Here is a 55,799-nt window from a genome sequence, read left to right as displayed (position 1 = left end):
GAGGAGTTACAGTTACATTTGCCAGATAGTAGGCACATGACTTCTCATATTGATACGCCTTCTCATGTTTTGTCTCCATTTCCCTCCCCCACCCTTCCAAATCATCTTCTTTTCCCCCCTTCTCTTTCCTATTTCAAATAATCAAATAGATGTATATACAATATTCCAGGTAACAAAATCAGATACAGTAACAATATGAGATTAACCAAAGAGCAATAAAAGAGAAATAACATGGTACAGTAAGAAAAAAACAATCACACAAGATAAAGCTCTTGTTTCCATATCCTGGAGATCCTTTCATTTCACCTCATTCTAGATGACATTATGTATCTAGGTTTTGCAATATTGTTAGTCTCTGCTAGGAGAGTACTAGATGTGTACTAATTATTACAAAGGAGGGGAACCATTGAGGCTATTTTCTTTTGGGTCTGGCTTACTTCACTTAGTATGATTTTTCCCTAGTTGTTCCATGTCCTTACAAATGGGACCATATCATTCTTCTGATAGCAGCAGAGAATTCCATTGTGTATAAATACCATATCTTGTTCATCCAATCATATTCTGAGGGACATCTGCATTGGTTCCAAATCTTTGCTATGGTAAATAGTGCTTCAATGAACATTATGGAGTTAGTGGTTTTCGTATGAAACATAGAGCTCTCCTGTGAGGAAGCAATTCCACTCCTTGGCATTTACCCAAATGTCACAGGCTTCTTTACACACATTGGAAGTGAACATTTAGGAACTACCAAAACTTTCTTTACCTCTGTTATGGTGCTTAATACATCTTGTAAATTTAAAGATGGTTTAACGCTAACAATAAATTATTTACATCTATTATTAATAACATTTATTGACAATATGATGTAATAATTTAATAATAATAACCAACAGTTTAGTAAGGTTCCATTTCCCTTCATTTGTTTTGTATTCATTGCTACTCATATTCGTGAATTTGGCCAATCTTACTGGAGTGAAATGCAATGTCAGTGTTGGATTGATTTTCATTTCCTTTATGACTAGAGATGTTTAGCATTTACTCGTGTGTTTATTGACCAGTGTTATATGTGCATCACATTTGTCCATTTCTTGAGTTGGTTTGAAGGGGGTTTAGATTCTTGAGCTCATTGTGTATTCTTGATATTAGGTCCTCATTAGGTGTATAATGGGTAAACATTTTCTCCCATTCTGTGGGCTGTCTTTTGAGTAGCCATGTTTGTAGCCTTGCTCAGTGTGTCGAGGCCCTGCTGAGGAAAGGAAGTGTGAGCACAAGGTGTGAAGAGGGGGTCAGACTAGTCATGCTGGCCCAGGCTGGGCAGCTCACTCTCACTTACCCGACTCCTCTGTCTGCAGGGTGAGGACATGGGGAGATGGAGTCCCAGGAAGATGCTTCCTGGAAACAACTGCACTGCAGAGGGTTTATGGTAGCTCTGGAAAGTGCCCGACAGTGTATGAGTCAAGTTGTCCACTTTACTAAGATGAGATCCATCATGTTTTCCCTTCCCCAAATCAGGCTTAGAAGATACTGGTTCAAGGCTAGGTTCATTTCCGCAAAACAGAGTTTTCTTCTCTCACTGTCTTGCTTGGGAACTCCCAGGATCTTCCTGTTGTTGCCCCAAGGCATCCCCTCCTCTGTGACCTCGATGGCCCTGTCCATTGATGAAGAATCAGTCCATCAATCAGGTAACTAGCTATGATCACAGTCTGTTCATCTTCCACACTACGTAGCTTTGATGCCCACCCAGGCTCCCCAGCAGTATATGGCCTCCCCAACCCTGTTGTTCTTGTTCTTCGGTGCTTGATGGTTAGGGCTCACATACAATTCTTCAGGTTCCTTCCTTTGGTTACTAGTTGACTAAAGGCTGCTCCTGTGAGTCCCAGTTTATACCTCTAAACAATTTGTATTCCTAATTTTTAACCCCCCACCCTTTGGCATGGTAGACAAGAATTCTTATAGGATGTCACACAACAGCCCTCCCACCCACCCCACCCCTGCCTCACCTTTACATCTATAAACCCATAGTTCAGTGGTTGCTAGTGACTCACACCTGTAACTCTAGTTACTCAGGAAGCTGAAATTTAGGATTATTGTATGAAGCCCATCCTGGCAAGAGGATTACAAGACTGTTATTTCCAGTTAATTATCTCCCTTGCCCACACCCCAAAGAAATAATCTGTTAGCTGTAGCTAAAGTTGGGGCATGCCTACACTGTGAGTTCAACCCCTCCACCATGAATGCATGCGCGCACGCGCGCGCACACACACACACACACACACACACAGTTTTTTGAGTCCTTGAGCAGGCTGGAAGGAGCATGCACAATAGTTCATGAGCATATCACCATCTAGCGACAATGTCAGGTAACTGCAGGGCAGCCTGAAATGTTTAAACAATTATGGACCAGAGTGGCAACTCAGGAATTTATTGGGACCCATGACCGAGTACTTTATAGTGTTTGTTCTTTTTGAAAGTCCTGGAGCTTGAACTCTAGATCTGGGCACTATCCTTGGACACTTCTTGCTCATGTCTACTGCTCTGCCATTGAGCTACAGTACCACTTCTGGCTTTTTTATGTGTATGTGCTACAGAGGGACTGAATGCGGCCTATCTGTATTCTAGGCAAATACTCTACCACCAGGCCACTCTACCGACCCCAGAGTATTTTCTTCAGCAATAATAACATTTTAGCCAGGAAAAGATGCATTTCTTTCCTTGTACCCTTCCCCATCCCAACCCCTCAGTGTCTACTGCTGGCTACATTCTTGCTGGCTATTTGGTTTTCCACTTCATCTCAGCTACCCAATTGTTATGATTTTTAGGCAAAATTTCCTTCTATGAGACTCCAACAGACTGGGCAGAGCTACCCAAACCATTATGTCTACTAAAGAGAGAGAGGAAAGACATACAGCCATTTGGCATGACCTCATTGAGAAAATGAGATAATTTGACCCCAAGTCAATTTTCCAGAAACTGACATGAACTATTTATGATTTCTACAAAAGGAAGACAAAGTACTAGGACATATGTGGTTGAGAGAGCATAAACCCTGATCAGGCCAATGGGCTGTCTGATCATTAACTCAGTTGTGGCTTTCTGGAGGTTTGGAGACACTCTCAATGCCATCACCAACTTAAGAAGGCAATCTAGTCCCCAAAACTTAACTTGAGTAATAGGATATCTAGGGAGGGCCAAGTGCAGTTTTGCTGGGAGAGAGACCTAAGGGGAAGGAGTCTTGGTGCAGTTTGTCAAGGAGAGACGACTCAGGCAAGGGGCCATTTTCCAGGACAACCTAACATCCCAGCCTTTTGATCATTATAAAGGAGCACAGACTCTCTCTGTCTGCTTCCCGCTGACAAGGGGCATCCACCTCAGGGGTAGAAGGCAGAAATGTAATCCCATCCAGAGAAGGCCACAGTAACAGTTCCTCTGTGGTGAACGCCCCTATTTGTCTCTGGATGAAATCGAAAGGACAAGGCAGGAGCCATACAGTTAGAAAAAAAAAGACCAAGCATAATTAGCGCACTCATAAATGGCAGAAGAAAGGAGAGTCTTCGATTCAGGCTAGAAAAGAAAGAATTGAATGTCTTGGCTGGTTCCTGTCTCCTATGTTGTAGGTGGTCCTGCCTTGGTAGATCATGTCCCTAACTACTCCTGACTGACATGGCCACTGGCTAGAGGACAGCATAGTGGACTTGTTAAGAATAACCAGTCAGAATCTGTGACTGGATTAGAATGGTATGGGCCCGGTGGGAGGCCTTGGTCATTTTCTGGAGTAAAGAATATGGATGGTAGACTCAGTATAAATAGAACTAATAGGTAGTAGATATGTGTTCCTTCCCAGTTAAAAGACAGATAGGAATGAGTATTAGATAGGCATGCTTATGAAGTCTGTACTTTTGATATCTGGACTCTGGTTAATTTTGAAATGGGAAGCACTAACTGACTCTGTATGGGATGTAACATCCCCTCTTACCTGACCAGTTCTCCCCAGCTTCCTCTGGGGGGAAACTTGTGGCAGCAGTAGTTCTTTGGAGGGGTGTGTGGAAACTCCCTTTTTCCTCTTCTTGCATACCATCTTCACTAACTTTACTAATAAGCTCTACCTTCTCAAACCAAGACATACTCACACCAGCTGCTCCTTACTCAATCCAGTAGTCTTCATTTCCTCCTTTCTCTCCTTGGAAACAACCTTTTAAGCTAATTCTTACTTCCCAAATCCTTTCTTCCTTGCTTCCTTTCCCAAGGCATCCTTTATTAACTTCCCTCCGTTTCTTTACATTATTAATCTCCTTCCTGTTTTCTTTGCCATGACTTTTGAACACCTTGGTTGGTAGAGAAGGAGAAAGAAGGGAAGAAGAATGTTGGTCACAAGAATACCTACCACATGACCTTTCTCTTTTCCTAGGTGGGTAGCAGTCTCCAGGACCTGCAAAGAGGATTGGGGAAAGTGCCCTGAACAGATTTTCAAGGAAAGGAGGCAACCCTTCTCTTACATTCTATTAGCTAACATTTTATTTCTTTTCCTGCAGCATGAAGGTACACAGAGCTGAGACTGAATGTTTGGTGCTAGGGGAATATCAATACCAAACTTCAGACTCCATTACACAGCTATAGTAATCAAAACAACATGGTATTGGTACCAGAACCGGCCAGAGGACCAATGGACTAGGACTGAAGACCCAGAAATTAACGCACATACACATGGCCCCTAATCTGTGATAAGGGAGCAAAAATATGAATAGAAGAAAGATAGCCTGTTCAACAAATGGTGCTGGCAGAATTGATTAAGCACCTGTACAAAGCCAAAATTGGATCTTTATGTATCACCCTGCACCAGAATTAATTCCAAATGGATCAAAGACCTTGAGGTAAAGGCCAACACCCTGGAAACTTTACAGGAATAAATAAGAGACACACTAGGGCTCCTTAGCACAGGTTAATAAAGGCCCAGAAATACAACATAATAAAGAATGTTTGGACAAATGGGACTGCAGTAACTGGGTTGGTTATATATGCAAAGCATATAGCTAGAAGTCAAATAAAAAGCCCAGAGAATGGGAGAACTTCACTAGCCATCCAATAGACAAGGACCTCATATCAAAAATATACTAATGGCTCAAAATATTGATTCTCTTAAAAACAAATCCTCAAAAAAAAACGATTCCATTTAAAGGTGGGTTAAAGACTTAAAGAGAAACTTTTCTGAAGAGGAAATAAGAATGGCCATCAGTAAAAACCTTGGGCTCTCCTAGCAGAGATTTGCAATAGAGCAAAACCTTGATACAAAAGGTCATAGAGTAGGATGCTAAATGAAAAGATCTCTAGAATATAGAAACATAAGCCATATAATGAATGATTATTGTACTTAAGGTACTATGTTATCTCTCATCTCTTTTGCTGTCCCTTGGTTATCTCATAGTGTTACAGTATCTCACTTTGTTACCTGATATATCAGATATATTTATATTTGGTTATTTGAAATTGGATAGGAAACGGGGGAAAACAAGATGAGGGGTGGGGATGGGGGGAGGGAAATGGGGACCAAGACGTGTGAAAGGGTATCAATGTATGGGAATTAAGGCACCATCTATCTGGCAAATATCATGTAACCCTTCTATTAATTACAATAAAAAATATATTAATAAAATGGCCAATAGACACATGAAGAAATGCTCAATATCTCTTATCAAAAAAGAAATGTAAGGCTCAGGAGATTGGCCTAGTGGTAGAGTGTTTGCCGGGTATGCATGAAGACTTGGTTTGATTCCTCCGTACCACATACATAGAAAAAAAAAGCCGGAAGTGGTGCTGAGGCCCAAGTAGTAGAGCGCTAGACTTGAGAGATTCCAAAGGACAGTTCTCTGCCCCAAGCTCAAGGCCAGGAGTAGCAAAAAAAGAAAAAAAGAAGGAAATGTAAATCCAAACAATTGAGATTCCTCCACACTCCAGTTAGAAAGGCCATTATCAAGAAATCAAATAGTAACCGTTGCCAGTAGGGATGTGGCCAGAAGTGATGTCTACTGCATTGTGAGTGGGAATGCAAACTTGTTCAACCACTCTGGAAAACAGTGTGGCAATTCCTCAAAAAACTTAATGTTCAGTTCCATTATCACCTAGCAATCCCACTCCTGGGCATTTTCCCAAATGTCCATAAAAAGGACATATTAAACCTAGTACCACCACCATGTTCATTGCAGCATTACTTACCATACATAAGATATGGAACCAATCCAGATGTCCCTCAGTTGAAGACTGGATCAAGATATTGTGGTATATATACACAATGGAATTCTCTGCTGCCATCAGAAAGAAAGACATCACCCCGTTTTTTAAGGCAATGGAAAGACTTGGAAAAAATCATATTGAGTGAAGTAAGCCAGACCCAAGGTGTGCCTCATTTGTAATCATTGGTATACGTCTAGGTTTTCCTAGCAGAGAATCACATTAGCTCAAAAGCAATGAACATATGACCATACAGGGTGAGGCTAAAGGAAATGAGTGTGGTGAGAATGTGCAGGGAATCCAGTAAAGACACAGAGGGAGTCTACAAGGACATATGATTCTTGAGGTCAAAGAGGGAATGAGGAAGTGGATGGAAGGCATCCCAGTGTGCTCCAGCTCTCTCCAGCTGACTGTCAAATTCTGATTCATACATCTTCAGAGGGGGAAGAGACTAGCCAGAAGGTGTAGAGTTTCCCTTGGGTGTGGCACCACGTCAAAAACAGAGACAGATGAACAGAGGGCTCAGAGTCAGGAGTTACACACCAGCAAGACATAGACAGGAGATGATGTGGTGCATGCATGGCCAGCATGGGAAACGCTAGAGTCCTGAGGTATTTCTGTGTGTGCCCATGTGTCTGTATTCTTCCACTATAAATTCTTCCCTAGGGCACTGCAGATATCCTACCTTCTACCTCATGGCTGATGCATTAAATCAGGCACCATGCTTCCAGGCACCATTTTGCTGAAGAATTGGATTTGTATGCTGACACATGTCTACCCTGAGTTTCCTTCAAAATTGTTTCCCCTGGCCTCAGGCATAAGAGTAGAAACTATTTTAGATGTCAGACAGCAGGATGCTCAAGATTAAATTATGGGGAAAGCACAAAGCGGATCATTGAAGAATCAAGCACGTATGAAATAGTGACTCTATCTTGAGAGCATGTCTACTACAGGCCCCTGAATTGCCATCTCAGTACCCAAGAAAAACAGTGGTGGGGAGGAGGAGCTACAGATGGATATCAAGTGGCAGTGCACATACCAAACATGCTCAAGGCCATGGGTAAACTACTGTGGACAATACACTATGGACAGACGTACGATTTCTTCCATAATTACTTCCAGATTCTTTTTTCATGTATGTGTTGAATTTGTTCATGGTGAAAACAGCTTGTTAGCAGCCATTGTGACTTCCTCAACTGGATATGACCATTGTTGAGTTGACTTGTCATTTGTGTTAAATCATTTTGGAATATGTAAGAATAACATAACAGCTCATAAATACCTGCATGCAAATATTTTCAGATGTCAAAATTAAATAAAGAGACTGGGTCTCCACACCATCACCTTGTTCTCTCATCCATCCTGGCACCTAGCTGGGTGATAAGAGCTTTTCATCCAGCTACAAAACCTTCAAAGTGAAACAAGCCATTTTTAGGAGAGCTTGTCTTCAGAGAATATGGAGATCTCATGCTGTTTGGCTTTAGGGAAGATTGGCTCCAGAGAATGACTGCTCCTCACCCAAATCATGTGGTTTTTGTCTTTAAAAGCTTTGTGCAAGCTGTGTGCTGGGTTGCAGGTCTTTGAGACCGAAGTCTTCCTAGAGTCACTGGCTCTCCAATGAAGACTTCCAATTCTGCCTCTCAAAATCTGGCTTCTCTGTTTTTCTCTGACTGAGTTCCCATACAACAAAAATAAATGGAAAACAACTGAAGAGGACAACGGATAAGTGCTTATGGTCTGTTGTGAAATCAACTACTAGCAAACACAATGCTTAGTAAGATTGCCACAATGGATATATGGAAGTCACAAGCCACTGAAGTGAGAAGGCCCTAAGAAAGAAAGGAGCAAACAAACCCAGGATCAACACTTAATATCAAAGAATTCTCCTCCTCTGACTGCCCCATTCAATGAGAGTTCTGCTTCTAACCTGCAGTTCCTTTTCTCTATCAGATAGGCAGGTCAGACAGGAAGCACTAGCACAGCAAGGAGTGACAAGAGGGAACATGCAAGCAGAATTTTAGAGGTAGAGCAAGGGCATAAGTTCCTACGAAGTATGTTAGCTTTCAAATGATTTAAACTAGAGGACATTAAACATTGGTTTGGTTCCCCTGGAAAGAAATATTCATCAATGTAGCATAAAACTTTGCTTTTTTTAGTCTCATGTCTATGAAAAAAACAGGAAATATCCTTTTCCATACACATCATATAAAATGGTGCTTAGATAAACTGAAGTAAATGTGAGTGCAAAAAGCAAGTCAAATGAATTTACATGGTACTTGACTATGTATAATTTCATTCTTTAGTATGAATAATGTGGACAATTATGTGAACAACAGCTATGTCAAGAAAAATTGTTGATTATAGTTTTGTGACTGGTTATTCTATTGAAATCACATTCTCAAAGAAATTATAATGGGTGTGTGTTGAGTGCTTGTGTATATGCATGCATGCACATTGCTTTTATGGCATTATGCCCCATGACTCTGTATTACTTGCTGATGCTTGAAGTCTTTTTGTTTGTTTGTTTGTTTCAATTTATTTATTTTTTGATATTTTTATTGTAATTAATAAAAGGGTTACATGATATTTGCCAGATAGAAGGTGCATTAATTCACATACATTTGAAACCCTTTCAAATGTCTTGGTCCCCATTACCCTGCCCCCCACCCCTCATCTTGTTTTCCCCCCTTAACCTATCCAATTTCAAATAACCAAATACAAATATATCCAACATATCAGATAACAGAGTGAGATAATGTAACAATATGAGATAACCAAGGGATAGCAAGAGATCTGAGAGCTAACTTAGTACCTTAGGACAACAATCATTCATTATATGGCTTTTGTTTTTATATCCTAGAGGTCCTTTCAATTAGCTTCATACTCTATGGCCTTATGTATCAAGGTTTTGCTCTATTGCAAATCTCTGCTAGGAGAGCCCAAGGTTTTTACTGATTATGACAAATGAGGGAAACCATTGAGCCCCTGTGCTTTTGAGTCTGCCTTACTTCCCTTAAAATGATTTTTTCTAAGTCTTTCCATTTCCTAACAAATGGGGCAACGACATTCTTTCTGACAGCAGCATAGAATTCCATCGTGTACAAATACCACATCTTGTTGATCCATTCATCAACTGAGGGACATCTATGTTGGTTCCATATATTGTTATTAGATTTCCTGATCATGGCAATTCTAACTGCAGTGAGGTCGAATCTTAGAGATGATTTCTTTTATGGCAGAGATGTCGAGCATTTCCCCATGTGTCCATAGGCCATTCTTATTTCTTCGTCAGAGAAGACTCTTAAGTCTTTGACCCATCTTTTAAATGGATGGTTGTTTCTTTGGAGATTAGTTTTGGAGTGATTCAATTTTTTGAGCTGTTGATATATTTTAGATATGAGGCCTTTACCTGTTGTATGGTTAGTGAAGATCTTCTCCCACTCTGTAGGTTGTCTAGTTAATTTTCTACTTATGTCCTTTGCCATACAGAAGCTCTGCATTTTAACGCAGTCCTACTTATCTAGACTTAGAGCTCCACTATGAACCAGCAATTCCACAACTTGGCATCGACCCAATTGTCCAGAAACAAGGAAATACTAAAGCCACTAGCACAACTATGTTCATTGCAGCACTATTTACCATAGCAAAGATATGGAAAACCAGATGTCCTTCAGTTGATGAGTGGATCAACAAGATGTGGTATTTATACACAATGGAATTCTAGGTTGCTGTCAGGAAGAACAACATCACCCCATTTGGAAGGAAATGGAAACACTTAGAAAAAATCATATTAATTGGAGTAAGTCAGACTCAAAGGAACATAGGCTCTATGGTTTCCCACATTTGTCATAATCAGTAGAAACCTTGAGCTGTCCTACCAGAGATATACAATAGAACAAAACCTAGATACATAAGCCCATATAATATGATACTAAAGGAAAGGATCTCCAGGATATAGAAACAAAAGCCATATAATGAGTGATTGTTGTTCTTAATGTACTGTTACCTCTCATCGCTTTTGATGTCCCTTGGTTTTCTCATATTGTTACAGTATTTCACCTTGCTATCTGATATATTGTTTATATGTATATTTGGTTATTTGAATTCAGATAGGGAAGGGGGAAACAAGATAATGGGCAGGGATGAGGGGAGGGAAATGGGGATCAAGACATGAGATAGGGTATCAATGTATGTGAAGTAATGCACCTTCTACCTGGTGAATATAATGTAACTGTTCTGTTAATTACAATAAAAATATATGGAAAAAAAGAAATGATTCTATTACTGCATGCTACCATCCCATGATGGAATTTCAGTAGTAGAAATAGACAGCAAGATAAACTACAGAGCATATTGAAATACTTAGAAGTAGAACAAAATATTTTTGATCAGTTGGTTGCTAGTTACTGGAGAAATATGGGGGGATATGTAATCAAGTCTAGAAGATATCTGACAATGTGCTTTGTTTTCATCCTGTAGCGATATCTTGTCTGATATCACAACAAAACGTGATGAACTTAACAACAATAAAGGGTATGTTCTGAACATATATGCACCACTCACCTAGGCATACTTATAGATATTAACATGAATGTAGGTACAGACACACATAAAAGAACAGCCACAGAAAGGAAAGTGATTTAGATTAGAGAATTTTATTTGAAGTATTGATGACAATACAGGATTTTTGATATTTTTCTAAGATGCATTGGATATAATATCTGCAGCTACCTTTCTAAAACCTTAGCCATCTTAAGAAGAAATATCAAGAATTCTTCTTATTCCTAATCTATTGTAGTGGCCAAAGCCAATTCAGTGTTTTGATGGAAGGAACAGCAGGGTAAGAAACTACTCTGCAGGTACTCCATTATCTCCAGCTAGAGGATACAACACCAGCATTTATCCTGCCCCCCCCTCCTCCTCCTCCTCCTCCTCCTCCTCCTCCTCCTCTTCCTTCTTGTTCTTCCCCCCTCTCTCTCTTTCTCTCTCTCTCCCTCCCTCCCTCTGTCCCTCCCTCAGTCTCCTTCCCTCTCCCTCTCCCTCTCCCTCTCCCTCTCCCTCTCCCTCTCCCTCTCCCTCTCCCTCTCCTCTCTCTCTCTCTCTCTCTCTCTCTCTCTCTCTCTCTCTCTCTCTCTCTCTCTCTCTCTCTCAGAAGTGAAAAGTATCTAAGAAATTCCAAACTGAGCAACAAGAGTTTCTACTGTTAAGATGTTGAAAAAATAACACGTGTGTGCCTTCATACTGTAAAACAGTTGATCTTGGAAAATTGTCTTAAGCTGATGTTTTAACTCAGGAAAAAATGACATTTAACCAAGTTTGTGTAATGACATATGGCTATGTGTTTTTCTACTTATGACAGTAAATATAAGTTCAGTGCTGGTGACCCACATCTGTAATCCAGGCTGAAAGCTGAGGATTACCACTGGAAGCCAGCTTGGACAGGAAAGTTCTTGAGATTCTTATCTCGAATAAATGACCCAGAAAAAGCCAGAAGTAGCATTTTGGCTCAAGTGAGTTTGCTAGTCTTGAGCAAAAGCAGCTCAGGGACAGCACCTAGAGTACAAGCCTCAGGAATGGAAAAGGAAGAAGGAAAGACAGAAATACTGGAAGAATGAGAGGAGGGGTGTGAGGGAGAGGGAGAGGGAGATTGCGAGGGGGATGGTGTAGGAGAGGGAGAGGGAGTGCAAGGAAGGAAGGAGGGAATCAAGGAAGGAAGGAAAGTAGGAAAGAAGAAAACAGGGAAAAGTATGGAGGGAGGGAGGAAAGAAGGAAAGCAAAAATAAAGGAAAGAATAACAATGAAGTGTTAAACTTTTGGAAGTATAGGTTGTATTCTAATAACTCCCTTATTTATGTGATTCCTCCATTCTGGAAACACGTTCCTTAGGCTTCCACTCTACATATGAGAATAATTTTATACTGTGCCTTAGAGTACATAAAAATTAATAGTATTTTCATTTGAGTTTCAGTTCTAAAAGACTGAAATCTTCTCAATTCATTGTCATAATGACATAAACGATACAATCAACCAATGGGTAGTTTGTTTAAAATATGTGACAGAAAGGCTTCAAAGACCTTGGAGTTCAATTCCATAAATATGTATGGAATTGAATTCTTTTTCATGTGTCCATAGCTGCGCAAGGAGTACCCCCAAATAAATAATCATATACATGTTAAAATCCTCAATAAAAATCTTAGGATCCAAGTGAGCATTAGTCGTTTTAGGGCCTCATGCTTCCTGGACAAGCATTTTACTGACTGAACTAGACTTCTAGCCCTTCCTACTTTCTTATTTCTGAGATAAGGTTTGGCTTTTTGCTCTGACTGACCTGGACTTCAGTAGGAAGACTGAAGTTGCCTTATTGACCTGGCTAGGACAAGAGGCTCACATCATCACACCTAGCTTGTCTTGTTGAAGTGGGTTTGTGGAATTTCTTTGCTGGGGTTGGCCTTCACCTGGTATCCTCCTCAGTCTCATGAATAGCTAATATCATAGCTATGAACCACCGCACACAGGCAGGTAGTCCTTCAAGCGCTTAGGTCAGTTATGCCTTCACTGAGCTTTAACTATTACAGTCTGACAAAGATTCAGATTGATGACTTTTTATGTGCTAAAAGAAACTGATAGATTCATCTTCAGAATTTATCAATATTTAAAGAGATTATACTGACAGACTGGTCTTTCATTTCCATTTTTGTTCTAGCTTGCAGTTATTGTGTGGTTTCTACATACCCTCCAGTATATTGTTTGGGAGGGAATGTTGTTCCTATTTAGTGCTTCTTTTGGATAAAAAACTGAACAATGTTTTTAGATAATAATGCACTAATTCTTCATACCACTGGTCACTGTAATCTTAAAAATGACATTTTAGCGTCTGACATATAGTTTAAGTAATTGTTGATCTGTGGTGACAAACTCTCATTGTCTTTATTTATTTTAGGATTTTGAGAACACTACTGATTTTTGTTGATCTTGTTCTAATGGTCACAGATATTATACTTATGACCAGCAAACTACACATTCCATTAGAGTACAGAACAATTTCCTTTGTGATTGCTATATTTTTCCTTTTGGATGTTGTTCTACAAGTATTCATGAAAGGGTAAGTTTTATTCTCTCTGAAGCCTAAATCTGAAGAACCCTACAGAGACTGGCTCTTCCACCAAGCAGCTTGGGTTCACTGTTTCCCCTAACTGTGTGCTTGAAATGCCCATTTATCTCCGTGCTTTTACACTAAATAACATTTATTTGCCAGTCCTGGTGCTTGAACTCAGGGCCTGAGCACTGTCCTTGGACATTTCTCAAGGCTAAAAAACTACCACTTGAGCCACAGCACCACTCCCAGTGTTTTTCTATATATGTGGTGCCAAGGAATTGCACCAGGGTCTTGGTGCATGATAGCAAACATTCTACTAGGACAAACTCCCAGCCAAATTTTTTTCACGATACTACATTAATTAGAAGATCAATCCAAACAAATGTGTGCCTCTTGAAAAGCATTCTTGAAGCCAAGGCCCAAACCCAGATTTTCATTGAGTAGCTTTAATTAGTTTTATATTGCTTGAGACACTCTCATGGTGTAGTTGAGAAAAGTCTTTGAACAGATAGAGCTTAAAGGGATTTACCAAAAGGGGCTAGGCAATTAATATGTCAATGTGTATGTTAAGAAGGAGAAGTATGAGTGCCAGGAGTCTGTCTTAATGGTGGAATGCCTGCCAACCATGCAGAAAGACCCAAGTTCAATTCCTCGGTACCACATATAGAAAAAGCCAGATGTGGTGCTGTGGCACAAGTAGTAAAGCTCTAACCTTGAGAAAGTCCAAGGACAGTGTTCAGGCCCTGAGTTGAAGCACCAGGACTTGAGAAAAAAAAAAGAAGAAGAATCTGGGCCCAGTGTCTCATGCCTGTAATCCTAGCTACTCAGGAAACTGAGATCTGTGAATCACAGTTCCAAGCCAGCCCAGGTGCTAAAGTCTGTGAGATTCCTATCTCCAGTTAACTACTAATCAGTAGAAACCTTGGGCTCTACTAGCAGAGATTTGCAATAGAGCAAAATCTTGATACATAAGGACATATAATGTGAAGCTAATTGAAAGGACCTCCAGGATAGTGAAACAAAAGCCATATAATGAATGATTGTTGTCCTTAATGTACTATGTTGTCTCTCATCTCCTTTGCTGTCCCTTGGTTATCTCATATTGGTATAGTATCTCACTTTGTTATCTGATATATTGAACTTATTTGTATTTGGATATTTGAAATTTAATAGGGAAGGGGGGAAAACCAAGACGGGTGGGGGGTGTGGGGGGGGAGGAAAACGGGTACCAAGACATGTGAACGGGTATCAATGTATGTGAATTAATGCACCTTCTATCTGGCAAATATCATGTAATCCTTTTACTAATTACAATAAAAAAAAGAAAAGGATATATGAAGCACCTATACCAACTAGAGTGGGGAAAAAGAAGAAGAAAACGAAGTGACCAGATGCTGCCAGCAAACTGCCACTGGTGACACCTCACACTCAGTGTTCCTTGAAATAACTCAAGTTAGAGCGAATTAAAGATTATCTTCTCATGGAAGAAGAATTTCTTAGAAATCAGGAACAAATGAAGCTATTAGAAGCAAAGCAATAGGAGGAAAGATGGAAGGTGGATGACCTGGGGGGGACCCTGATGTCAGTAGGCATCTTGGAAGAGGAACACTGATGACATTCGTGCCACAGTGTCCACATCTGTGGGCTCTGAGCACTGTGTCAGCATCCTTTCCTTCCTGGACAAGAATCTGCTGGAACCAGGCTGCTCAGTCCTGCCTCACCCACAAGGTGCATGTGGTGATAGGGGTGCTGATGGATGACAGGGACCCCTTGGTCACAGTGATGAAGGTGGAGAAGGCTCCCCAGGAGACATATGCAGATATGGGCAGCTTAGACAACCAAATCCAGGATATTAAGGAATCTGAGGAGTTGCCTCTCACTCATCCTGAATATTATGAACAGATGGGTATAAAACACCCATCATTCTCTATAGGCCACCAGGCACAGGTAAAACCGTTGGCTAAAGCAGTACAAATCAAACATTGGCCACTTTCTTGAGAGTGGTGGGCTCACAACTTATTCAAAAGTACCTAGGCAACGGGCTCCAACTTGTATGGGAATTGTTTCGTGTTGAGGAAGAACATGCACCATTCATTGTGTTTATTGATTAAATTGATGTCATTGGGACCAAAATGTATGATTCAAACACAGGAGGTGAGAGAGAAGTTCAGAGAACCATGTTGGTGCTGTTAAGCCACTTGAATCGCTTTGATTCAAGGGGGGATGTGAAAGTGATCATGGCCCCAAACCAGATAGAACTTTGGATCCAGCACTGATCAGACCAGGCTGCATTGACAGGAAAATTGAGTTCCCCCTGCCAGATGAGAAAAAAAAATAAGCTCACCTTCCACATTCATAAAAGCATGACTGTCCTGGCAGACAACGTGACTAGATGACTTGATCAGGGCAAAGATGATCTCTCTGGGGCCAACAATAAGGCAATCTGTACGGAAGCTGGGCTGATGGCCTTGAGGGAACGCAGAATGAAAGTAACAAATGCAGACTTCAAAAAATCTAAAGAAAACCTTGTTTATTAAAAACAAGAAGGCACACCTGAGGGGCTCTATCTCTAGGAACCACAATTGCCTCAGGAAAGTGATGGGAGTTTTCCTGGCTCTCCACTGGGAAGCTATGAGTGCCTGCCCAGTGGAAACCATGGGTCAGATGATTTTACTAAAAATTCCCCTTTGTCTTAGGAAATGTGGTTGTAGGTCGCGCATCTGGCAATTTCTGTTTTCTCTGCTGTGCAGCAGTCTGCTTCCCAATAAAGTGTGCTTTTCACAAAGAAACAAAGAGCAAAGAAAGAACAAAAGAAAGAAAGAACAAAGAAAGAAAGAAAGAAAGAAAGAAAGAAGGAAAGAAAGAAAGAAAGAAAGAAAGAAAGAAAGAAAGAAAGAAAGAAAGAAAGAAAAAATAAGAAAGAAAGAACACTTCAGGCTCCACCCTACACCACTGAATTGGTAGCTCTGGGATCTGTGAACCATGGTTGAAGCAGTTCTGCCAAATGAATCTTGTTGGACATGTCCACACCTTTGTGTTTCTGAATGGAGGAGAAACACCAGCCAGTATGGTTGGGAAATATTGCAACCTGTTCCCTGCCTGATATGCATGTACTAGCTGTAAGGGGGCCTCTGTTACTAAAAGGAATAACACCAATGTACAAACAATCAAAGTTCATTTGGGGGGAAGATGAAAACCAAAATAGTCTATTAATCTGAATGAACTTGTTACTGTTTCTCCAGACAGTAATTTCTCAACCGTAGCATTACTGACATTTTGAGGAGATAGTTATTACTTGGCTAGGGAAGAGAGGACAAAAACATCCTAACATTCTTCCTAGATTCATATTTACTGTAGGGTGTTTAGCAGCAGTCCTAGATGTGATTAGCACCTGCATCCATTTGGTTGAGACCACCAAGTATGTCCATATGTTACCCAGGGTCCTCTGGGATGAGGGGTATAGCTGACTGTTAGAGCACTAGAACAGCACGTGCAGGCCATGGGGGTGGTGCAGAGCAATGTGACATATGTACACAGATTTAAACGTATGTATTGATGAACTCTTCTCTTTCTGAACTAAAAGTATGTATCTATAAATTTTTAGAATGATTGTATTCTTTCGGCTTCTGAGGCTGATAACACTTATGAGGATCTTTCACCTTGCAACTCAGAAAAGACATCTAGAAAAATTAATCAGAAGACTGGTAAGTGGGCAGGACATGTTTGCTTCCCATCCTGGTAAAAGTTTTAGGTAGCAATATCAAATTCTTTGTGGTTGACTTCTGTTTTACAGCTTCATCATTTTTGTTCCTCCCAGGTGTCTGGCAATAAGAGATGATATGCCAAGGATGGATTTGACCTAGATTTAACTTACATCACTGGTTTGTGAAACTTAACTGTTGATTGACTTCTCTTAATTATAGTACTGTTTTTTGAAACTTGTCATGTGATTGACTTATGTTTAATCCACATTTTCCTTTGAAGTAAGAATATTCCCAGTAGAGCCACACTGTCACTTCTGGTGTTTTCTGTTTATGTTGTCCTGCGGAATCCAACTCAGAGTGTTTTTGCATGCAAGTCAAACGCTCTGCCACAAAATCACCTCCTTAGACCTCTATTGCTTCATCTTAATGCATCATCTTGGTTATGTCACTATCACATCAACTCTTCTTGTACTCTGAGAAAAGAACCTGGATAGATGTACAAATAATTTTTGTTATTATTGTTGTTCCCATCTGTACTGACTTTCCTAATAGGGATTCTTTTGCTTTCCAGACCGTCTTGTCGCCATGTCATTTCCATCCTCTGGGATACATACATTCTATAGGAATCCAATGCAGGTAAGCATATTTGTGCAGCACAGAGTGAACTCTATAGACTCAAGAGCTTAGTGTTGACCCAGGCAAAGCAGTGTTCTACCATTTTATTCTTTCTGGTGAAAAAATCATAAAAGCATGGTATCAACTTGCTTTTGTTTATGCGAAGCCCTGGGGTCCTACTGATTAGTAAGAGCACCCATTTATTTATCTCAAGATAGAGTGGTTTGAACATTTGGATGGGGCTTAATGGAGTGGTTCCAATGATTAGGTACAGGACTGGCTACTTCACTGGGCTGATCTGGGCATCTCTGATCAGTTGCTGCTCATCTGAGGACTAGCTAATCTGAACTGGCTTTTCTGATTGCCTCTCTGTTATTATGTCTCTTCTCCCAGACAGCTAGATCTTGGGGACCATTGAAATGGACTCAGAAATAGCAAGCAAATGAATGTAATTACATTAAGAATAAGTCTTCAAGTGAGCATGGGTGGCCTTTAATTCATTCGCTGAGACAAAATGAATTACAGAAGCTGTCTGGATTCAAGGATCAGAAAATAGGCACCATCACATGATGAGGGGAATTGTGTCCCCATATGTAGTCTTTCAGGGAGAAGAAAGCCATGTCTAAACATATATATGTTCTTTCACATAGATTCCCTGATATTTAAATAAGGGAAATCCCACTTTTGGCTCTGTAAGTGACTAACTTAATTTTAAGCTCCTTGAAGCTCCTTACTAAGAAAGTACATAAAATTTTGGGTTAGGGATGTATGTATATATGTATTCACATACAGTGAATTCCTGTAGTAATTCTCACTGTTTTTCCTTAAGGAAATGTAATTGGTATCTGTGTATGGGTGCATATATAATGTGTTTGCATTCAGTAGTCAGTGACAGGAATTGCTTGATGGGTGATCACTCAGTGTGTGAACATCAATGAATGTACTTGAAGTAAGTTCCTGGAATTCTCAGCAGCTTCATCCCATAAGAGTACTGTTGTGTAAGCTGGGCATCAGTTATCCAAACATAGCCTCAGGACTACAGGTCTCTTTCCCCACACAAGTCAAATAATAAATGCTCCACAACTCTTATGAGACAAGCAAGAAAGGCCTAGTAGTAGAGTGCTTTCCTAGCATGCATGAAGCCCTTGGTTCCATTCATTGGTATCACATTCACAGAAAAATCCAGAAGTGGTGCTGTAGCACAAGTGGTAGAGCACTAGCCTTGAGAAAACCCAAGGACAGTTCCTGGCACTGAATTCAAGCCCCAGGATTGGTAAAAAAAAAAAAAAAAAAAAAAAAAAAAAAAAAAAAAAAAAAAACCATAGTGTAAGAGAAAATATGGAACCTCACACATCATCAGAAAAATGCAGGTGGAAACCACAATGTGATAGCACTGCAACATTCCAACAATCATGGCAGTTATTGAATAGATAAGAGGTAACACATGCTAGTAAACCTGTGGAGAAAGATGGCCCGTGACATGCTATTGATGGGGATATCAATTAGCATAGCCATTCTAGAAAACTGTGTGAAGATTCTCAAACAAATCAGACTTCAATGATCCTGGGATCCAATCATACCTCGATTGATGCGACTTAAAGAGATCATTATGTGGCAGAGACATATGCACCCCTGGTTAATAGCTCACTGCTCAGCAGTGAATAGCCAAGGGATGAAATCCACCTCTTAAGTGTCCATCCAACGTGAATGGTGTGGCACCTCTACATGGTAGTGCATTGTTTACTCCTGCAAACAACTATCTTTGTCAACAACACAAAAGGAGAAGTTATATGTTAAAAAAAATAAGCCAAATGGCAAGTATGGAATATGCCAAATAGCAAAGCATTGATTTCAAAGAAGGTGAGCCTAGACTAGTGAATACCAGAAACTTGGGTGAGTCAGAAGGAGGAAGGTTTGGAAAAAGGTTGATCAATGAGCAAGAGATTGTAATGACATAAGAGGGAACTTTTCACTCAGCTGTTGCACAGTAGATTGATTACACACAACAGCATTGTGTTATATATTAATAAAGAAGAAAGGATTTTAAAGTTTCACTATGATGTTATCTAATGCTTGACATAATAGTTGTATTTAACCTGATTTATGTACATGTATGTGTGTGTTTTTTGTGTGTATATGTATATACATGTGTGTGTCTCAAAATCTCATGTGGTACTTATTAATATGCATGACATTTATTCTTCTGTATGTATCAATAAATAACAATACGGTACCACATACCTAGAAAAAAGGCGGAAGTGGTAGTGAGGCTGAACTGGTAGAGCTCTAGCCTTGAGAAAGTACTAAGACAGTGCTCAGTCCCTGAGCTCAATCCCAGGACTGGCAAAAAACAACAACAACAAGAACAAAATAATGGGTGCTTAATTGAAAAACCATCATTATATAATGCATGCTTATATAATAAACCTTTACTGATGCAGACTCCACATTGCCCTCATCTTACATTTGTCTATTAACGCAATTATGTATGAGGGCATGCAATGAACACCACTATCAAATTGTTGACAATGTTCTGGCATTTATAATCACTTTCCAAACACTGAAAGTGTTCTTTTGAGTATTGATTACCACAGACCAGTTTTAATGTTTCTTGAGTTTCTCATAGTAGAATCATATGGTAGCTCTTTTGTAACTGTGTTTCTATCAGCAAAATAAATTCTAGGTTTGTGCCCTGGTTGTTCTGTTAAAAATAGGATTAATATTTATGGATCTGTGGAAAATGCACACACAGAAAATATAGTGTTATATACTGTTCCAAATAGTCATGAAATGCATTATATTCTGCATATCCATTTGGTAGAAAAGAAAATATGCAACTATGACAAAATAAACCAAGAGGAAGTGTAAATTTGGCAGCTGGAAGTTTTTCAGTGGCTATTTTATAGCTCACATGACTTTATATATTTGAGTTTGAAAACAAAGAGGCTAAACATTGTACTTTGTGTTGATCTGTACATCATAAACATAACACTGAACAAACTTAATTCCTGAGGAGGCTAAGCAGGTCATATGCTCCTGCTTGTCCTTCAAAGGGAAGAAGGTTTCAGCATTGTATTTTGCACAACACTGAATATAGAAAGAAAAGGGTCAGAGTGCAGATGCATGGGACACAGCCACAGTTACTAGAGAAACAAACACAGTGAGGAAGCATCAACAAGTCTGGCCACTTCTGTATGCAGTCAGGCCATGTCCCTTTGCCCCTAAGTCAAGTAAAAGCTACTTTTGCTGGAAAATACAATGTGTTCTTGATCTTAGCCATGCTCTCTTGCAGTCACTTCATAGATATCTAGGGATCCAGGAAGAACAGGATTTATAAAACTGCAAAAGGCAGACTGCTTTCCAAACACAATGCCTTTTCTTGTCATCTTGAAGAGAAAAATCCAGAACTATAAACACTGGCCAGGCCTCCAGAGACAAAGGCTAAGGGCAGGTCATTCAGACTGAGACTTGGACAGATTTAACATGCCTACCTTAATGCCTCCAGCACCTTCCTGTTTAATATGAGGGTCTATCTGGAGATAGACAAGAATTAGAAGGCATGAATGCTTGGCTGCTTTGTCCTTCAGAACAAGGGGGGGAGCTAGTGTATACTCTTAGGTCAAAAGAAGCATTTCGCAGACTTGAAGAAGAAGAAAATCAGAAGATTAAAGCTGTGACAAAAGCATTTTCAAAAGTAGACAGCATGTTGTACTAGTATCTTTAAGTAGTTGTACAAAGGAGCCACCTTCAACAATATAGTTTATGAATGTATTTATCTTTTTTAGGAAGTGGCTCGTTTCTTCAACACCAGACATCCTGAGCATTATTTTGTATACAACCTTTGTAGTATGTATATCACTTTAATATATTTGCTACTGTAGATATGTAAGAAATTCACCTTGGTTATCTTTCAATTAATTGTAAATATTACGTAGTAAGAAGTCAGATCAGAAATCTCTGTAATGCGCTGGTGCTGTGTGGTAGGAAAAGTGAGCTTGGCAGCACAACATTCCCTAAGAGAGAGATGGGCCAGTGAGACCGAAGAGGCAGACTTACACAGGAAGTACTCAGGAAAGATCTGCTCGTGCTCTTATGCTCAATCAACTCTTCCTGCCTTTCATGCCAGATTGTATCACAGACAATTCAGCAAGTATGTTCCATGATCCACCAGAAAGGGTTGGTGATGAGAAACGACAAAAGAAAACAGAAGAAAGAGAAGAATGTGCCCCCAGTTTCTCTGCTGTGTCTGTCTTCAGTTTTTCTCCTGTCTAGACATTAACACCTGTCTAGATTTTTTTATGGTGGTGTGGGGTTTTTTTTGTACTTTATTTAGGGTTAATGTATAGAGGGGTTACAGTTAGATTTTTTTAGGTAATGGTTACATTACTTCTCAAACCGTGATACCCCTTCTCATGTTTTTGTCTCCCTTTCACTGTCCCCTGATTTCCCAATCATGATTTTTATGTACATTTTTATTGCACTTTATTGTCAGAATAAACATTTAATAATATTTTCACGGACTGAGCATTTAGACAGCACCATTAACCTCTGCTTAGTGGTACCTATGTAGTATGATAGAATAAGCAGTCTAGAAGATAGAATAAGCAGAATGCAGGATGATAGGATACACAGTCTAGAAAATAGAATTAGCACTCTGTTAGAAGGTTAAAGGTAAGGAATATGAAGCATGAGCTGATTTTAGATTACTTGGGATGAAAAAGTCTTTAAGGACAAGAATCTGTCCCTAACGTCCTTCATGTCTCTTTGGCTCTTTGGTCCACTGGTCTCCCTGTGTTCCTCTCAGGACCTTTGTGCTGGTGATGTTAAAAATCCTTTTAGAACAATGGAAAGGAGATAAGAATTCCTAAGAGAAATTTTAAACTTCGTTCCTAACTTTCATGTCAGTAGGCATGACATGTGTCAGCTCTGTCACATATCTCATTTCTTCCAGGCGAATGGCCTTATGACCCCAAGTATTTTCATCACCGAGTACATAGAATAATGATAGATGATCACAATGTCCCCACTCTTGAGTAAGTCTGATGCCACACTGATGGTCAGAAAAGCACTAAATTCACTGGGCTTGAAATTTGGGAATGAATTTTAATTAACTAAAAATCCTTATTAAACCAGAGAGATGGTTTCATTCTCTAAAGAAGTCATTGCCTGGTTATCCAAGGATCCTGCCAACATCATGGTAATTCACTGCAAAGGTGGGAAAGGTAATGATGCTTTCCTTTCTGTCTCCTTTGTAAAAAGATAGTTGAAAATAAATATTGAAGGACTGTAGGAAGATACCTACTGCTCTTCCTCAGATAAGGAATTCCTATAGATTCATCATTGCTAACATATTAATCTTGTGTTTAAAGGATGAAAGAAGCAAAGAATAGTACAAGGAAAATAGAGAATGGGAGGGAAGAACAAATGAAAAACCCTGGCTAGGAATCCTAATACTATGTTAAAGAGAAGTGGCGAGAGTGGGCATCTGTGTCTCATGCCTGAATTAAGAGGAAATGACTTTAGGTTTTCACCACTAAGTATAATGTTAGCTGTGGGTTTGTCATACACAGCCTTTATTATACTGAGGAATGTTCCATGGATTCCTAGTTTCTCCAGAGCTTTTAGCATAAAGGGGTGTTATGTCTTATCAAATGCCTTTTCTGCATCTGTTGAGATAATCATGTGATTCTTGTCCTTGCTCCTGTTGATGTGTTGAATCTTATTGACCTGCATGTATTGAACCAGCTTTGCAACCCTGAGATGAATCCTGTTTGGTCATAGTGTATAATTTTTTTTCATAGTGTATAATTTTTTGAGGAGTTGCTGAAGATGGTTGGCCAGTATTTGTTGAGCAGTTTTGCATCAGTATTCATCAAAGAGATGAGTCTATAGTTTTCTTTCTTTGATGAGTCCCTATCTGGTTTTGGGATGAGGGTTATGGTAGCTCTGTACAATGAGTTTGGCAGAAGAGTGTTCACTTTCAATTTCATTGAAGAGCTTGAGAAGTATTGGTATGAGCTCTGCTCTGATGGCCTCATAGAATTCAGCTGCGAATTCATCTGGCTCTGGACTTTTCTTGGATGGGAAGTCTTTTATTGCCATTTCTATTTCAGGACTTGAAATAGGTCTGTTTATTTGGATTAGTTCTTCTTGGTTCTGCTTAGTTATGTTAATATTGGCTAGAAATTCATCCATCTCTTCTAGATCCTCAAATTTGTTGGCATAAAGTTGGAAATGTATTCCTTTATGATGTTCTGTATCTTGGTAATTTCTGCTGTGATATTTCCATATTTGTCCATGGTTTTTTTTGGGGGGGTTGGGGAGGGATGTGCTCTCTTCTTTTTTTTTGGTAAGGTTTTCTAAGAACCTATTATTTTTATTTAAAGAACCAACTCCTTGTTTTGATGATTTTTCCCATGGTTTTTTTTGGACTCCAATTCATTTAATTCTGCTTTGAGTTTAATAATTTGCTTCCTTCTACTGGAATTGGGATTTATTTGTTGTTCTTTTTTCCATATATTTTTATTGCAATTGTAATTAATACAAGTGTTACATTATAGTCACCAGATAGAAGGTGCATTACTCCACAAACATTGATACCCTTTCTCGTGTCTTGGTCCTCATTTCTCTTCGCACTCCCACCCGTCATGTTCTTCTTTTACTAGGAGTTTAATGTGAGCCATTAAATCGTTAGTTTGTGATTTTTCCAATTTGTTAATGTAGGCACTCAGAGCTATAAATTTTCCGCTGGGTACTGCCTTTGCTCTGTCCCAAAGGTGCTGGTATTTTGTGTGCTCCTTTTTGTAAATTTCCACACACTGTTGAAATTCTGTTCTGAAATCCATGACACAGTCATGACTCAACAATGTGTTTTTCAATCTCCATGAGTTACAGGGCTTTCTTTGGTGGAGATTGGTGTTCAGTTCCAATTTGAAGCCCTTGTGGTCTGAGAAAATGCAGGGAAGAATTTCAGTGTTTCTGAATCTGCACAGGTGTGCTTTATGCCCTAAAATGTGGTCTATTTTAGAAAAATTTCCAGGTGTTGCTGAAAAATTGTATATTCTCTTGTTTCTGGGTGAAATAATATGCAGATGTATGTTAAGTCTAGTGCTTCTATACTGTTGTTCAATTCAGATTATCTACTTTTCTGTGAAGAAGCATTTTGCATTCCTCTAATGTCATGTATTTATTGTTTTACTTTACTGACTGTATTTTTGTAGTTATATTCACAAATTATTTGCCCAAGGAAGTGTTACAACTCCTTTTCTTTTTGAGTGATACTATATTGGTTAAATCTCTAGCCTTTTGAAGTTGTTGGGTACTGGGTGAGGGTGAGGGAGATAGGTTTCATTTTCATCCTTGTTATCATGATTGTTCATGATATTGATGAGTATGGCACTGAATTTGTGGATGGCCCTTGCCAGGATTGCCATTTTCATGATGTTCATTCTCCCAATTCACAAGCATTGGAGATTTTTCATTTCCTTATTTCTGCTTTGATTTCCTTCTTCAGGATTTTAAAGGTTTTATCCTAAAGCTCCTTTATATCTTTAGTTAAGTTAATTGCTAAATATTTTATTTTCCTTGAAGCTATTGCAAAAGGAGTTTCTTTCCTGATTTCTGCCTCTGTCTTCTACTTGTTGCCATACAAGAAAGCCATTGCTTTTGAGGGTTAATTTGATAACCTGCTACTTTGCCAAAGTTTTGAATCAGCACAAGTAACTTAGGAGTGGCGATTATAGGATTCTTTAAGTACAGAATCATGTCATCTGCAAAATGCCTCATATCTAAAATATATCAACTGCTCAAACAATTGAATCACTCCACAACTAATCTAAAAAGAAACAACCATCCCATTAAAAGCTGGGCCAAAGATTAAGAGAGAGTCTTCTCTGAAGAAGAAATAAGAATGGCCTATAGACACATGAAGAAATGCTCCACATCTCTGCTCATAAAAGAAATGCAAATCAAAAGAATTCTAAGATTCCACCTCACTCCAGTTACAATGGCCAGGATCAAGAAATCTAACAACAACCAATGCTAGGAGGGATCACTACTACACTATTATTGGGAGTGCAAACTTGTTGAAACATTATGGAAAGCAGTTTGGCAGTTCCTCAAAAGACTAAACATAGATCACCCCATGATAAAGCAATTCTACTTGGCATTTGCCCAATTGTCCAGAAATAAGGGCATACTAAATCCTCTAGCACAATGATATTCATTGCAGCACTATTTACCATAGCAAAGATATGGAACCAATCCAGATGACACTCAGGTGATGAGTGGATCAACAAGATGTGGTCTTTATACACAATGGAATTCTATGCTGCAGTCAGAAAGAATGACATTGTCCCACTTGTAAGGAAATGGAAAGACTTAGAAAAAAATCATATTAAGTGAAGTAAGCCAGACTCAAAGGAACATATGTTCAACGGTTTCCCTCATTTATCATAATCATATGCTCATTTGCTCATAATCAGTAGAAACCTTGGGCTCTTCTAGCAGAGATTTACAATAGAACAAAATCTAGTAACCACCTCCAGGTTATAGAAACAAAAGCCATATAATGATTGTTGTCCTTAATGTACCATATTATCTCTTATCTCTTTTGCTGTCCCTTGGTTATCTCATATTATTACAATATTTCGCCTTGTTATCTGATATATTTTATATATGCTTAATTGGTTATTTGAAATTGGATAGGGAAGGGAGGAAATCAAGATGAACAGGGGGGAGGGGGGAGGGAAATGGGGACTATGACATGAGAAAAGTATCAAAGTTTGTGAAGTAATGCACCTTCTATCTGGTGAATATTATGCAACCCTTCTATTAATTACAATTAAATATGTATGGAAAAAAGAATCATGTCATCTGCAAAGAGAGAAAGTTTCATTTCCTCCTTCCCTATTTCAACTTCCTTTATGTTTGGCTCATGCCTTATAGTTCTAGCTAGGAATCCTAATACTTTATTGAACAGGAGTGGAGAAAGTGGGCATCCTTGTATCATTCCTGATTTCAGAGGAAATGGCTTTACCTTTTCCCCATTTACTTTAATGCTAGTTGTAGGGTTGTCATGTACAATCTTTATTATACTGAAGAATGTTCCATGATTCCTACTTTCTCCAGAACTTTTTGCATCAAGGGGTGTTGGATCTTGTTAAATGCCTTGTCTACATCTATTTAGATGATCATGTGATTGTTGTCCTTGCTACTTTTGATGTGATGAATTATATTAACCCACTTGCATGTATTGAACCAGCTTTGGATCCTGGTGATCAGTCCTGTTTGATCACAGTGTATAATTTTTTGATGAGTTGTTGAAGTTGATCGGCCAATATTTTGTTGAGCAGTTTTGCATCAATATTCATTAAAGTACTAGGTCTCTGGTTCTCTTTCTTTGATGAGTTCCTGTCTCGTTTTGGCATGTGGGTTAATCTGGTTTCATAGAATGAGTTTGGTAGAGAGCCTTCAATTTAACTTCATTGAAGAGTTTGGGGAGTATTGGTGTGAGCTCTTCTTTGAAGGCCTTATACATTTCAGCTGTGAATCCTTCAGGTCCTGGGCTTTTCTTGGATGAGAGGTCTCTTAATGCCTTTTCTATTTCATTGCTTGAAATGGGTCTGTTTAGTAGGCTTAGATCTTCATGGTTCAGTTTGGTTATTTCAATATTTACTGGATATTCATACATCTCTCCTAGATTTTCAAATTTGTTGACATGAAGGTTTGAAAAGTAATCCCATGGGATGCTGTGGATCTTGATAATTTCTTCTGTGATAGTGCCCTTCTTGTCTATGATTTTGTTTATTTGGGTGTTCTCCCTTCCTCTTTTGATCTGATTTGTTAAGGGTCTGTCAGTTTTGTTAATTTTTGCCAAGAACCAACTCCTTGTTTTGTTAATTCTGGGGTTTTTTTGGATTCTTAATTCATTTGATTCTGCTTTAATTTTAATAATGTGTTTCCTTCTACTAGATTTTGCTTAGGTTTGGTACTCTTTTTCCAGCATCTTAAGTTGTACCATTAAATTATTGGTTTAAGATTTTTCCATAGTAAACCGTATAAAACACACACACACACACACACACACACACACACACACACACACACACACACACACACACGCAGCTCACCACATCCAAAATCACAAACAAGATATTCTATAAAATGAGAAGTTACCTCGTAACTTATGAGACCTATAAAACTTACAAGTAAATCTCGATTAGTGTTTTGAAGAAAACACTCCATACTGATTTCTGTAGTGGATATACTAATTTCAAACCCAACCAAAAGGGCCTGGAGTGTGGCCTAGTGGAGGAGTGCTTGCCTAGCATGCACGGAGACTCGGGTTCGATTTCTTGGTACCACTATTTAGATAAAGCCAGAAGTGGTGCTGAGGCTCAAGTGGTAGTGTTCTAGCCTTGAGAAAACTCCAAGGACAGTCCTCTGGCTCTGAGCTTAAGCCCAGGACTGGCAAAAAAACCCCTAAAAACAGTATACTAATATAGTTCATTCTCATCTTTCTGCTCCATCTTTCCAGCCTTTGCTGTTCTTTTCTTATGACTTCCATTCTGCCTTGGTCAGCGCGGATTCTATTTGTATTTTCTTTATCATTAAAGAAGTTGAAAATTTCTTTATGTATCAATTAGCCAGTTGTATATCTTCTGATAATCAGGCCTCAACATGAATGACTTCTCACTTGGCATTTAAAATACTTTGTGTTTGACTATGTGAAAGTTTCACCCAGGCATATACTCACATATACTCACGATGAGATCCATCCTCACTGGGGAGGCAACGTCCTCAGTCCATAATCTGTGACTCAAATTGGCAAGCTGGAAAAGGCAAAGGCTAAGGAACTGGCTACTAAGCTGGGTTACGTGTGCAATGTTCATTTCTCTGTACGTGAAGATAATAAAACTGTTCTTCCAGTTGAAAAAATGTTTAAAGAATAGATGAAAAATATGTCCTTTTTCTGGTGAAACGGTATGTTAAAAATTAGATTATAAGGATAAATATAGCAAGAGAAAACGTATTTTCAAACTTAAATTTTTTAGGACAAAACTAAGATATAAATGGAAGGTAACAGAAGAGACTTAGAGGATGCGTGATTTGAAGCAGGAAGAAGTCAAGGATTTGCTATAGTTGTCAAATATTTGCTACAAAACACTATGACACATACACACACACACACTAACACACACACACAGGCAGGGGCAGAGAGAGGGAGAAGAGAGAAAATCAGGCATGCAAGCTGAGGTAGAAAGTAAGCAAGAACACTACAGCAAAATACTTAGAATTACATAATCTGAGGAATAGACATATGCGTATTCATTATGCTTGTCTCTCTACATTTTTATTTTTGCAAATGTTCACAATACAGTTCAAATAATACAATTACATAGGGACTACAAGTTCTAGTTGGTAATGTGGGTTCCTGCTTTCATTTGCATTCAGCACCTGACACGTGCTTGGCAAGCATTCTCCCACTTCAGGTATATGCCCAGCTCTGTTTTGCCCCTAAGATTTTTTTAATACAGTATCCTGCATTTTCCTGAGCTGCCATCTGTCTGAAACCCTCTTCTATGTCTCCCACACAAAGAGGGTTGTAGATGTGAAGCACCCGGCCCATCTTGCTGGTTGAGAATAGGGTCCTGCTTATTTTGCCTGAGCTGGTTGGAATCATAACCATCCTGATCTTCCCATCTGGGAATCTGGGATTATACATGAGGACCAGCGTGCATGGCCCTATTTATTATTTTCATTACATTAATGAAAAAGAAAGTCTTAACATTTCTCAAATGGCAATTTTGAGACAGCAACACTTCAGAAGAAACAGTACCAATACCAAATGAGTATTTGTGAGTGTATTTTTACACTGGAACAAAGGTTTCTTGAACTCATTTCTCCTCTTTTCTAGGACACACAGGGACAGTGACCTGTGTCTGTCTTCTTGTAACTGGCACATTTTTAACTGCAAAGGTAGGAACAAGGTTATGATACCTAGTCTTTTATATGTATTGATTTTGCCAGTTCTGAAACATTCATGGTAAAATATTAAGGAAATGCTTAGCTCATGGTGATTAAGTGAAAATGAAAGCCTGGCTTAATACAGCCTTGTTTAATGTACAGTTATTTACTGGCCTTGTAACCTTGTATTCTTGTTCTGGGCCAAGCCTATAGTGAGAGCAGTGAGACACAAATGGGTGGGAATGCCCAAATTCAGAATTACTACGATGAACAGCATTTTAAGTTCTATTTTTACTATCTGTAAGTCGTTGCCATTCAAAAAAGCAGTTTGAGAATTCAGTGCATTGTGAGTAAGGTCACACTTTCAACATTCTCCTCCCTCCGTGCCAACCCACTCCTACCTTCCTTCCATTTCCTTAATGTTGTAGGATATAGGCACGAGTGTGTAACTCTGTATTTAAGAAATAAGACTCAATATTTTCAAAAAGCTCTATCTTTCTGACTTATGTAATTGTACCTCTCCGTACAACACCTTTATAATGAGTTTTTACAAATAATAATAAAATAATTTTAAAGGAATCTAAGGAAAGGTGGGCATTGTGGAGGCATGCCTGTAATCTCAGCTACTTGAAAATCTGAGAAGTAAGAAAGTTCCAGGCCAGATATGCACTGTGATTGTATTAACCCCTTTTCTGTAGGATAGCCTGGAGTACTTCGGAGAATGAGGAACTGATACAAATTTGAGCAATAAATTTCAAGGAGTAGAAAGTCCTCCCAAGTAAATTTTCTCTTTTCACAAAAAGTTATTTATGGGGAGATGTTAGTGGCACATTTATCCTGGTTGCAGCTGTAACCCTTCTTTATCAATGATGGCAGAGGACTTGTGACTCCTAACCATTTCCTGATCTTTGGAGGCCCACATCTGTAGCCTCATAGGCTATTGGCTTGGTTCTCAGCAGAGCATGACACATTCCATTTCGTATTCTTTATTCCCTACAGCTTCTGGAATTGAGTCCACTCCCCAAAATGAAGGTCAAATATCTGAGGTTTTCTGATGCCTGAAGATGATCTCTGGCTGGTAGATGATCTACTAGCCATAGATTTCCCTAGAAAGAGGAATTGGATTCTTCACCAACTTTCACTATGGCAATGAGCAATTCAAGGTCTCTAGAACATTGCCAGGATGCTTTCGTGATGACCCTCATGTAGGGGAAAGAGGAGTTCAGAGAAGAGAAAGAATGAGGTATTCTAAGACCAAGAATGAGAGATAAAGACACACAGAAGAAAACAGAATGAACTGGGATAATAAGTATTTTATGAATCTTGTTCCAGCAGACATTATCATATACTTACTCTCATTCCATATTCTTAATGTACTTTAAACTATCTACTGTATGAAAAATCCCAATTATATTGGATTGGAGTGTTGATCACTATAAAAAAAGTACCTGACCAAAGAACTTCAAGTGGGGAAAGATTAATTTGGCCTCACAGTTTCAGGCTTTACATCATGGCCATGTGATCCCATTTCTTTGGGCCTACACTGTCACTGAACAATCATGTCAAGGAGGTGGGTGTTGTGGAGAAGACTGCTCACCTCAAGGTGCCCAGGAAGCTGAGGAGAAGGAAGGGTCAGTGACTTCTTTGGTTTCATGAGGCCCCAACTCTGAACATTTTCCCCACCTCCTACTAATGCTTTAAATTTAGGAAGCCCTCAACGAATGAATCTGTGGATAAAGTCAAAAGCCTCATAATATAATTACTTCCCAATGCCCACCTCTGAATGCTGCTGGTGTACTGGGTATCAAGCCTTCCACCTATGAGCCTTTTAAGTGCACATTTCATATCCAGACTCTAACACACAAAGATGGAACCATACAGTGCATGGTTCAGCCCAACCTACAGTCATGCTTTGTTTATTCCTTCCCCACTCTTCTCAAACCCTGGGTCACCATTCCTACTCTTCTTTCCTCAACCAGGATTACTTTGAAGGAAATTCTATTCATCAGGTCCTTTTACCTCACAAGAAGTTTGGCATGACACCAAACATATGCACTCTTAAAAAAAAATCCAACAACTCCAAAACATCTAGCCCAACTCTGGTGACTGGCACCCGTCTGTATTTCTAGATATGGGCTGTGATTGGAGAATGGTGTTTCAAAGCCAGCCCTGGCAGGAAATCCTTTCATTCTTAGCTCTAACTTCAGAACCAAAATAGCCTGAGTTGGAGATGTGAAGTGGTACAGCACTGCCCTATTGCATCTTGCATTGCCCTATTGCATTTTCAGGCATCTTTCTCACTATTGCCCTTTCATTGTTTGCCCATCCTGGGGCTTAAACTCAGTGGCCTGCTGCTCAGTAGGCTTGAACTCTTCACAAGTGGCACTTTACCAGGTGAGCTAGATCTCTAGCTCAACTTCTGGCTAAGTATATAGAGATGGATTATCTCAAAGTTTTCAGCCCTGGCTGGCATTATTCTTCAGTCCTCTCAGCTTCTGCCTCCTGAGTAGCTTGGATTACAGACATCAGCCACTCGCATCCAGTAGAAGTGCTTTTGCTAATTGGAAATGTGGCAGTTCACTTTATCAGCTCTTCTCAGTTGGTTCATCACCAGACATCTGTTGTTTCTCAAAGAGAATTCTAAAAATTCCTTTTTGAGCAAATTGCTGGGAGCCAAAAAGTATTGAAAGGTTCCCTTACCAAAAAAAAAAACATATTGGAGAAAAAGGCAGATAAAGAATCTCTTCTCTGTAGAGGACCCCTCACTAATGGTACAGAATCATCTAGTGCAGCTATGTGGAGATGTCATTCCTCCTGATGAGGCACTATCTCCCAAACCACAGTCCTTTCTCTAGTGCATGACAACAGATTGTGTCATCGCTGTTTCAGCACCTTCACTGTTCTCATGGTCATAAGCAAGCCTAGAAGCAAGGGCTTGTTCTTTCCATGTTACTGTCTGCAAGTCTCAGCTGGGCTCTTTTTCCATGGTATGTAATTAGTCACAATGAGGAAAATACCTAAGAATTTTGATAATGTAAGGACTCATTCTAAATGTTGCCTTCATTTCTTACTGCTGTTAAGAAGCTAAAAAAAGAGAAAGAGATTAGGATACTGACTTTACATCTGTCATCCCCCCTAAAGTGGAGGCTTTTGTTGCTTTACAGAGTCTCTATGTTGGCTATTTTGAAATAGTGAAAAATGTGTTTAACTGAGAAATGCCAGTTAAGAAAACTCAAAATTATGAAGATTGTGATTTGCTCCATCCAAACCCTTAGCAACTCTTACCAAAAAAGAAGGGAGGGACTAGGAGTTTGGCCTAGTGGTAGAGTGCTTGCCTAGCATGCACGAAGACCCAGGTTCGATTCCTCAGAACCACATACATAGAAAAAACCTGGAAGTGGTGTTGAGGCTCAAGTGGTAGAGGTCTAGCCTTGAGAAAGTGCAAGGACAGTGCTCACGCCCTAAGCTCATGCCCAGGACTGGCAAAAAAAAAAGAAGAAGAAGAAGAAGGAAGCATACTGAAATAAACAAAATCACAGACAAAAATGGTAATATCACGACAGAAATTACCAAGATCCAGAGTATCATGAGGGAATACTTCTCAAAACTTTATGTCAACAAATTTGAGAATCTAGAAGAAATGGATGAATTCCTAGCCAATATTAACATACCCACACTGAACCAAGAAGAACTAACCCAAGTAAACAGGGCTATTTCAAGCACTGAAATAGAAATGGCAATAAGAGACCTTCCACCTAAGAGAAACCCAGGGCCAGATGGATTCACAACTGAATTCGATAAAGTCTTCAAAACAGAGCTCACACCAATACTCCTCAAGCTCTTCAACGAAATTGAAAATGAAGGTTCTTTACCAAACTCATTCTATGAAGCCAGTATAACCGTCATCCCCAAACCAGACAGAGATTCATCAAAGAAAGAGAACTGTAGACCTATTTCTTTGATGAACATCGATGCAAAACTTCTCAACAAAATACCGGCCAACCATTGACAACAGCTCATCAAAAAAATTATACACTATGATCAAACAGGATTCATCACAGAAAGGCAAAGCTGGTTCAACATACGCAAACGAATTAATATAATTCAACACATCAGCAGCAGCAGGGACAAAAATCACATGATTGTCTCAATAGATTCAGAAAAGGCATTTGACAAGATCCAACACCCCTTTATTTTGTTAAAAGCTCTGGAGAAACTAGGAATCCATGGAACATTCCTCAATATAATAAAGGCTGTGTATGACAAACCCACAGCTAGTACTATACTTAATGGCGAAAAGCTAAAGCCATTCCCTCTATAATCAGGAATGAGACAAGGATGCCCACTCTCTCCACTCCTCTTTAACATAGTATTAGAATTCCTAGCCAGTGCAATAAGGCAAGAAGCAAGCATAAAGGGGATCCAAATAGGGAAAGAGGAAGTAAAACTATCCCTCTTTGCAGATGACATGATTCTATATTTAAAGAATCCTATAGACTCTACTCCCAAGCTCCTTGAGCTGATTCAAAACTTTGGAAGGGTAGCAGGGTATAAAATTAACCCTCAAAAACCAACTGCCTTCCTGTACGCCAACAGTGAGAAGAATGAGGCAACAATCAGGAAAGCAACTCCTTTTGCAATAGCCTCAATGAAAATAAAGTACCTAGGAATTACCTGAACTAAGAACGTAAAGGACCTTTTGGATGAAAACTTTAAAACCCTGAAAAAGGAAATTAATGCTTGAAGTCTTGAACTGTATCCCACATAGCAAGTGAACTAGAAAATAACCCACAAAACCACAGGAAACACTGGTGTAGATTCATAAGGCATGAACTCTTGTTCATCCTTTCATAAAACCTTTGTTTAGCAGAGGTGAACACTTAAGTGAAGCAAGAAAACTCATTTCTAGGAAAAGGCATGAAATACAGCCTTGTAGAGTCAGTTTTTGGTGAATTATAGGCATTTGGGAAGGACAAGTAGGTGTAGAAATTCACATAGTATTTGACTGTGTAGAATTCAACAATTCAGTGCTGATAATAAGGAGCAGAGTACACATACATCCAGAGGAGTCAGCCAAAAAAGTTCAGACACCTGAATATAGATAGAATGTGTATAAAGATGTACTGAAAACAAGCACCAAGTTTGTGAGGAACTAGTTTGAAGGCCACAGCAGTACAGCTTTTGTCTGTGCCATTCTGCCCTTTGACAAGTTGGGTGAATGACTGAGACACCAGTGAGGAGATGCAGTTCTTCTTCTACTGAGCAGAGAAGAGAACTCTTAAAAAATCCTCATCAAACCACCTGTGTATGAAACCCAATTCGAGGGGTTGTATGCATTTTCTGGAGTACAAGAACAAATAATCACCAAGTAAGATCCTATGCACTAACAATTTACATCACAGCACTGGGGGATAAGGGTCTCCAAGGAGTAATGTCCTCAGTTGGTGTCTGGACCTAAACACCTGAGGAGTCCATGTCCTTGTCATCTGAGTGCTTTAGAATATTGTGACAATACCAGTATACAAGACAGACTATTGGTATCACTAGGTCCTCGTGTTCTATTTTGAAACTTAATTGGAAAGTTCAAGGATCTGAGTTCATATCTCACCACCGGAGAGAAGTGGTAGAGGGGAAACATAAGCTGGAGATGTAGCTCAACTGGCAGACCACATGCCTAGCATGCACAAGGCCATGCTTTCAATACCCAGCACTGTAGACAAAAAGTGTGATTTCTCTGATATTGTCCAAATTAACGTTTTGTGTATTTGCAATGTTGAAAATGTGGACAATATACTAACAAATATTATCATATACTGGACTGCCCAGCCAAATACCTGGCATATCCATGTACTTGTCCTCTTGACTGTTAAGCCATTCTGGAATATAACAATACATAGTATACTCGAAAGCCTGTCCATATCTTGCTCAGGGATGCAATTATGTTCAATTTTGAAATGAAACAGAAACAGTAAACAAAGTCAAAGACATTTTCCGTTGTGATGTCAAGTACTTGCAACCACAATGCTTAGTCAGATAATCACAGTCTGTGTACGCCACTCACAATAAGTCCTGGGACGTGACAAAGATTTCAGATGAGGAAGAGCTATTTGACCTTGCGTCAATCCCTCATACCTCAGGACTCTGCAGCTTGAAATGCTAAGCATCACTTTGGATGGAGTCCTGCATTCCACCTGCAGATGCTTTTATCCATCAGAGCGGCAGGACAGACAGCCAACACTAGAGCAAACAAGAAATAGAGAAGACATAGAAGCAGAAATTTAGATGTTATATCATATTGAACTCCAATTAGTACATGAAATACAAAATACATGAAACAACAAAAGCCCAATGAACACTGAATTAGGTTAGCTAGGAAAGTAATATGTCTCAATCTTGCATAAAAGCTTTGTTTTGGAGAGTTTACATTTTAACTTTTGCTAGAAGAAGCTTCATTTCTAGACAAAAACAGGAAATACCCTTTGCATTTACAGTATGTAAAGTTGGTATTAGGTGAATTATTGCTAACATCAATGAAAAACTAAGTCTATGAATTCACATGGTCCTTGACTGTGTATAGTTTAATCATTTAGCACAGACGAAAATGAACAGCTGGGCACTGATGGCTCATGCACTCCTATCTACTCAGGAGCCTAAGCTCTCAGGATCAGAGTTCAAAGCAACCAGGCAAGAAATCTGAGAGACTCTTTTCTCCAGTAAACCATCAGAAAACTTAAAATGATGCTGAGGTTCAAAGCAATAGAGTACTATCCTTGAGCTGATGAACTGAGACAACACCCAGGCCATGAGTTCAAGGCCCATGACTTAATCAAACAAAAATGAACCATACTTGTGAAGTCTTCCATCAAAGGCTAGATATCTGCATATAAATACACATGTGTATAAAGATATGTAGAGACCAAGGAGCTATTTTCAAAGTCATAGCAGTGCAGCTGTTGTGAATGAATGAGAAACAGTGAGCAGACACTTCTCAGAGGAAGAGGTAAGAATGACAAAGAAACAGAGGACGTGCAATCCACCATCCCTAGCCATAAAGCAAATGCAAATCAAAATGTCTCTAAGATTCCATCTTATTCCAGTTACATTGCCCAACATTAGGAGTTAAAACAACAAATGCTGGGGGGATTTGAGGGAAAAGGAATCCTATTTCACTGTGAACTAATCAACTGTTTTGGACAGCAGTCTAGAGGTTCCTCAAAAAATCCCTTAACTGTGACCTAGCCATATCATTTCAGGGCATCTATCCAGAAAAACACAAGCCAGAACACTGTAAATACAGTTGCACCTCTATGTTCATTTCTGTAATATTCATAATAGCCCAGTTATGGGAACAGTCCAGATGGCCTACAGTGGTGAGTGGATCCAAGTGATGCAATACTGATACACAATGTAGTTTTACACTGCCATTAAAAATTATGTAATTTGGGGTCGGGGGTTTGGCCTAGTGGTAGAATGCTTGCCCAGGACGCACAAAGACCTGGGTTCAATTCCTTGGTACTACATATATGGAAAAGCCAGAAGTGGTGCTATGGCTCAAGTGGTAGAGCACTATCTTTGATTAAAAAGCCAAAGGACAATGCTCAGGCCCTGCGTTCAAACCCAGGACTGACCAAAAAATAAAATAAAAGAATGTAATTTGGGAGCCTGGAGTGTGGCCTAGTCGTAGAGTGTTCACCTACCATGTACGAAGCCCTGAGTTCAATTCCTTAGTATCTCATATTGGAAAAAAGCTGGAAGTGGTGCTGTGGCTCTAGTGGTAGCGTGCTAGCCTCAAAAATCCCAAGGACACTGCCCAGGCTCTGAACTGAAGCTCCAGGAATGGCAAAAAAAAAAAATCTGTCATTTGCGAGTTAATGGATGGGCCCAGAACAAATCATATTAAGTGAAGATAAGTCAAGTTCAGAAAGACAAATGACACATAGGCAGAGAATAAATCTAAAATACATGGTGACATGATAAGTCATAGAGGACTCTGGTCAATCATATATCGTTAGACAAAAGCAGGCACTCTTGGAGGGGGAACAAAGAGCCTCTCTGCTTCTGTCTATGGGGAGGATAAGGGAGGTACACAAAAGTGGAAGGACAGAGAGTGAACAAATGAGGTAGTGATATTCAGTAGAAATCATGTAGAAAATGAACTACATAACTCGTGGAAGGGAACAGAGGTGAAATATGGGAGAGAATAAAGGAGGGGATGTCATTATCTAAAGACAAATATATTCATTACCTGACTGGTGATATGGTAACCCCTCTGTATATCACCTATATAATAAAAAGAAAATTGCAGAAGCAGCAAGAAAGCACAACACAAAAAGCTGCCACTCTAAACACTTAAACAGAAAACATCCAATGTTGAACTTGTGTTGCAAAACTAAATGGGTCTATCACAAATCTGTCAAACTCAAAGACATAGAAAAATGATGAAAAAATTATAAGCAACCACTTTATATGAGAACAAATCGCACTAATCATTTAGCTGTAGAGAAATACTAACCAGAATGTATGATCTAGAAAGTCATATAATGTCAAGAGTCATATGTACTTTTTAATTACATAACAATATTGCATTCTTATATTTTTGAATGGGATAGATTGGATAGTAATATTCACAAAAGACATGTGGAAAATAATGATGGGCAAGTAGAAATCCATACTACCTGTAAAGAGGCTTGTGTGTGTATATGCATGTGTACATGCACATGTATATATGTATATATATACATATATATGTGTATATATGTAGGCAAGTATGTCTGTGGCCCACTGAATACACACAAAGAAAGCCATAAGTTGGCATGTAGGAAGATCATAATGAGGACTAATCTTACACAGAGTGTCACTGTCTATATTTCTGCATAGTCATATTGTAGTATATGCTTGCACTATTGTATCTTTAGGAGTTCTCTGAAAAAAAGTGTAAAAGGTTATTAGTCAAATCTTTACTTTTCCCAGTAAAATGAAAGGTTGGAGATAAATGAGCACCTAATATGCATAGATACAAAGGGATAAACACTAATTTGTTGTAATCACATATATATGAAATATGTGTGGATATATGTATCTTGGTGTTTTTCTTTGGATATGTATGTACATTTTCATACATGAGCCTCTATCTATGTATATATTATACATATTATACCCACAACACAGATTACAGTATTATATAAGATATGCTATATGTAATACCTAATATAAACCAGATTTACTATATATATGGTACATATAAGCATATATAGTATATATTCACACACAAAATACTCAGAATGTGGAATTTGCATTGGGGAAGTTCATATATAAAAACTGCAGTACAGATATCACTGTCACCATTTTTGCATGTTCATTGTAGCATGAGATGTACCTTTCTGATTTATTTGGATAAATGTATAACATGTTAAAAGAGAGCATTGTCTTTCTTCTAGTTTTTTAGCTACATTATGCTTTTTGACCATTGCAAATTAAGTGTAGTGATCTGAATGTATCAATGGCATTTCTATGTGAGCTTAGTCACATGTCACTGATTGCTATTAAAAAAACATTCAGAATTATACCTACTTTCTGTTTCAAAATTATCTGATTAGTTCAAATAAGTTGCCTTACTTCTACTTCATTATTTTGTGGAAGCTGCTTTAAAGCATTAAGGGCTATTGCATCTGACGCAGCTTCCACAGAAAGTTAAAATATTTCAATTTCCAATATACTTATGGGGTCAAGAAACACAAAAATGTATCTTTTCTCATTGTACCTTTGTGCTTATATTAGCACTATTCAAAAGAGCTGAAGCTGGGCACTGGTGACTCACGCCTGCCATGCTAGCTACTCAGGAGACTGAGATCTGACGATCACGATGCAAAGCCAGCCTAGGCAGGAAATCCATGAGACTCTGATCTCCAATTAATCACCAGAAAAACGGAAGTGGCACTGAAACTCAAAGTGTTAGAGCCCTAGCCTTGAGCAGAACAGCTCAGGGAAAGAGCCCAGGCCCAGAGTTAAAACCCCATGACCCACAAAAAAACAAAAGCTACCTATTCACCAATGAGTACATATAAAACTGCTGTGTGTGGACAAAATGAGGAATGAGTCTGCTCTAAAAATGGAATGATATCATTATCAGGAAAATGGATAGGAGATCTCAGCACGCTAAGCCAAATACATCACACTGAGAGCTAAATGTCACATTTTTCTCTCCATTTGTAAATTTAGATTTAAAGATGAATAATGGGAAAGCACAAGAGGACCTTTTGGGGGAAGGACAGCAGTGGGGAGTGAGGACATGACAGGAGAAGGTATGGGACATATATAAAATGCTCTTCAGTATACTATCTGATAAAGTCAGAGCAACTGTTGAAATTATTCCAAGAGTGGAGAGCACATGTATGGAGGATACTGGAAGCACCACTGTAAACAACAAAGGTATTCCAATAAAAACAACCCCAAATCTGTAGACATTCAGAATGAGAGCTTGAAGTTTAAAAAAAATACCCAGATCTCCAATTCTATTATGAACACTGAATGATAGCAATATTAACTGAACACAAGGCAGTCAAACAAGTCAGGATGTCAAAAAATGAAGCGTAATCATTCAAACTTTGCAAACCAGTGGAACATATTGAAATGCAACTGACCCTGCTCAGGTACTACTGGTCCAGGCTCTCAACTGAAGTGTATGCATTTGAGGAAGAAGTCACATGGTTTTCTCCAGGAGGGAAACTTCCCTTCAATTCTTCATCATGTGGAAGTTTTTTCATAGAAGACCCCTCGCTGGTAGGATTTGTGACAGGAGTATGGGCAAGAGACTGAGAGTGTGCAATCACCAAGGAAATTCCTTCAATGGCCTCCTTCATGTTGTCCACAGTCCTGTGAAGTTTGCCAAGGACAAATACCAGCATTTTCTTAGTCAATAAAGAACTCCTTAGAGGTATTCAGTGGTATTTTCCATGGAGAAATGCTCATCATGAGGCAAGGCAGACTCCTCTGAGACCAATTCAGACAACTGAGAGAAGACATTAGAATCATCTGCTCCATTTATTTGGTGTTTGATCTATAAATTAAATAACAGTATTTCAAAATGTATATGTATTTCAGAAAATACCTTCAATTCCATACATCAAATATACAAATAAGATAATTATTCATTACCAGACCTGGAGTTCTTTCTGCTTCTTAAAGATTAAAGGAAAAATTAAAAAGCAAATGCATAAGATAAAGATCTAAAGATCCTATTTCAGCTATAGTTCATGGCTACTATTCCTTAATTAGTATTCAAAATTAATTAAGTAAAAATGTTTGAATTCGAAAAAATTAACTTTGTTGTTTTCAGTGTCTTTATCACTGAGCTCTTTTCTTCTGATTTTCATGTGAAACCACTGTTGTTGCGGCCATGGTTGTTGTCAGGTCATTGTTCATGTCATTCAAGCATGTGACTATAGAAAAACCTTACAGATATACAGAAGTACGGCTGGTGAGAATATTTCAGCAAGCAATTAACTCAAGAACACAGAAAGCAACCTTGCACATCCCATAAGCTTTGGAGGACAGGATATCAAATACATATTTTTTAAAGTACTAATATTTTCACTAGGAGAGTAATAGAATACAGAAACACTTTCCAGGAGAGAATTTGCTTATGTATCAAAAGATGATATTTGTATGACAAGAAGGATCCTAATACTGAATTAAGCAAAAGAAAAGGTAATGGTCAGCTGGGCTCTACTGGCTCGCATCTGTAATCTTAACTTCTCAGGAGGCTGAGATCTCAGAATCCATATTTGAAATCTGCTTAGGAATCAAAGTCTAACAGACTTATCTCTAATAAACCTTCAAATATTCAGTAGTAGAGCTGTGGCTCCAATGGGTGAGTGGTAACCAAGAGTAAAAACACCTCAGTGGGCCGGAAGCATGGCCTAGTGGTAGTGTTTGCCTAGCATGCACGAAACCCTGGGTTCAATTCCTAGGTACCACATACATAGAAAAAGCTGAAAGTGGTGCTGTACCTTAAGTGGTAGAGCACTAGCCTGTGAAAATGCAAGGACAATGCCTCTTTCTTTCTTTCTTTCTTTCTTTCTTTCTTTTCTTTTTTTCTTTCTTTCTTTCTTTCTATCTTTCTTTATTTCTCTCTCTCTTTTTTTTTTTTTGCTAGTCCTGGGGCCTGAGCTCGGGGCCCCAGTTATGAATACAAGCCTTGGAACTGGCACAAAAAAAAAAAGAAAGAAGAAAAAAAAAGAAAAACATCTCAGTGCCCAGGCCCTCAATTAAAGTCCTAGGAACAACAGCAATAGAAAAAGAAATCATATTTTCCTAGATGTACAAGGACACAAGAGCATATTGATCTATGCATTAAGAAAAAGCTTTCACTGACAAGAAAACTCAATGGAATTTTATTCAGTGTGTTAGTTTTAAATACTGAAAGTTTTACCACAATGTACAACTTTCACTTAGGAAGAAAAAAGGTATAATAAGCTTAAAGAAATTAAAAGGACAATTACTTGCTGCTTGTGTGTTCCTTCTCTCTCTCTCTCTCTCTCTCTCTCGATTTCAGATTCTGACCATGTCAACTTTTAAACTTAGGGCTTCTCTTAACTCTTGCTCAACTTTCTACACCATGTCTGGCTTCGACCTCATCTCAGAAGGCACACTGCCTGCCTCCTTTAATGCTACTTATTGTGAACAGGGAGTCTCCCAGAATTTCGTGATGGGTTGGCTTTGAACATGGAGCTACCAAATTCCAGGCTCTCGATTACCTAAAGGAGAAGTATCTGGTAAGAAGAGCTATTTCTTTTTTTCATATATTTTATTGTAATTATTAGAAATGTTACATTATATTCACCAGATAGAAGGTGCATTACTTCACAAACATTGATACCCTTTCTTATGTCTTGGTCCCCATTTCCCTCCCTCTGCTCTGCCCCTCATCTTGTTTTTCCCCCTCTCTTAGCAGTAATGGGACAGGAAAATGTGAGAAACATGTATATGACATGAAAGATCATGAATACAGGGGCTGATACACGACTTGTATGGCCAGTATGTCTTTTTAGGATGTAGAGCCATTGACCAGGAATCCACACACCTATGTCCAGACACAACTTCCTGACACACAGAATGATAGCTAGGGTGCATAGTTCAACCAGGAATTTATTGGGAATAAAAGCACAACAGGAGGACAAGTCCTGAGTTCAAGCCCCAATTCCAATACCAGGAAGTATATAAATGACAGATAGAAAAGACAGACTTATAGATGATAGATTGTATAATCATATCTGCACATAGGTACTTGTATTCAGGGAGGAATTATCTGAACATATTAATATTCAAAGACATCAGCAAACTAAATGGTTATGGAAATCTAGGAGATAATTTTGAAACTTTTTGTGTGGTGACATTTTCTATGACTAGTTTTTATCTTTATATTCATCACTATTCATCGCTTCAGAATTTTTCTGTGAAATGCTGTGTAACAATTAAAAGAAACAATAGTTGACCTTTCTAACCCAGAGTCTATAAAACTAGCCTCATGTATCTTCAGCTAATCACAGTCTTTTTACTTATGATATTCAAATATCTATTGCTGAAGAAAGCACATAACCCTACATTCCTATACATGTTCTTTCTCATGATCTTTCCTTTTGTTCCAATTAATAGCACTGCTGAGAATTAGTCTCTTCACTAATAACACTTTTCTATGTTTTTAAATCTGCTTACTTAAGGCGAAAAAGCAGATTACATTGAAATGCAAACTGGCCTTCTCCTGTTTTCTAACACAGTACTAGAGCTTAAACATAGGGCCTAAATGTTATCCTTTCCCTTTTTTCAATCAAGGCTAACGTTCTACCACTTGAGTCATAGCTCCACTTCTGATTCTTTGCTGCCACTACTGGCTTCAATCTGATCCTCAGATCTCAGCTTCCTGAGTAGCTAGGATTCCAGGCATGAGTCCCGGGTGCCTAGCTCAAAGAAAATCTTTATACATATATCTTGCCATTGAGCAAAAGATCAACACAGAAAAAAAACAACTAGACTGAGCTTTTTACCTCAGTATCATAGTTCCAGTAATGTTCATAAATATATTAGATGGTGTGATTACATCTCTGGTGCCAAGGGCATGTTGTGCACCATCTGCACCTGTGGAAAAAATGACAATGTAAATGTATTATTGGTATAAAAATGCTATTTTTCTTTTTGTCTTTAATTTGACGCTGAGCCCTGAAGGCTTCATACACACTATGTATATGATGATGCTACATTTCTTTTGTCAAGGAGTAATCCTTAATTCAAATACTATATCATTTACAATCTTTTGGACAGACTAATTCCCTGCTCCTACCTAGGAAAGCATTCTGCTCTCTGGATTTACCAGTTCTGAATATTTCATACTTTTTCGTTTCAGATTTTATGAACAAACTACTAACCCAATAGTTCCATGTAATATTCATAATATAATTACTATATACACAGGGCTTCATATGACTTGAATTTTGATGAAGCCCCGGAGTAAGTGTAGAATAAATGTACCTCATCAACAATTAAAATGAAAGGCCAAAACCACTACACTGTTAGCCTGAGAAATTAAATTTAAGAAGCCCAAAACACATGGGATCATCAAGGATACAGAGCAATTTTTACACTTCTACATTATTTTAGATACATTGTTGGGGAAAAAATCTGACATTTTCATAAAATTTACACTTACGTTTTATGAGCTAGCACTTGTATTCCAGACATTTCCCTCAGAAAAATGAATGCATCTGAAGAAAGACTTCCATAGAATGTATAGCCCAGGCTCAGTGGCTCACACCTCTAATGCTAGCGACTCAGGAGACTGGGATTGATAATATCATTGTCCAGGGCCAGACTAAGCCAAGTACTCACAATCCCTCATCTCAACAATAAAAAGCTGGACATGGTGATTCATGGTGTCATCCCAGTTCTGTGAGAAGCATAAATAAGGGGATAGAAGTCCAGGACAGCTTGGGATAAAGGAAGGCCCTATTCAGAAAATCACAAGCACAAAGCTAACAAGAGGTATGGCTCAATGGTTAAAATAAAGTCAACCCCAAACTACCTGGCAAGCACACGCCTCTGAGTTCAAACTTCACTAACTATAACAAGGAAAAAAATTAAAACCAAGAAAATAATGTAGAGTGTTTATGTAATTAATGTAAGTATCTCAGGCTGAAACAAATTTTATATGAAATGGTGCATTCTGCAGTGTTCCTAAAAAATGCAAAAACTATACTATGGTAGGAAACAATAATATGTCAGCTATGGTGAAGCTTATGTGTAATAACAGCTCCCAGAGGGCTGAGACAGAAAGATCTGGAATTCAAGGCCAACTAGGCTCTCCTTGTCTCAGACCTTGTCCCAAAACAAGCAGCACAGTAAACGGAAGGAAGGAAGAAGGACAAGAAGGAGAAACTGAGTGTGATGGTCCATGCTTTTAATCTCAGCTGCTCTGGAGGCAGAAGGATCACGAGTGTGACATTCCTATAGTAAGCAGATGCCATACAATTTGTATTTTATGGTGGTCTTTTTGGGGAATGTACTGGCACAGACACAACCTCAGTCCCTAAGTGCGGCCTTGTAGCTTTTAACTTAAAGTTTGTGCTCTACCATTTGAGCCACTCTCCTCCAGTTTTCACTTTTCACTGGTTAACTATGGACGTTCCTGCGTGGCCTGGCTTCAAACCACCATCCTCAGCCCTTAGTCTAGAATTACAGGAATGAGGTGCCCAAGTACAGAGCTTAGTTACAAATGTTAATATTCTATACCTAAAACTGTAACACACAAGGCTTGACTATCTTGAAAACTTGGATAAATTTTCATCTTATCCAGCAATTTTAAACTTCTATGAGAGAAAAAGGTGATATATAAATTTCAGTGGTGACCTCTTCATCAAGTTAACTTACAATTGCCAAATCAATATTCTCTCTAAGTCCTAACAACTTTTTGTAAGTTATTATTTGAATGAAACTGGAATATATGGAAAATGACATTGTTATTATTAAGAAAACTTTTAGTTGGTTGTTAGTGGCAAGCATCTTTCACCGTAGCTACTCAGCAGGCTGAGATCTCAGGATGACCATTTGGAGCCAACCTAGACAGGGAAGTCCAGGAGACTCTTATCTCCAATTTACCACCAGAAAGCCATAAGTAGTGTGGCTCAAATGGTACAGCACTAACCGTGAGCAAGAAGCCCAGACCTTTCCCCAACCCAGTTCAGGACCCACTCCCCACGAAATAAACGAACAACTTCTTAATGATAAGTAAACTACATATAAATAAACATCTAAATTATAACTGCAGTACCTATTTTAAGGTAAAGTCAATGTACGAGCAACCTCCAGATGCTCCTTTAGTAGGTCTACCAAGAGCCCTGTCCGTTGGCCTCCAACTGTGCTTTCCACAGGGATTCCAGGCAAGCAGCTCCCATGGTCCTCTGGGCAGGAGGGGCGTGTCTAAGCGCGGGTGGGTGGGGCCGCGGGGCGGGGCTTGGATGGACTGCAGTCCACCTGCAGGCTGCCAGCCCAGCTACTAGAGGCATCCTCACTGAGCTCTGAGGGAAGGTCAGTTGAGCAAGAGCCAGCCGAACTCTGGTAAACCATCTGGAAGAAGATGGGTGAAAACCAGCTGGTTGCCACGAAATAGCTCTTGCAGCTGCAGCACTGATCTCTCAAACTTGGCCAGGATTTCTGTTCTTTTTGGTTCTTTCCATCTTCTTGTTAACTGAAGATAAGAGCTTCATACCCTTTGCAAACCAAGTTCAATTTGCACTGCAATCCTCAGATCTCAGCCTTCTGGGCAGCTAGAATTACAAGTCAGAGTCAACAATGCCCTGCTAATGAACCTTTCTGATTTAGAACTTCATTCTGAGGTATTTGTTTCATGAGTGGAAAATGGACTCAACACATCTAGCATTGGAAAAACATGTGTTGACCTCGTAAGATATTTATCAAGCACTAAAAAGCTTTCAGAGATTTACCTAGCCAATTCCAATTAACAAGTGACTGCCTATCACCTATTTATCTTGTCCTAATACTTGTGCATGTGTGCCAGTGCTGAAACTTGAACTCAGGCCCTGGGCATTGTCCATGAGCTTTTTCCACAAGGCTAGTACATGATAACTTAAGCCATTGTTCCACATCCAGCTCTTAGAGAGTTACTTGCAGATAAGAGTCTCTCAGACTTTCTTGCCCTTATGGCTTTGAACCATAAATGCACAGATCTCAGTTTCCTGAGTAGCTAGGATAACAAGCCTGACCTACTAGCACACAGCTAGTAGTTTTGAACCTAAAGGCTAAAAGCAAATTATCCTCAAAATGCAGAATGTGATTTTATTTTTCTATTTCAAACAAATGAGATCAGACACATTCTTTGGGTTAATGATGACCAGTAATAGTTTATGATCGTTTTTGGACAAAGGAGGACTATAATTAACTCTCAGTTAATTATAAAACACAATCATTTATAGCGTTGTAGAGCCTCACAACTGTAATCCTAAATACTCTGGAGACTGAGTTCTGAGGATAGTAGTTCAAAGCCAACCTCAGCAGAAAAAGGTAGCAGATTCCTGAATCCAAGTAGAGAAAAAACAGAATTGAGGAGGGTCCTCAAGGGGTGGACAACCAATATTGAGTGAAAAAGCCAAACAAAAGGCCCAGGCCCTAAATTGATGCTATGATAAATAATTAGAAGAGAAGGATGGAGAAAGCAGAAGGAGGAAGAGGAATGGGAGGAGAAGAGGAGAAAAGAAAGGAGAGGGAGAAAGAGGCTGCTTTACCCAAATCTCCTTTCATGCTGAAATATTTCAGAAAAAGAGCAAGAGGCCTCTGCTGTGACTCAGCATTGTCCAGAGAAACAGTCCTTGCCATCTTCATGGACTTTGGATACAATCTTTATATTCTCACTTGTATTTTGGTGCAGTCCTGGGATGAAGGCAGGGCCTTGGCACTGTCCCTGAGCCACTTCACTTTCAAGGCTAGAGCTCTACCACTTGAGCCACGGTGTCTTTGTGAGTTTGTCTGAGCAGTTTTTTGGATATAAGATTTCAAAGTGACTATTTTGCCCAAGCTGGCTTTGAACAATAATCCTCAAACTATCCTACAACCTGCTCATATGTGTAAAGTTTCTCACTTGTATTTTGCACATTTAGTGGTAAATTTGATCATATCTAAAAAAAGACACTACTATAAAGTGTCTAAATGCCAGTCTCATATCTATTTAAACTATTAAACTATGCACACTAAGGAGATATAATTAACTTGTAAAATACAGAGAGGATTGGGTGTTACAAGCTGTACCCCTACAATTAGACACTCTAAAGGCAGCACATGTAGGCAAAGACAGTTGTCTCTAAAGAATATCTATAGTGAAATTGGGACTGTGGCACAAGGGAAAGGGCAGTAACCTTGACCTGAAGAGCTCAGGGACAACACCCAAGCTCAGAGTTCAAGCTCCCTGACCTACCAAGAAAATGTCTATAGTAAGGGAATAACTCATTGAGGTCCAGGCATCACATTATACATTTCATAACAGGTAAGTAGCCATATATATAGTAATGATAACTAAGAGCTATTTAAGTAGTGTGTGTGTGTATGTGTGTGTGTGTTCCATGCTAGAGTTCAGAGCAAGTCCTCATACTTGCTTACACGTGGATATACCTAGATTTCTCCTCATGAGTTGTTTTGGGAGGTGGCTGTGCTGGCGCTTGAACTCAGGGCCTTTCCCTCGTTCTTGCCTGTTTTGCTCAGGGCTGGCACACTCTAAGCGCAGCACACCTCCATTTCCAGCTTCTTTTCTGATTAATTGAAGAGAAGGATGGGATTCCTGCCTGGGCTGACTTCCATGCATGATACACAGAAGTCAGCCTCCTGAGTAGCTAGGATTACAGGCCTGAGCACCAGTACCTGACCACTTAATGCATTTCCTGAAGGAAATAAAAATACCATATGCAGCACAAATGATACCCCCAACTGAAAACAAAACTTAAAAATCAAGAGGGAGGGATCCAAGTTCCGAGCAGAAAAGGAGGTAAAAAGTAAAAGGGAAGAAAATGTGACCCGGTGTGACTATCGTGTAGTGAGTTCTTACTGGAAGAGGTCTGATTGGGGCGCTTCTTTTGTGTCTGAGACACAGAAGCTTTGTCTTTGCATCATGTCACTGAAGTATAAACATCAGTACCTGCTGGCTTCATGAATGAATAAACGAGACACCAGAAGTTTGTTTCTCATCTTTATGAAGTATAGAAAATTTAAAGTTTAGCCCAGTAGCTCATGCCTGCCATCTCAGCTCCATGAGATTGAGAGGATGGTTGTAGACCATAGGCCATGCAAGTTACTGAGGCTCCATCTCAACAGAGAAATCCAGCCGTGGCGCCATGCTCCTATCATCTGTGGCACAGTATGAAATAGGAGAGTCATTGTCCACATACACCTCGGGCAAAAACCAAAACCCTGTCTTAAAATAACTGGTGCTATTAAATACATGTAGCAGTAGAAAATAAAGTACAAAATACAACTGAAGTTTCAGTGAACGATAGAACAATATATATAATATATTAGATTTTAAAATACATGCTTTCTGCAAAAATTTAGAAATTCTAACATTTCCTCATTAGAAAAACTTATTTTCTTTTCTTTTTGTTGTGCATTGTGAGTCATGGGGCTTGAAATTGGCTTGGGCACTGCCCCTGAGCTCTTCAGCTCAAGGCTACCGCCCTACCCTTGGGCCAAGCCTCACTTTCCCTTATCTTCAAGTTAATTTGAGATAGAGTCTTAGGTCTTTTTGTGCCCAGGCTGGCTTTGAACCAGATCCTCAGATCTCAGCCTCCTGACTAGCTAGTATTCCAGCCATGAGCCACTCTGCCTGGCTTAGAAAACTTTTCTGAAGTTCAGGATGATCTTTTGGGAATGCTCTTTCCAATTTCATTTGTCTACCTACTGTTCAAAGAAAATAAAATAGAGATAAATTGAGCATCAGACATGTACACTTTAATTCCATTTCTGCTCTCATACCAACTCTCCATTCTTTGAATTATATTCAGTTTTGAAAGTATCATCATTTTCATTCATGTAGATTGAATACTTTTCCTGTACTTTTGTTTTTTAATTCCTCAATGTGGTAAATATTAGCATTTTCTTCACAATCCATCTACCTCAAAAGGGGCTGAGATTAAAAGCATGTGCCAACATACCCAACTAACTTCCTTCCTTCCTTCCTCCATCTCTCACTACCTCTCTTTCTTCTTTCCTTCCCTCCTGTTCACCTTCCTTCCTCTTCCCCTCCACCCTCCCTCCCCACCTCTCTGTTTAATCTTTTTTCTTTTGAGACCAGGTCTGAGGGATAGCCTAGTTGGCCTTGAATTCCAGATCCTTCTGTCTCATCCTCCTAGGAGCTGCTGACAGATAAGCTTCACCATACCGGAGCTATACTTACTCTTTCCTACCATAGTTTAGTTTTATTCCTTTTTCTAGAACTTCATATAAATGTAACAATGCACAAAGCACTGTTCCCTATGAAACTTCTTTCATTCTGAAAAAAAGACATTTAGACTATTACATGAACCCTTTGCATTCTTTTTGTCTTTTGGAATAGTACCTCATTACATTTTATTCATTCATTCTATTCATTGACATCAGGTGTGTTTGTACTTTTGGGCTGTGAAACCTACAACTGTTACAGATATTCTCTCTTTTTCCTGTTTACGGTTGTGTCTTCTTTTTGGTATGCTTAGAGTGAGTGAACTCAGAGGCTTGTGCTTGCCAGGGAAGGTTTAGGGTTGATTAATTTTTACCCAGTTGAAACATACCTCTGACTAGCTTTGGTTATTGTTCAGGTAGGTCCTTCCTTTATCCCAGGCCATCCTGGACCTCTAGCCCCCTACTTTGGCTTCTTCCAGAACTGGGATGCAGGCATGAGTCACCATGCCCAGCTATTTATTGTTGAGATAAGGGCTTGCAAGCACTTGGCTTGGTCTGGCCCTGGACAGAGATACTCTCAATTCCAGCCTCCTGAGTAGCTAAAATTAGAGGTGTGAGCCACTGAGCCTGGACTACACATTCCATAGAAGTCTTGGTTTAGAATAATACTTGCATTTTCTCAGGGAAATATTCTGGAAAATCATTACTAGCTCATAACACATAAATGTTAATTTTATGAAAATGTCAGATTTTCCCAACATTACATCCAAAGTGATGTATGATGTTCCAATTGCTCTATTCCTTGGTGATCCCATGTGGTTTTGGCTTTTTAAATTTTATCTCTCCTACTAGAAGTGTAGTGATTTGGGTATCACATTTTAATTGATGATGGCATACATTTATTTTACACTTAATACTGAGCTTCATCAAAATGGAGGCAATCCAATGAAGCCAAGTACATATAGCATATGCAGTATGAATATGATAGAAAGCTAATTAGGCTTAGTAGTGTGGGGAATCTGGTAACGTCTGTATGTGTGTGTCTGTGTAGAGTAAGGCTAGAAATCTGAGGCTCAAATGCTTGGCATTTGATTAGGACTGGTTTTGTATCACTGCACTTGAGCCTCCACTTTCTTGCTTTTTACTGGTTAAGTATTTACCTGTCTCGGGTAGCTATGAACCCTAAACCTCTGAGTCTCCTGTGTATCTAGGATTATACCTATGAGCTACTGGCATCCAGGTCTATCCGCATGTGATTTCTTTCTTTTATTAAGTTCACCCCAATGTCAAAGGAAAATGTATCCCTTACAGTTAGGACTACTCAGATAAGACACAGGAGGTTAACACATGGGTAACTTTAGTAATTCTTATCAACCTTCTCTATGATTTATATCATTTATATGAGTACTACATAATTTGCTCCTTTTAGCTCTAATTGTGGAAACATTTTAGTCACTTATAAACAAATTGATTCCTACTCTTAGGATTTGTGTTTGTTTATTTTGTTTGGCTTTGCTGTTTCGTTTTTTGTTTTTGTTTTTGTTTTTGCCAGTCATGGGGCTTGAACATGATGGCTTTCTCAAGGCCGTCTCCCCACCACTTAAGCCACAATACCACTTCTGGCTTTTACTATGTATGTGGTACCTATGAATCAAACCCAGGCCTTCGTGCATGGCGGGCAAGCACTCTACCACAAGGCCAAACTTCCGGATCTCTTTCTCTTGGTTTTATAAATTGTTAGCTATTTCAGGACAGGGTTTATTGAGGGTTAATTCTCCCCTGCTTACGGAAAACCTTTCTGATGTCCTCTGTTTTGTAAGGTTATCACTCGCCTGCAGTATGTGTGAATAACAGGTAGTTTCCTGTCGTGTCTTCGTGTATTTCTACCTCAATGCCAAGCCCTTTTCTGAACACATTTGAGTCCACATATGCTAGGCATAAATTGGTAAACTACCCTAGTCAGCTAGTCCTTTAAAGAATGAGCAAATGCCAGTGCTACAGCTGAAGGACCTTAAGAATGAGTTCCTCCTGAAAATGTAAGTTGGGTTCCTTCCCTTCCTCACTGCCTCTCTATCCACTACCCACGTGGGATATGCATCTGTCCTCATTGGATACACAGCCTTGGGCTGTGACCCTGCAGCCTCCAGAACCATATGACAGACTTTTACTTTTCAAATACAGTTTTCTCACTCAGGTCTACTATTATAGCAATGAAATTATCAAGACAACCACCATTTCCCCTCATGTTCCCACTATTCCCTAGCTCAGTAAATTCAACTGAGTGGAACAAGTGGAGAATTACCATTTTGAAAAATGCATACAAGTATAATATTCATTTGATTTTCAACAGTCTGAATGAGTCTGTAATATGACAATCTGATATTTAGAGGAAACTACCTTAAACATCACGTAATAATACAATTTTACTAATGGTTCTTAAGATCATCATTTGGGACTTAGTGACAGTTATTTTTTATTGTAATTAATAGAAGTGTTACTGGAGAAAGTAATGTAACTATTAGATACTTTTTGAGATTATTTCCAATAGTCTAAATTGAATAAGTTCTTATTGTGTCCAATTCTTTAGTTGACCTTCTGTGATAGCACAAATGTTCTATACTGTACACCTAGAAGTCTCATGTGACTTTAGGTTCTAGGAATGTGGCTAGTGGTAACTTTTCATTTGATCGCAACTGAACCAATTGAAATGTACTATGACACAGATATCTGTGTCTGGTGGCTATCATGTTAAATAACACAGATTGTTCCCTTTTCTGCATCTACCTGGGTAGCTCTTATTATCTCTTATGTATTTGTGACATGTCTTTGACAAACGAATGTGTAGAAAGATGGATGTTGGAGAGATGGATGAATGGTTGAGTGACATGGAAGGATAGGTGGAGGGATGGTTATGTGGGATGGATGGATGGATGAACACATGAATGAACATGTTCATTAACCTCAAATATACTTAACAAAACAGTAAGTGCCGAAATTAACATACAGTTTGCCTTTGGTTTTTTAGTTCCGTTTTTATTTTCATTTTTATTGTCGGGTAATGTATAGAGGGGTTACATAGTTCCATTTTGGGCAGTGCTGAGGACATACCAGGGCCTGTGTATGCTGGGTGGTCTTGACCACACATCTCTGCCTCAGCCCATAGCACTGCTTCTTACCATCATATATCCATGCACAATATCTCATTGCAATTGAACAATTTGGGAATTCCTGCCTTATGGTGATTTGGGGTGCCGACCAACAGAACTTACTCTGCATTGGGAAAGACCTATCTGTTCATTCCAAACTACATGTTGGGCCTTACTGATTCTATGCTCTGGGACACACCCACTCAGCACAGGGCAGGGTAGGAGATGAGGCCTTGGGTTCCTTGACTGGAAACCTCCTTGCTTGGGAGCTTTGGGAGGATGCCCTGTCTTCCCTGTCACGCTGCTCCCTTCTACACAAGGTAGGACCAGGCAAAGTTCAGTTCCTCAGGGCCCCTCAGGCCTATGGCCTTCCTTGTCCTATGTGAGGTGCAGAACCCCACATGGGTCCCTGTTGGGAGCCAGAGTGGAATCAAACTGTACCTTGATTTGCATCAGACAATGGCTTTATTGTCTTATTGTTTTCTGGCCTTATTCTGTTTAAATGACCTGAGAATTACCATATGAATGTAACACCTGGAAGTTCCCTGGGTCTGAAGAAGGGAAGGAGCTGGAGTGGAAAATAAACGGGGCAGTCTTTACCTGGACTGCAGACATCCCGGACCCAGTGTGTCTGTCTCTCTTCTATTTTTTCCTAGTCCTTGCCCCCTATTTCAGGAACCCCAATCTGCGAACCCTGGTTTGCTGCTGGCTGGCCCCGGCAGGTCCCCCTGGCTCTGGCCCCGGAGTGGGGGCCGTGGTAGCCAGGGTACTGCTCTACCACCTGAGCTCCCGCTTGCCTGCTTTCCTTCCTTCTTGCTTGCTCATCTTTCTTAATTTTTCTCCAAAGACTAGGTCACAGGCCCTGAGTTTAAGGACCAATAATCACACACACACACACACACACACACACACACACAAACACAGTGGCCAGGAGCATGCTGGATTCCTGTGATGTCTCAGATGACCAGAACATGTGGCCCAGGAAGCATGGCACCTCCTCGGCATAGAGGACCAATTTGACTGTGCCTGACTCCTAACCTGGCTGGACCCCTCTGGTCACCTTGGACTCCTGTCCCGATTTTGGCCATCACCATGTGCTCACTCATGTCCCCAGGTGAGTCCTAGGTTTCCCCTAAAAAAAAAGGCTAAAATACCAGATGTATAGGCTTGGATGTCTGAAGATTACAATTAATAAACAGGCAGCAAATGCACCTGTAATCCTTGCTTCTTGAAAAGCTGAGATCTGAGCACTGGAATTCCAAGTCAACCTTGGCAATTATGTCAATAAAAACTCATCTCTCCGATTACTCATCAGAAAACAGTAAGTGGTGCTGTGACAGAAACTGGTACAGCACTAGCCTTGTTTGAAAAAGCTCAGGAACAGGGTCCAGGCCTTGCGTTCAAGGCTGTTTTGACCATAAAGATATGAAGGTAGAACAGGGGGTAATAATGTGAAAATACTAACATAATGAATATGATGGGAAAATACTAGAATAATGAATATGTTATGAAAATACTAGATGAATATGATGTGAAAATACTAATATAATGAATATGATTAGAATGAAAAAACAATGGGATGAAATAGAGCTAAACTACTTCTAGCAGTATATTGTTAATGCCAACTTGTATCTAAAGGCATATGGCCATAAGAGATAAAACCACTAGAACAGGGCATGGGGCAGTAACGATGGAAACTGCCAGCATCCAGGCACACGGGATAGAGTAATTGCAAATGGCTAAGAACCAGACACCTTGCCATAGGAGAAAAGGTAAGAACCCAGCACACCCCTGGGCACAACTAATTGAAAAGAGACTTTTCTGGGCCCTAACCAAGCAAAATAAACAAGAAGGAGTTTGGGCCAGAGAGGAACAGCCAATGCCCAATATAACCAAAAGACCAAAAATGAGGGTCAGCAATTCTTCTGGCCTTAAACAAGACTGTGGTTTGAGGATCTTTGCTCTACAGGAGCTACTTTTGAGCCGAGAGGACTGGTGAGGACTGATGGGGCCCCAGAGCTCACATCATGACAGGACTGGGAACTGCATCTACCAACTGACTGGCAGGCCCTGTTTAACTTAGAAACTAAGAGATGTCAGAGTGGTGGGTCCAGCATGTGCACTGGATAGGCAGGCTAGAATTAGGCAAGTTAGGACTAGAATACAGGAACTGTGTTAATTCTGCTAAGCTATGTTAAATCAATAAACTGTTGGTGAATTATGTCCCCTTCTCAAGAGAAAGGCCCATAAAAAAACAGAAACAAAAACAGAAAATCATCAGAAGATGGTTGCTCGGGCCTGTAGTCGTAGCTACTCAGTAGGCTGAAGACTGGGATTGCAATTTGAGGCAGGCCAAGCAAAAAAGCCTCTGAGACTCTGATATCCAATTGACCAGAAACAAAGCAGGAAATTGCTGTGGGTCAGGGTGTAGAGTGCCAGCCTTGAGTGTAAATAGGTAAGGGAGAACATGAGGCCCTTAGTTCAAATACCAGGCCTTGGGCAAAAAATAAAATAGAATACAAAACAGCCTTTTAATTGCCTATAGTATCTACCTTACTGTTGTCTCTGGGTTCCTTCCTTTACTGCTCAGCCACTAGTAGTCCAGTTTGCTTGTAGTAGCAT

General features: G+C 39.4%; 1 long non-coding RNA gene across 3 annotated transcripts; it reads right to left on the bottom strand.

The window, feature by feature from the left end:
* Nucleotides 1-1,552: 1,552 nt before the first annotated feature.
* LOC150057176 (uncharacterized) lies at nucleotides 1,553-46,009 on the bottom strand. 3 transcript variants are annotated; one of them, XR_016537139.1, is made up of 5 exons: nucleotides 45,923-46,009; nucleotides 43,647-43,737; nucleotides 40,245-40,660; nucleotides 35,439-35,841; nucleotides 1,553-1,648 (listed from the first exon to the last, which is right to left on the bottom strand). It is a non-coding gene; the product is annotated as an uncharacterized LOC150057176 (long non-coding RNA). The 3 variants fall into 3 exon arrangements; XR_016537138.1 differs by lacking the exon at nucleotides 1,553-1,648 and having other exon boundaries at nucleotides 35,096-35,841; XR_016537137.1 differs by lacking the exons at nucleotides 1,553-1,648; nucleotides 35,439-35,841 and having other exon boundaries at nucleotides 40,166-40,660.
* Between the last annotated feature and the right edge of the window lie 9,790 nt (nucleotides 46,010-55,799).

The sequence above is a fragment of the Megascapheus bottae genome, chromosome 11, assembly GCF_031878675.1.
Source record: "Megascapheus bottae isolate mThoBot1 chromosome 11, mThoBot2.hap1, whole genome shotgun sequence".
Lineage (NCBI taxonomy): Eukaryota > Metazoa > Chordata > Mammalia > Rodentia > Geomyidae > Megascapheus > Megascapheus bottae.
The sequence above is the reverse complement of the archived record's forward strand: the minus strand, read 5'-3'. Positions and strand labels throughout refer to the sequence as shown.